Genomic DNA, 72,089 nt, shown 5'->3' with positions numbered 1-72,089 from the left:
AGCAAAAATAAACTAGTAAGACTATATCGAACTGCAAAGCTTCTTCACAGGAAGGGAAACAACAGAGTAAAATCATAGCCTATGAAATGGAAGAAAATATTTGCAAAGCATATACCTCATAAGGTTTTTATAGCTACAATCTTTAAATCATAAACTCAACAGCAATAAAATGAAAAACCCAGTTAAAAAGTGGGTAAGGATCGAAATTGACATTTTTTTCCAAAAAGACATAAAATAGCCAACAGGTATATGCAAAAGTGCTTAACATTGCTAATCATGTTAATGATGGGGAAATGAAAATCAAAGCCCCATGATATGTAACCTTACAACTACTAGGATGGCTATTTTCAAAAGTCAAAATTTATCAAGTATTGGGGAGGATGTGGAGAGAAGGGACCCTTATACATTGTTGGTGGAATGTAAATTGGTGCAAACATTATGAAAAACAGTATAAGGATTTCTTATAAAATTAAAAATAGAACTACCATATAACCTAACAATTGTATTTCTTAGTATATATACAAAGGAAATGAAATCAGTGTATCAAATACTAAATATATGTGTACACACAGAAAGTTATTTAGCTTTAGGAAAGAAGAAAATCCTGCCATTTACCACAATATAGATAATCCCGGAGAACATTATGCTAAGTGAAATAGAGACACACATAGACAAATATTCAATGATCTCATTTACAGTAAGATTTAAAAAGTCAGACTCATAGTATAGAGTAGAAGGCAGAAGGGTGGTTACCAGGGTTCAGATCATGGAGAAAATAGAGAGAAATTGGTTGAAGGCTACAAACTTTTCCTTATAAGATGAGTAAGTTCTGACAACCAAATGTAAAGTATGGTCATGATAGTTAATGATGTATTATGTATCTACTTCCAGTTTGTTAAGGGTAGATATTAAGTATTCTCACCACAAAGTAAAAGTATGTGAGGTGACACTTATATAAATTAGCTTGATTTTGATAGTATAATTATATGATATATGAAAACATCATGTTGTATACCTTAGATATAAACAATTTGTATCAGTCAATTATACCTCAGTAAAGCTGGAAAATGGCGTACCTGTCTTGCAGGATTGCAAGGATAATTAGAAACAATGTTTATATAAGGTATATAAGTAGACAAAGCAAATTACTATCTGCAAGTAGTAGTAAATTCCCATGGCCCGGCGCGGTGGCCCACGCCTGTAATCCCAGCACTTTGGGAGGCCGAGGCGGGTGGATCACGAGGTCAAGAGATCGAGACCATCCTGGTCAACACGGTGAAACCCCGTCTCTACTAAAACTACAAAAAATCAGCTGGACATGGTGGCACGTGCCTGTAATCCCAGCTACTCAGGAGGCTGGGACAGGAGAATTGCCTGAACCCAGGAGGCGGAGGTTGCGGTGAGCCGAGATTGCACCATTGCACTCCAGCCTGGGTAACAAGAGTGAAATTCTGTCTCAAAAAAAAAAAAAAAAAAAAATTCCCAAAAGGAGGCGAATCTACGATAAAGGTTGGCAAAGAAGCACCCAGAAGGAAAAAGACGAAACAGGAAAATGATAAACTGTGAGCAGTCAATGGTTTTAATTCGCTCCCTACCACTCACTCCCTAGCTATGTGACCTCAATCAAGTTCCTTCAACAACTTGAGTCTTAGTTTTATCCTAAGTTGAGGTAATAATACTTGTTCTGAATTGTCGATTGAGTAAGGGACCTGAATAAAGCATCAGTATCACAATTAAAAACATTCACAATTAAAAACATTAGATGCTATTCCAGTTCTCTTCCCCATTACATTTAGTCCAAGACATTATTACAACTTTCCACTTGTGAATACAATCTAATTTAAAGGGATGGTGGCATTGCTCATGAAGAGAGTCAAAGACCCTTTGATGCAGATGAGACAGAACCCAAGTATGTAATGCAACCCTCTGCGTTACTGGAGGAGAAATGTCGGATTTAGGTGGTGAAGAGATTTTCACAAGGATGTGAAACTAACCAGTGAAGATCACGGAATGTTTTCCCAGTGGAGGTCAGTTCTTCTTCATAGACATTCCATCTAGACAAAGTTAAAAAATACATCTGAACAGGAAAAATGCCCCTATGCCTCCTGATTAAATGCAATACAAAACCAGTAAAAGAATAACAATAGCATTAACTCATTCAATAATATTAACACTCTCTCATAGATTTTTAAAAAATTTCTAATAGTTCTTAACTCTTAAAAATGTAGCCTCAAACCTGCCTTATACATAACACAGGAGGTGAATCATTATAATTACAATTCAGATCGATGAGCTACCTTTCAATAATTAGAGATGTCCCCCAAGCTCAAATTTCTGAGTAAGTGCTGGAGCAGGAAGTTGAGCTCCTGGTCAAGATATTTTGTCCTCCACAAATTAGGTGTCAATTTCTTTACACAGAGACAGCTTAATAAAGGTTTTTTTTTTCTTTTTCTTCAAAGATGCAAAATACATTTAAATACAACTTTTCCTACTCTGTAACTTCCTTGTGCTACATCTTTGGTAGAAGCTTTTGCTATATCTTGCCTAGCATTTTAAATAATAAATGACTTAACTCTATTGAAAGTAAAGTGTATTTTTTACACATTTTCCATTTAAAAAACTTCTAAGATGATAAAAATGAATACTTGAGGAATTAAACTTAGAGAATCAGGGACTTTCAATCGCTGTAAGTATTTGGAAACAGAATAAACAGGAAAATTTGTCACATAATTTAAACTATCCTAATAGTTCTTTTGAAGAAGAAAAATAGGGATATTTGTGTCAGTATATATCTTTTATTTTACATTTTAAATGTGTACAATACCTAGTGGTAGACAAATATAGTGAAAATAGGATAAATTCCACAGAGCATGCTGTTTATACTTTATGATTTATCCTCCACAAATTGTAGCCAGGATATTCACAAAGAATGTGTTTAATAAAAGAAAATATTCCTTTTCATCTCTGTTTTATAGGGTACAGAAATATTTGGAAGGAGGTATTGATTTGGAGTAACCTAATAAAAATAAAAACATGATCAAACATTGCAGACCACAAACCAGTGATAACAATTTTAAGATTATGTTAAATTCTTTTGGAAAAGAAACTTGGCTCTATCAAGGAATAATGGGTGTGGGATATGAGAACAAGTTAGAAATACACAAAAATCCCACTGCTACCTGAAGTATTTTGTATTTCACAAGACACAAGGTTAAAGGTAACATTCCAATTCATGTTCAAGTCACAGGATGTGCGCACTGATTAACTGTCTGCTTATTACAACTTTAAAACAAATTTCTTATTGTTAGAATAAATAGTAAAATAGCCAGTGAAGGGAGGAGCTGTGAAATGAACCAATCTAGATATTTTGTAAGTTCCTGTGAAAGATTGAGTTTTTCAGTTTTTTTGTATACCCAAGTATAAATATACTATTTGTATCTAATTCTTAGAAAAATATTTTGATACAAAAACAAAATATATAGAAAACAAATCATGCAATCATACGCACACATATGTACATATGTATATACATGTGTATGTTTGCGTTTGAGTAGCCATTGCATGCTTCTCTCTTTGGTTTCTTTTGCAGCACAGGCTGTGCCTTACTATTTGCCATTTAAAGCGAAAGGACACTACAGAAAAAGCAATGATATGAAAGTTCAGTCCAGTCTTTCTACTTAAAAATCAAGTGACAGAATGGATAAAGGATTTAGGGTTAATGTTGGGAGTGAAACAAAATCTTGTTGAAATCCAGGCCATATTAGCAATGCAAATTTACCCTCCCACCTCTCAATTTCCTATCTATAAAATGATAATATATTTAAAAAGTCTAGGAATAATATAAGAATTAAATGGTACAAAATAGGAAAAAAAGTCCTTTGAATATATGCCATGCAATATACCCTCAATAAAGATAAGCTATTATTATCATTGTTATTTTAATTATCTTTGTATAGATTCTAGAATGCCTTCCCTTCTTTGAGTTTTACAGTCTTCATCTTTGTAAATGTGGTTCCCAACCTGTACTTTTCCTTGCGTAATTTATAATTTCTGATGGACATGACTTAGAAAGAAACGCAGAAAGTCGTATAAGATGAAACAATGTTATGCAGATGATATAATCACAGAATATCAGATCATATGATCTTAAGATAACACAGAATGAGAATGTCCCTCAGAGTATCATAAAACAAGTCTTCTTTTTGTTGTCTCTCTGCTTTCAATAGAGGTCATTTTACCTTGCCCCAAGATAGAAAGGTAGGTAGACACTATAAATGTTAGATAATAGATTCTTGTCATTATATTATCATAGAACCTATAGAGCGATAGTTCATATGATGGAAAATTGCTCAGTAATATAAAGGAACAGACTGGTGATATATGCAACAATACAGATGCATCTCACATTACGTGAAGAAAGCCAGACACAAAAAGACCACTTATTGAATCTGTCTGTTCCCCACAAAAGGTATACATTGTGAGACAGCATTAGAAGACAGGGCCTTTAGGAAGTAATTAGGTCCTAAAGGCACCCTGCTAATGAATGGAATTAGTGCCTTTATAAAAGAGATCCAAGGAGATAGACAGCTCCTTTCAGTATGTGAGAACAAAATCAGAAGGTGCCATCTGTGAACCAGGAAGTGGGACACTCAAGGGACTTTGAATCTGCCAGTGGCTTGATCTTGGACTTCCCAGCCTCGAAAAGTGTGAGAAATAAATTTTGATTGCTTATAAGCTACCCACTGCATTAGATTTTTTTATAGCAGCCCAAGTGGACTAAGCCGGTGAATTTATACTACCTTCTGGAAAAAGAAAATGAATAGGAAACGAATTAAGATCAGTAGTTGCCAGTGGTCAGGTAATGGGGAGAGGAGGGACTGTCATAAAGCAGAGGAGGAAACTTTCAAGGAGATGAAAATGTTCTTATTCCAATTTTGTCTGTGGTACAGAAATGTATGCATCTGACAACATTCATAGAACTATACACATAAAATAATTAATTTTCCTGTATGTAAACTACCTATCACTAAACTTTACTTACATACACACACACACACAAGCACGCGGTTGAGAAATGACAGTGACAGTCAAAGATACTCATTAATGTTCTGAACTCGATTTAAAGTAAAATATTTACCCTCTCACCCATCCTCTTATCATAGTTTGGGCTAGAAATTGAGCACAGAAAAGAGAGGCATTGTTGAATTATTCCTTTTATTCTGCCCAGGAAATTACTTCCTCCAGACGTTTTTTTTTTTCTTAAGTGAAAGAAAAATATGTTAAACATTTTAACTGAACTAGTATCTTCATAATAATTCTGAGAGATAGTTCCTATAAAAATATTTTCAAAGCTTTCAGAAATAGTTTAGGTAGGGGTTTGGGGCTTAGAAAAGTATTAATTGGACTGATATTATGATGATATTATTGATTTCTTACCATGTATTATTCACTGGAACTTTTACTACAACCATTTCTTAGAAGGAGAAACTGAAGGCATAAAGGATTATAGCTTAAATCATTTTCAAGAGTCACTCAGCTTTTCCTTGCTTTTTGAACAAAATCAAAGAGCCAGGGTTTGATCCCAGAGAATCTGACTCAGAAGTCCATGCTTTTGCATCATACACTACAGAGCTTTAGGTTTGCTAATGCTAGAAGATGTTGGAAACTGACTGTCCTGTAGGTGCTTTTCCATTATTTTGAAGTGCCCATTTGCAGATTTCCACTTATCTGTTTCCCAGAAATCTTCCACTTATCTCTTTCCCAGAAATGACTTTTCATCTCCTAGGGCATTCCCTCTCAGTTTCTGGATGACTGACTGGTACCTCTGCCTTTCTGAGACAGGATTATATTGCTCTAGTTTTATCTTCTACACAGTCCACTCATGGTGCCTGTGAAACATGCATGCATCTCTGCTTCTCATGCCCTGAACTGCTCCTAGGGCAGTCCCCATCTCCTGCTTCCACAGTCTGTTTTAGCATTCTTAGTCAAGAGTCAGTGCTAGCTTTGGTTTTTCAAAGGAAGGAGGCATATTTAAATTCTGAATGATCCCAATAAAGCCTCCTCATAAGATTTTCAGTGAGGTGAGTAGATTTCAGCCCCTCCACCTCCACCAAGCACGTGCATTTGTGCATAGCAGGCTTGATGTAAAGAAGGTAGACCTGTCCTCTCACCCCCACACTCTTCCACCCCTGAGGTCAGCTTAATGGGCCATGGCCCGTGCAGTTGTACAGGGCACCATGTTTAGGAAGGGCTTCAACCACAGGATTTAATTCTCGTTAGTCGCCATTTGAAATGCTTGATAGTTTTGTTTTTAATATGTGTTTTGCAAATGAAATCGAATGGGACAATAGAATATGTGCTAGAAGATTGGAGGCAGATGTTGGAAACTGAGTTTTTTGTAGGTGCTTTTATCCGAGGAGGTCCCACATACCCTCCCCCACTACCTTCCTGCCTCCTTGGCATGGGTTATTCAAATGCAGCAGGGGCCTGAACAGGTACAGGGAGGGTCAGGTTGACAAAGGTATCCCAAGAACAGTGATCACCTGTTCTCACTCAGGACATTCCCATGCCTGAAAGAATACAATATTAAACAGCAGATAAAATAGTCTATGATGCGTCAAAAAGAAGAAAGTAAAAAGAGCAAAAAAAAGGACTTTTTTTTTTTTGCTTTGCTTTTTCAACAAGACCCCTGCATTTTCACTTTGTATTAGGCCCTAAAAATTACATAGCTGACCCTGTACCCACCCACTCTATCCTTTTGGGCAGAGAAAGAAGCACACAATCTGGCTACAGCCTTCTCCAAAAACATTTTTGTATGACTCCAAATACTTTTTTCTTTTCACCCTTTGATTTTTTTTTAAATATCCTTAATCTGTCTTGAGGTACAAGAGTTATAAAATTGCTTCTAGAAATGTATTTTGGTTTATAAACGTCACATCTATCCTATTTAATCTCTTGTTCAAATTCCCGTTTTTACATTGTTAAAAAATGTGAAAGTATTATTTTTTTTGTCTTTGACTTGTCTCATTTTTAGCTCAGCTCTAAATCCAAAGATGCTGTTATGTTTCTACTGCTGGTGAGCTGGGGGTTGAAGCCCTGTCCTGAGGAATTTATGTTAAGAAAAATCAGTGTTTGTTATTGACTTCAAATTAAATTAAACATAGTAACAACTCATGAAATCCTAATGCTGTGCATTTTCATATTTTAAGTCATTACAAAAAATGCTTTAAAGTGGCTTAGCTAAAATTCTAATTCTATTTTTCCCTTTAATTTTTAGTTGACATTTAATAATTATACATAATTATGGAATACAGAGTGATACCTGGATACATGTATATATGCATATCCATCAGACAAAATTATAGTCAGATAGGAGGAATAAATTGTAGCATTCTATTGTCCTGGAATTGTGTCCAAAGGGAAACTGTTGTATGAAGAACAATAATAAGCACCATTTTAAGTGCATTGCATACCTTAACTCATTTGAACTTCACGATGATTTGATGAGGTGAGTATGGATTAATTCCATCTTGTAGATGAATTGATAAGTCAGATAGAGGTTAATAAATTGCCATCCTACCAGATTAGCAAGTGGTCTAAACCAAAATTTAAACCCAAACACTTTAGCTCCAGAATCCATGGCTTTGTTTACCTGGTTACACTACCAGTTGAAGGTACTGAAAATGTTTGTCTTTTTAAAAAATACTTACTTATTTGATATGAGAGACTAGCCTAAGGTTTTAGGGTTCAGGGCTTGGCCGGCATGGTAACCTCCTAAATTCCTGAGGTTACAAGAAAACATACACACACACACACACACACACACACACACACACACACTCTCTCTCTCTCTCTCTCTCTCTCTCTCTTTTTCTGAACTTCCTAACAATAGGAGCTATGGGTTTAATTTTTAACTCTAATTTACAAGCAAGACCATCAGAACAGTGTTCTATAGCACAGGAACGGTTTCTTGCAGGTTTATAAAGAGTAACAATAATACTATTTATTTATTCATGGTCATTATGCAACAAGCACTGGAAAATGCTATTCATATTTTATCTTTTAGATTTCAAAATAACTCTCGGAAGTAGTATTAGTCCCAGTTTAAAGTGAAGAAATGGAAGCTTAAAAAGGATGAAAACTTGAGCTCATTCATACAGTTACTAAATGTGGCAGCAATTTATTTGAAATCCAGTCCTGCATGAAATGCAGTGCATTTCACAGTGCTGAAAATTATCACAGCTTCACTGCTACTGTGGCTGGAACTGGCTTGCAAGCAGCTTGCATTCAACCCCTACCAGCTCTCTCCTGAGATCCCATTTAGTGCATCTATTACGTCAAGTTGATATCTTTAAAATAGCCATGGTGAGGATATTTACACTACAGCAGCCAACAAAGACTACAAATCATGGTTCCCCCACCACCTTCAGAGAGCTGGGTTACCAGCACACACACCATTGTGTACGGCGAGAGCAAATTACTTAACCATTATGCAGTCTTTCAATTTGCCACCATTTCCTGATTTACTTTTGTCATTTATACTCCCTCAGCTCTTTCCTACTTGACTACAAAATTTTTATCCATTGATTTCTTGTCTGGCTGTTGATACAACTGAAGTTAGTCTTCCTCTGTTTCTGTCCATGAACCACACTTCTGCCAGAACTATTATTTTTTCTGATTCATTTTTGTTTGAAATTAAAAATTAAAATATCATGAAATGTCAAGTAAGTTAAATGTGTCAACCCCCATGTGGTTATGGTATGCACAGGAGGCAGGAAAATACTGGGTAGAAGAGCGTGGTTTCCTGGCACAGGTCCCATTCTCAAGCCTGGAAACCATGGCCCTAAATGAGAACAGTTATCCATTTTCCCACCCAAATGTTGCCTTTTTGACCTACCCCTCCCCTGTATTCTATGCCCATATAAGCCCAGACCTCAGCTGGCAGAGAGACAAGCAGTTGAATGTCGAGAGGGGAAGGAGCAACTGAGTGTCTGAGACTACAGAAGGATGTGACTTAACTTCAGAAGGCATGACTTCAGAGTGAAGCCCAGCTGGAGATGGCCAGGCTTTTAGAGAAAGATCACCTTCTTCCTCTAGCATTCCCTTTCCAGCTCCCCTTCCACTGAGATTCATTTCCACTGCTTAACAAAATCCTCTGCATTCACCATCTTTCAAACCATTTGTGAGACCTGATTCTTCCTGGATGCTGAACAAGAACTCAGGTGTCAAAAGGGCAGGTGCTATCACACTAACTCTGCACTGAGGTGTTTAACACTTAAGCCATCATCTCTTTATACTGCCTTAGGCTGGAATCCAAAAGAGCTCACCCCACCCCTGGCACCCACTTGCCTGTGTGCTGCCTCCCATGAAGGGTTGAGCTTAGTGGGTTTGAGCAAGTGAAGTTTGTCCCTGCCAGTGCCAAAATGGCTGGCTAGGCCCAGAGCTGGTGCACTTCACTTCCTGCCTATGAAAGGGTCAAGGGGACTCTCCCATCTCTGTTATCCCCAGTACTGTGATTCTTCACTAATGCAGAATGTATCACAAAATATCCCTGCATAAACCCTTTATTGGTTCTCAATCACAAGAAAATGAAAAGAAGCTCAGTGAAATATAAAGCCTCATTATAATCTGGTCCCAAGTCTACCCTCAATCTGATTTCCTGGCCTATCTTTCCACCCTGACTTTCCGTGGCAGTGTTACTTAATGGTTGAGAGCTCAGGCTCTAAAGCCAGATAGAGTACTTGGGATTGAAGCACTAGATGTGTTGTGGTTTAAAAATATGCACCTCTGGATCCACGGTGTGAAAGTTTTAGTCTCACCAAGTAGCAAATGGGAATAGCACTGGTAGCTAGCTTACATGTTTTGCAAAGTTCAATCAACCCAGACAAATGGACTAGCAACAAAGCTTAGCACATACTAAGTTGTGTAAATGGAACTCATTGTTTTTAGTGTCATTACTATCATCATGAATAGCTTTTCTTATTTGGTTTCATCATTTAAAAAAGGAGGCAAGATATTGTTAAATATTTTCTGAAATTTAACCATAAGATTCAACTGAATTGAGTGTTCGATACCACAATATTCATTTAATTGCCAAGCTTTTGGAAGGAGAATAGACCTAACTGATGGGCATAATGAAAGAGAAGACAGCAGCACAAAATGCCGGCCTCTCTCTTCATCCCTGTTAGACTCCTGCCTATGATACATGGATAGTTGGGTCAGTGGGTGAAGGGGGAGAAATAGAACAAGACAAACCCAAACCAACTTTATATAAAACTATTTCATATGAAACTCTTTATTAGGAATTCCCTTGGTATCCCATAATGATACCATGTCTTTGGACATGGTTACCTGGTGAGAATAGCCTGTATTCCTCACCTTCTTTGGCTTCTATCTGACAAACTCATTTACCCTTCAAGCTCCAGTTCACTAGTAAACTCTTCTTGGAAATCACCTCTGATCCCCTTGGATGTAGTTTAGCACTCCCTCCAGTGTGTGCCAGAGGCGTGCCACTAACCTTAATTTATTAATTTGTATTGTGAGTTATTTGTAAGTGATCCAACAGAATGTGAGATCCCTTAGGACTGGGTTGTTTTATCATAATGATCTAGTACAGTGGGAATGGATGTACTCAACCAGCATTTATTAAATTGCACTGCAATATATCAAATGGCATTTAAGTGAGAAGCAATCATACCAGGTAGGGGTTTTGTGTACTGCCAATCCCTGGGGAACATTACATCTATGTAGGACACCAATAATGCATCTTCAGTGATGGAGTGGTAGAAATTTACAGAGTTAAATGCATACTGACTAGTTTTTTTCCCCCAGATACACTTATCTGGAGACGCTACCTCCATCAGCAAAATAGAATGTTAGAGGTAATTTATTTCTACTGACTAATTTTATAGAATAGAGACTGACTCAGGTAAATATATTGACAAGTTTTACAGAGCTAACTAGGAGAAGATCAAGGAGTTGAAACCAATTCTACCTGTCTCTAAAAAAGACTTTATATTGTAATCTGTTGCTTTCCCCAAACTTTAAGTTTCATCTCAAGTGGTTCACTTGTGTTTAATAGCCATTTTTTGTGCAATTCAATACTGAATTTTAGACATCATGTTTCATGCCTAGCTTCAATGAGCTGCTATGTAAAACTACTGTTATGTAATAAATAGTACGTAATATGCCATATGTAGGTATTAAATTTTCTTGACTCAGTGTCTAAATATAATTTAGATAAGTTTTTCTAATGTAATTTTTTCTCAGTTTGGACCTTGCCTTATCAAATTATTTTCTTTTCCTTTTTTGAAGTTTTTATGTTAAGATTATGATCCTTAATTCAATACGTAGGCAACTGAAGATACATCTTCTTACAGGGCAAGCTGTTTATATCACCTTTTTTTCTCCCATAAATGAGAATTATATTTCCTCTACGATTTTGAAATATTTGCTGAAAAATAAGAACAACAGTTAAGAGCTCAAGAAAGACTTAAAGTAGGTAACAAGATGATGCCAAGAGAATGTTAATAATGTGATTAATACCATTTCTTGTGAAACACAATTTTTTTCTGACCAATAATCTTTCATTTCCTCTAACATACACTGTGAAGAGATGAGAAAGAGATAGATATTTATCTATACCTATACACAATAGATTTATTGAGATACAATTTACATACCATAAAATACAACTATTTAAAATGTACAATTTAATGTTTTTTAGTATATATGTAGCGTAGTGCAAATCATAGCCACAATCAATTTTGGAACATTTTCATCACCCCCAAAAAAGTCTTTGTGCATTGGCAGTCACTCCCATTACCCCTCCTACCTACTGGCCCTAAGTAAGCACTAATCTACTTACTTTTTCTATAAATCTGCCTATTCTGGATATTTCATATCAAATAAATCATATAATATGTTTTCTTTTGTGAGTTATTTCTTTAATTTAGCATAATGTTTTCAAGTTTCATCCATTTTATACCATGAATCAGTACTTTGTTATTGCAGAATAAAATACTCAATTAAATGAATGTACCAAATTTTATTTTTCTGTTGATAGACGTTTGGGTAATTTTTTACTTTTTGAGTATTATGAATAATGTTATGGACATTTTTGCACAAGTTTTTGGGTAGTTTGTTGCTTTTCTTGGATATGTACCTAGAAGGTGAATTGCTGTCATATGTTAACTCTGTGTTTAAACATTTGAGGAACTGCCATACTGTTTTACAAAGCAGCTGCACCACTTTACATTCTAACTAAAAATGTATGAGGGTTTCAGTTTCTCCACATCCTTTCCAATAATTGATACTCTCTGTCCCCTTTGCTACAGGGGTTCTAGTGTGAGTGCAGTAGTATCTCATGTGAATTTGCTTTGCATTTCTTCCTTGGCTAATGATGTTGAGCATATGTTAATTTGCCTAATGGCCATTTATATACCTTTTACAGAAAAATGTTTATTCCGCTTCTTTGCCTATTTTTAAATTGGGTTATTTATCTTTTCTGTTGTTGAGTTGTAAGAGTTCTTTATATATCCTGGATCTAAGTCTCTTAACAGATATATGATTGGCAAATATTGTATCTCATTCTTTCATTGTGTTTATAATTTCTCAGTGGTATTATTTATAGCATGATGGTTTTTAATTTAGACAAAGCACAATTTATTTTTATTTTCTCAATTTCACTTTTGGTATCATATATAAGAAAGCTTTGGTTAACCTGAAGTCACAAGTATTTACTATTATGGTACATTCTTATGGGTTTTTTTTTTTTATTGTTTAAGCTCTTACATTTAAGTCTATTACGTATTTTGAATTAATTTTTGTGCATAGTACGAGAAAGTTTTTTTTAACTTTATTCTTTCACATACGAATATGCAGTTGTCTCAGCACTGTTTGTTGAAAAGATTATTTTTTCCTTGGGGAATTGTCTTTGCACGCTTATTAAGTATCCCGTAATCTTGAATAAAATAGAACTAGTTTATTTAATGAGAATATTTACAGATACATACTAAGTAAATTAAAGCTAACTGGTAAAAATATTTAAAAAGTGCCAAAATTATGTTTGTAACTTGTTAAAATGCTCAGAATTCTGAATTCTACTTTTATTAAAATATTTTAATGCATACATCATATTTAATAATTATAAATTAATGTTTATCTATATATTTAGCTGATGACATTAAATAAACAAAAAAGAAGATTACACTTCTTAGTCATAAGTTCTAAAAAAATGCTTATGTTAAGGACATGGTTATGTTAAATTTGGAGTTTTTTAGGTAGCTGGTTCAAGCACAAAACAAATTTAATGTTAGCAATCTTCATAATATATTTAGCTTTTCTGATAATATGATAGCCATGATAGTAACTGGCCACATAGTGACCAGAAATTGTATCAGACATCCTTGTTGTTTGCTGATTAGATCTGGCCAAGTCTCAAATTTGCTGAACACAGGAGCACTGGAAGAGCATTACGCATAACTGTCTTCTGCATTGAGATCACAAGGGATCAGGAAGTGGCAACTGCAAACATGGGAGGGAAAGTTAACATAGAGGGAAGCGGGAATAGGGAAAACAAAGATGAATCAAAGCGGGGGGGGGGGGGGGGGGCGGGCACTACTTAAAGCAGGCCTGTGTTCCAGAGCAGGCTACTCACCCACTTTACACCTCCTTTCTCCTTCTACAATCACAAGTTCAGAAGTTCAGCTGGGCACTTTGCCTCCCATAAAGTAAACCACATTTTTCAGGCTCTCTTCTAGAGAAGTGTGGCCATGAGACAGGGTTTTGGCAAAGATGTAAGCATACTTAATACATTTATTTAAGCAATTATATAAAGATAATGGGAGGTTTTTAAGAACCCTTTATAAAGGAAATGATACATTAAAGAAGAAAACTAATCATTAGTATTAGTGAGAAAGAGAGGGAGCAAGAAAATATAAATGTGACAAATTACAGGTGGTGAATCTGGACAAAGAATATGTGGGAGTTCTTTGTATTATTGCTGCAGTCTACTATAAGGTTGAAATGACCTCTAAATAAAATCATGTTAACAAAAGAAGTTAAAAAAGAAAAAAAGAAGTTGTAGTGGTTACCAAAATTCTTCCTTCCCAAAGACACTAGGAAAAAAGAAAAGTAGTTTTTTTTTAAGTTTCCATTTAAAATATTTTCAAATTTACAGGAAAATTGCAAAAATAATAGACTTTATGTATATGTTTTCTCTGTTTTCTGCTCACATCTTGCATAATCATATATACTTGTCACAATTAAGGTGTTCATACTAGGACAACACTACTAACACAATGGCAGATTTTATTCAGATCAGATTTTGCTGGGCTTTCAATGAATCTATTATTATTATTATTATTATTATTATTTGGGAGACAGAGTCTTGCTCTGTCTCCCCAGGCTGCAGTGCAATGAGTGGTGTCATCTTGGCTTAGTGCAGCCTCGGCCTCCCAGGTTCAGGCAATTCTCCTGCTTCAACATCCCAAGTGGCTGGGATTACAGGTGTCCGCACCACACCCAGCTATGTTTTTGTTTTAGTTTAGTTTAGTTTTTTTTCTTTTTTTTTTTTTTTTTTTCATATTTTTAGTAGAGATGGGTTTTCACCATATTGGCCAGGCTGGTCTAGACCTCCTGACCTCAGGTGATCCACCCACCTTGGCCTCCCAAAGTGCTAGGATTACAGGCATGAGCCACCACACCCAGCCCCGACTAAACTACTTTTGTATCCTACATTTGTTATGCCTTCTTACTCTCCTTTAACCTATAAACATTCATTCTTTAGTTATTCTGTGTTTCCCTTGACCTCGACACTTTTGAATAGTACTGGTCGGGTCTTTTATAAAAATATCCATCAGCTTTGATTTGTTTCTCATGACTACATCATGCAATTCTGGCAAGGAATACTCAAAGAGTGATGTGCTTTTTTCAGTGGGTCATATAAGGAGGTATGTGGTGGCAACAGAGCTTATTGCTGGTGATATTAAGCTTGATCACTTATCTAAGGTTGGGAATGTTGGTTTTCGCTGATGTAGAGTTACTATTTTTTTTCCTTTATAATAAATAAGTATCACGGGTAATTGTAGACTACAACAGGAGATACACCTCAAAATTTCACCCACTAATTATAGACTTCATTGATGGATCCATCCCGAAATGATTATCACTGTAGTGTTCTAATGATTTTTAATCCTCCTCTTTCATTTTTAAAGGATGAAGTGATTTTTCTCACCCATTTATTTATTTACCCTATTAATATTTATTAATTTATATCAACACAAATTCTTGGACATTGATTTTAATCTATTTTAAATGCTTTTTTTTGAAGTCGAGTTTAAATAACTGCAATATGTTTTAGACAACAAAAATTGAGAGTAATTTATTTAACTCATTTTATGAGCAGGGCATGACTCAAGAGAGCCTGAAGAGACTTCCAGCTTTACTAACAGTTAGCTGTGGGCTTTTCATAGGGTGCCTGTTGCCTCAGCTGCATGAAGGAGGACACTATTTATGACACAAATCTCGTTCTTACAGGTGAATGGGAGTCACCCCAGCCCTCAACGAACTCATGGTCTAGTTTGGTGTGAGTGAGACATAAAACCAAAACAAGTTACCCGACAGTTGGGAAAAATGTTAGTGTCAAACTCCTACAAAAACTATTTTGATTTTTTTCTGAGCACTTTTTTTTCCGTAATTTTGAACATAGTGAATTATTAAATTGACTTTAAAAAATCCCTCTCATTGATTGCTTGAGCATGGTTGCGATATCATGTCAGCAAACATGTTAAGTCATTACAGTAAGGTTTTTTTTTTTTTTTAATTTTTGTGACTTATTTTCTATCACTACCCCTTTCTTTTGCCACTTCAATTTTTTATAGATTTGAGATTTTTTTGTATTTAATATACTTTCATAAGCTAACAATTATTTTCTGAAGAAGATATGTGATCAATGAATAGATATTAATATTACCATAATGATTATATTGTAATATATCAACAATAAATGTTTATAAATGATAATGCATAATAAATAGATGAAAAAGATGAATGTAATAAATCTTCCGGTGATTCTAAAGAAGACTTGACAAAGGTTTAACTCTAATTTGGACCTGGAATTGTAATTAGGAATTAAATGGTCTGACTGGGCGCTGAGGATGTCTCTGATTAAGGGCAAAGCCACAGTGCAGAACAACACAGAAAAATTCCTTTAATCTGTAATGAACAGATTTTTCTTTTCCTTACCTGTCTAGTGTATTTACTCCAAGACCAAATATTAGAATGTAAACAAAGTATATTGAGCACTTTTATAAACTTTATGTAGCATTATTAGCACATCTCTTTTCTCCCCCCCAAAATATATTTGTTTACAGGCAAACAATTTGTTGTTGGAAACACAAAATGTGACCATTTATTTCTGTAAAATTCACCTAGAAGCTTTTAGGGATGCTTTTTTATTAAAAATAAGTAAGTGACAACAGTCAGTATCTAATTTACTTTGACTCTGCTTTTGAAAAATATTAATATTCAAATAAAAAAAAAGATTTGTCAGTCCCTAAAACCTAGAATACATGCAATTGTGACTTTCTTCAAGTTTTTAACATTCAGAATAACTGAGTTATCTACGTCAACAGCTGAATGGTGATTTCTCTGGTTCTGCAAATTATTTGATTACATGCCCTTAAGACAGCAAATCAATTCGTCCTCTGACACTGTTCTGACTGATACTGTCTGATTGGTCTCAACTTGTCAATGGACAGGACCTTTCTCTAAGAACAGACTTAATTTGATTTATTTGAGTTTCTTTCCAGCAGAAACACATACTCTTTCAAACTTTTATGGGGACTTAAATGTTTTTAATTTTGTTTCTTTTTAAGTTTTTTTTTCTTCCTCTGTTTGTGTTTTGGAGCATTCAAATTTTGTTCTCTTTTGAAAGAAACTGCCATACTTAAATATCAGATTATTGTTGTAAGCAGATACATAAGGCCAGTGCTGTGGTCATCTGTGTATCTAAAGTAGAGCATTTGATATAAGGAGAAACCATTTATCATGTGATAGTGAGAACAAGGGACTTTTGTTTAGAAAATTTGTATTCCGGCTTCCCTTCTTGAAAATAGGTTGGGCGTGGTAGCTCATGTCTGTAATCACAGCACTTTGAGCGGATCACCTGAGGTCAGAAGTTCAAGACCAGCCTAGCCAACATGGTGAAACCCTGTATGTACTAAAAATACAAAAAAACAAACAAACAAAAATTAGCCAGGCATGGTGGCAAGTGCCTGTAGTCCCAGCTACTCAGGATGCTGAGGCAGGGGAATCACTTGAACCTAGGAGGTGGAGTTTGCAGTGAGCTGAGATGGCACCACCACACTCCAGCCCGGTGACAAAGGGAGACCCCATGTCAAAAGAGAGAGAGAAAAAAAAAAAAGAAACCAATGCCATCTTTGGAAAATGACTTGCTCTACATTAGCATTGGTTTCCTTATTTATTTAATAAGATTCTACATGTAGGCCGCCTGGCTAACAGGCACATTATTAGCAGTTCTTTTTAAAATTACTATTAAATTGTGTTGTTGAATCTGGTGCCTTGAAAGGTCAAAGATATCAAGCTGATTTATATAAGCCAATTTGAAAACAAAACTAGCAGTTATTTTGTTGAGCTTTCCTTTTCCCCATGGAGAAAACTGAACCCCAGAAATAGCTGTAATTGGTCAAAAAGCTCTCATCAACCTGGGGCCAAAGCTAAAACTAGAAAATCAACATGCTTACCTAGGTCAAAGCAATGTTGCTTAGATTTTGCTGTATTTCAATGTATCTTTTCAGATTGTGTGATATGGAAAAAATCACCAAATGTACAAGGTAGATATATAAGTGGTATTATGTAAGTGACAGTGAAGCACTACCAGAACTCTGAGAGTTAATGTACCGATGGAATTCATCCACAACACAGTGAATGACACCCTAGAGCTACAAAAGCCCTCTTAGAGATACACATTATCGCAATCCCAAAGCAAAGGTAGGAAAACAAAACCTTATGTATATCTTAAATCAGTTTTGAGACAACCATGCAAATAATATATCTAAAGAAGAAAGATCTTTCATCAGAGAACATTAAAAAAAAGTAGTGTTAGGCATGCTGGACTGTTCTAATGGAACAGCTCTGTTGTTACTTGTTTTCTGTGGTGGTTGGTTTTGATTGTAGGCAGAGAGGCAGCAGGTTATTTTACTGGTATGTCATTAGCCATTCATCTCTTCCATTTGACTCTTCTTGATTCATTTTTGTGATCATCCAATAACCATGTGATCATCATTTGGCATCCTGTACAGCTTTTCTACATTGTGAGGCCGATTTCAAATGGCAATTGCTCTCTCAATGAGAAGTAATAATTATCACTTAAATAAATAAATTATTAACCTGTTTGAATAGGAATTGATCTCCTTAAATTTAATTACTGAGAGAAGTAGGTATACTAGAGATGTTTGAATAGCTGAGTATGTCAGAGAACAGGAGCATTAGACCAGGTCAGAGAAACACCAAGAACCTACTTAGAGGATTCTAAGATGGCCTAGGAGGGCCTGAGAATGAAGTCTAAGGCTCCTTCTCTGACCAGCAAGGACAAGAGGTGGCCTGGGTCTGGTATTCACTGAAAAATGTGCCCTTTGTCTGTTGTTTAAACTTGTGGAACAGATCAGATGTGGATTTAGGAAAACAACATTCTGGGCAAATTCAAGGTCTGAATCAGGGAAATTAGTAAAAAATTACTCTCTAAAAATAAGACTAGGTTAAGAGAAGTAACCTCTGCATAAAGATAAAATCTTCAAATGCAATTGGGCAGAGGGAATTTCTAGTTTAATATATGAAAACGAAAAGTATACACAGTGTTAAGAAAATAGGTAGAAAAATAACTATGAGTTCAAAATCCAGCTCTTCCATTTTTCTACATACTGAACACTTACCCATAGAACTCTGTTATTATAGATGTATATGTATATCTGTAATAATAGTTATTATATATATATATACATATCTCACTATTTTTAAATAGTTCTGACTCATAATAAATACTTAATAAATGCAAAATACAGAAAGATGTGTCCATGAGTTCTCTCAGCTGCTGACTTATACATGCTCAAAACTTTTAAAGAGGTCAAAGTAGAACAGATGGCAGCCTGGAAATAACTGAAAATAACAGACCACAAACAAATGAAGGTATAAAACTGGGCCAGTACATAATTAGACCAGATTGGAATGATTACAATATGACCCAAGAAGCCGGCTTCAGGCCTCAAGGCTTAGATGAAACAACCAATTATAAGTGAAGATGAAATGAATAACATATATTTCTTTATTTTCCACAGTGCATCCTTATCAGTTATATCTGTTAAGTTTCATGTATTAAAATTTTCATTTCATGGACAAGGAGTCCAACTAAGAAAAAATAGAGTAACTTGCCTAATATTCAGAAAATGGGCCGGGCGTGGTGGCTCACGCCTGTAATCCCAGCACTTTGGAAGGTTGAGGCAGGCTAATCACCTGAGGTTGGCAGCTTAAGACCAGCCTTACCAACATGGAGAAACCCAATCTCTACTAAAAATACAAAATTAGCCAGGCATGGTGGTGCATGCCTGTAATCCTAGCTACTTAGGAGACTGAGGCAGAAGAATCGTTTGAACCTGGGAGGCAGAGGTTGCAGTGAGCCGAGATTGTGCCAATGCACTCCAGCCTTAATATTTGTGAATGAATATTCATTCATTTCACAAATGTTAAGAAAAGCATCTTAGTAAACAAGACAAATTAACTCCCTTCCCTTATAGATATTTCTCTAGTGTGAATATAAAAACACAGTCATTTGAATAAGAATTGCCACTTATTTGCTAGATAACATTTATTGAGCAGAGTGAGGTTGGGACAGGGGATAGTTCTGTGATTATTCCTGCTAGTTAAGCATGAATTTAAATTCATACTTAGCTAACTATTTAAAAATTCTATTGTAGAAAAGGAATCCTTGTTTTTTCTATTATGGAACTAATCAAAAGCTTGAGAACCATTTAAGGGCCTTACATTCAGAGACAATCATTAGTTAAAAATCTTATCATGTGATTTGAAGCTGCCTAGAGTTGAATGTCTACAAAATATGATGTTTGGGGGATACCATGTAGCTTTGGCAGTAGAGATTTATGGCAGAAATGCATTGTACAGGTTTTCTGAGATGGGTAACTGCTTCCGAATGTTCTGAAGACCTTGGAGAAAAAAAATGGCAAACTTGGGTGTTTAAAGTCTCAATCCATGTCATGCATAGAAAATAGACATTTTCTATGACAGCTCTGCTATGTCAACATAGGATTTCATGAAACCAAATTCAAAGCTGTACTCAGCAAGTGTCTGAATTACAATGTTAACTGAATTTATACCTCTTCAGGTCTCTTATGTTCAGATCAGAAATAAATGGAACTCTAATAATTGGGATCGAGATCTTAAATCCCAAAATCCCAGCGGTGAAGAAAGAAATATTTTCTCCCTATAGGAGATTTGCTTCCCTGAGACCAAAGATCTTAATAATAATTCTCCCAGAGGCAGCTGCCTTGTACAGGCAAGTTGAATCTCCTTAACACTCACTGTATCCCACTCACTTTTCAAAACCTATGTTGAGACACAAATCTGAGTAGATACCAAGGAGCACAAACACAAAGTCTGAGAAGAGTTACCATGCATACAAAAATATTACAAAATTTACCAACTCACATATGTAGAAAACTGGGAAATATGTATAGAATGAACTCCAAAGACATTTGATGAAGGCAAGAAGAATGTAAGGTTGGATCAGCATCACAGTTGCCAGAGTTTTGGAATTGAAAGTTTATGGAAGCAGCGTGAATGAAATCCAGATTTAATGGCAACACTGCTTCTATTGTTTCAGTCACACCCTCCCACTCCTGCCACTGGATTGCTTTAGCCATATTCTGCTGTTTTTCCATGTTTTGTTGAGTCTTGGAAATTCTTGTTCTAGTCTCAGGATTACTGAACCAAATTTCCTGTTGGAGGCATTTTGGCTACATCCATATTCTATTGGAGGTCTGAGAATTGCAGGTTGTTTCTCAGCAGGCTTTCTCATGTAGAAATCATTACAAGAATATGCAGGTGTTACTCATGATTTGTGGAATGTCTTTAAGAAATGTTCTTTTAAATGATTCTATTTTTTCTCTAGTTCTGTTTTCTGTGTGTTTTAACTATAAAGAGTAAAAGTGGATTTATTCTGCTATCTTTAATACATAATATTTTAAATAAGACAACAGAGGCTTAGTGAGATTAAATATTTTAACCAAATGCACACAGCAGCTGAGAATTAAAAACTTGTCTGTCTGGATCCACATTTTTATTAAAAAGAAAATAACTCTGCCTTAAGCCAAGGGATGAAAGCTTATATACCACCATGTGACAAGAGTAGAGATCTTACTACACTTTTTGGCATGAGCGTTGGCAATGAGAAATGTCCTAACCTCACAAATAATGCTGTCTAGCCCAGCATCTCTAAAATTGCATTCATGCTGGGACTTAACGTTCATGCTTAATAAGATTAAGAAGAAGGTATTTGGAATTAAAGTAATGCCAGTGACACAGTGACATCAAAGTTAGAATTTCTTATTTTCAACTCTAGCTTATCTACTTATTTATTTTATAATACTCTTCTCTGCTTCCTACTATATCTTAGTAGCAGCCAAATATAAACATCATAAATTATATAGGCAAATCCACCTTTATCTGTAACTGTTATCCACCCTACAGGAAGCAGCATGGATTTGAAGAAAAATGATGCAAATGGGGAAAACACCTTACTGCTTTTTAGCTTTGCTTACCTCACGCTCAACATCTTTAAGCTCCTGTTTTAATGTCTGTAAAATGAGAATAACATTCTGCAGGGTTGTGGAAGATTAAACATGCTTGGTGTAAAGCATTCACACAACATTAACATTAACACTGAACTACATATATAATCTTGGGCACCTTGACCTTTTGCAATTTGTTTCCTCAACTTCTAAACATAAACAGTCACACTTACGCATAGAGTGTTGTTGTGAAAATTAGATGCAATACAACCAGCACTCTCATGACATAAGTGTAAAACTGATAAAAATGCCCATCACTGTCTCTATCTAACTCACAAATCTTTCAAAAGGAAGTGAAAAAGTAGAGCAAAATATTAATTTAACCCAGAGGGGATTATTTTTATTAAGTGTTGCCTCCAAATGATGAGGTTTAAATGTCATTCCTGAAACAGATGTAGTTAGAGGTCTTGTTGATGATAAAAGCAAAACATACAGTAGATGCAGTAGACAATAGAGTACTTCATAAGCAGTGCCCCTACAATGGAAAAAACTCTGCAATATACCTGTTAGGGGATACAGAAAGAGTAGGTACTTTCCTTGCCCTTTATGAAGTAGTTAGGAGGCAAAGTAAAGCGGAGATTTTTATAACATTTATGACAGGCAATATGGCAAATTGTATCAGAAGCCTTCAAGAATGTATTACCTTTAACCCAAGAAATGTTTATCAGTCACTGAAAAAAAAATCAAGGTTTTATGCACAGATGCACCTCAAGGTAACTAAATACAATTATTATAAAATTTAAAATATTATAAATGTTAGAACCTAGAGTGTAACATAAATATCCATACTTTGAACTGAAATTAATCAATAATTGACTAAACATATAAGTAGGAGACAATAAACAAATTTCCCATGTGGAATAATTCCAAATAATTTGTTACTTCAGAAACTAGCTTGAGCAATGATCAAGGTTCACATTGCTGGTGACAAGTTATAGTAATAGTATAGACTTTTCATATGAAGTGATGGGATGACATTTTACCTCTGTGGTCTTCCTCCCAAAAGCCCATTATGCTAGTCTAATCATAAGAAAATCATCAGACTCATTTCAATTCAGGGACATTTTACAAAATAACTGACTAGGCTGCTCCACATTGTCAAGTTCATCAAAAACATGCAAACTCTGAGAAACCGTAACAATTATTAGTCCTGTCTGTTTAGGCTCTGAGTAAGAGCCTAAATACTAAATACCACATACTTATAATAGTACATAAAACATTACATACTAAATGCAATGTTGCATCCTAGATGGGGGTCACAGAACAATAAAAAGATATTAGGTAAGGCTTAAGAAAGTTAGGATAAAAATGGACTTTGGTTAACAGTAATAATAATTCAATATTGGTTAACTAAATACAATAAATATACCTTAATAGTATCAGAAGTTACTAATAGGAGAAACCATGTAAGTGGAAATTCTGTACTATCTTCACAAGAATTCTGTGAATCTAAAACTGTTCTAAAAGAATAAAGGTTATAGCCAGGCGTGGTGGCTCACGCCTGTGATCCCAGCACTTTGGAAGGCTGAGGCAGGTGAATCACGAGGTCAGGAGATCAAGACCACCCTGGCTAACACAGTGAAACCCTGTCTCTACTAAAATTGCAAAAAAATTAGCTGGGCGTGGTGGCATGAGCCTGTAGTCCCAGCTACTTGGGAGGCTGAAGCGGGAGAATCGCTTGAACCCAGTAGGTGGAGGTTGCAGTGTGTGGAGATCCTGCCACTGCACTCCATCCTGAGGGACAAGAGTGAGACTCCCTCTCAAAAAAAACAAAAACAACAACAAAAAAAGATTATTAAATAAAAAGAGAAAAATTGAATTATAAAGAATAGTCTGTTCACTAGTAGAAAAAATATTTGTTTTCCAAATGTTTGAGTGATAAATCTGTACTGTAGCATTATGAATAATTTTAAATTATCACACATATATATATATAAATGCAGAAACAGAATTTTAGTTAAGAAAAATCTATACTATAGGATTATGAATAACTGTAAATTTTCATATATATAAATATATTAATAGGATTTTGTTAGTCAAGAAACTTAATAACATCACTAACTTTGACCTGTCATGTCAGTTTACAGGAATTTATTCCAAGGAAAAATAAAATATAAGTATAAAGAACATGCTCCTATACATTTTCTATAACCTTAATAATCAGAAATAATATAATGTCACAAAATTTTGACTTTCTAAGGTAATACATTGAGGAAAGACAGTCATTAAATATTTGTTTTCAAAAAAATACACAAATTATGATAGAGAAGAATGCTTTCAACAATTTTAAGATGCAAAGAGCATTCAAGTATATATACTAAATGCATACAGTGAAAAATGTGTACATATTCATATTAAGAAAAGAGCATAGAAGAAAAGATAATGTTTTGCCCACGTAGCAGCTTGTCAACCTTTCCTGGTTTGTTTATATCTCAGTGTCCTGAGGAAGGGAATCTGACATTACAGATTACTTTTAAAGGCTTCCAGAGGGTTTGGCCAATGGGATGTACTGGTGGGAAACTGGAAGGTCAGAAGGGAGGTAAGGCCAAAGTTATCTCTTCCCTTCCTTTTCTGCCTTGCACAACATCTCAAGTTGTCAGTAGATCTCCTTTAAATTCTGGTTATGCCAGGGCCCTGGGCTCCAATAAAACCTCCCCCTTCCCTATTTCCCTCTAATCTAAGGGTAATATCTTGTGCTATTTTTAATCTTATGTTAGCTTAAGATCTGCTGTTTGAAGCTCTTTAATCTTCTGTGTAATTCATTCCTTCTTTTTAAATACTCAGGGTTAATTATATTTGCTTGATTGTGCCCCTACTTATATAAAAGCAAAAACACACTTGTTAATTTAGAGTGATCTGCTGGTTGATGTAAGTTCAAAAATAGCATCATTGAAGACCCTATCATATTTAACAATCCATTGTTTCTCAATAAGATTTTGGAGTATTTCTTCTGTCAGAACTCCATGTTGTTCTCATCTGTAAGTATGCATAGTTATTGTAGATGGTTCTTTTCTCATTAGCTGTTATAACTAGATATTATATTCACACACACACATATACACACATCCATATGTATATATAAATATATGTTAAGAATTCTCAGGGTAGACCTATTTTTCTTCCTTTTGATAGACTATTGAGACAGGTGCAAATCTCCTCTGTCTGTATCTGAAGTATAGATATTTTTAAAGCTATTTTCCTTATTGTTGTATATCCTTATAGATATATAAGAAATATGTGTATATTATACAAATTTATATATAATAGAAATGGATATGTTTTGATTATTTATATCAAACAACTTATTCTTCTGCAATAAAATTTTATTTTATACTCTAGGATTCTGAAAAATGCTGTCCTGCCCCTCACCTGCCAATCAATTTTCAATATAAATTGTAGTTTAAGAATCATAGGTTTGGAGTCGAAGATATATAAATTTGAGTATAAGTTTGGGCACTTTGTTTATGAAGCACTTGGTAAACAAAAAGATACCATCTTCATGTTTGACTTCTAAGTATATAACATGATAAATTCTATTAGTAGATATCCTAATATTGATCAATTTTTATACCTCAGAAAGATTGAACTAGATAAATTAATTTCTTCTAGTCAAAATGCATATATATATTTTTATTTATAATAGCTTTTCTGTGTCAGCGTATATTCTGTAAAAGTCATTCACATGTGTTTAAAATGGTAAAAAGCCTGTAAGTTATTTGATGCCTGCAAAACTGGCTTCATAGATGTTTCCTGAGGCCTCTGTGTCCCTTGCATCAGTACCTTTTTCTGCAGGGACATCACGACATGATTTCTTTACATCAATTGTAACGACTCAATATTAAACATTCATTCTTTAAGTACTTATTGAATACTTAATCAATGTCAAATATTGTTTTAGGCATTGGGAATACATCAATTAAAAATATCTTAAAATTTTGTAGACTTCAGACATAGACAGAGGAGATGTGCACAGGTCTCTAAGTCTATCAAGAGGAAGAAAAAAAAGTCTACCCTGAGAATTCTTAAACACATACTCAAGTTTGGTTGAAGACTGAATTCACATTACCAACATGCTCTTACTCTCATATATAAAAATGGAAAATTGAGTTTAGAAAAAGTCTCAAAGTCATGTCAAAGTAATCAAGTGCATTTTTTATCTAAAGACAAATTTTGATTACTGGATCTAAAAATAAAGTTCCATTAAATATAAACTCATAGTTTCATAATTTTAAAAAATGGTAGGTAGGCTGTCAAGGTAGAAGCCCCTTACCCCCATGAATTATAGCAACAAATAAACTGCAAACCAAATCTCAAAAGACTACTTATCAGACTTCTCAGACATAAAATGTTAATATTTGAAATTATGTTCTAAATTACATAAGCAATGAAACAGAACAGAAAAGTATCATAAGAGTTCACGTACATTTTAAAATTTAAAAAGAACTTCTAGAAATTAAAAATTTAATATATGACAAAAACACTCATTGGATTAATTAAATGAGCAAATAAAAAGTAGAGCAGAAAAAGTATTTTAGAATGTAGCAAAAAAAGGCAAAAATAAAAACTTATGAAAAAAATCAAACAAATGGACAATTAAGTAAGAGTCTTTAGGGTATTATTAAGTAGAATCCAGAGGGAAAGCAAATACAGAGGCAATAAACAAATAGAAATTTACTATATTCCAGAATTGATAATAATAAGCAACCCTGAAATTCATAAAGTTTAGTCACGTTTAAGCCAGATAAATAGAAAGCAATTCATAAATAAGAAGTTTACTACAGATTATAAGAAAATAACCTTGGAGGAATAGCAACTAAAATTATATCAATATAGATATTGAATATGCATGAGTTTTAGAGCTATTTTAAAATGTGCAGTGCACATGACTATATGATAATTTAAACATGGAATGTTAGAAGGAGTGCGGTACCAAAGGCAGAAGTTAGGTTTGCAACTTGCTTTACTGACTGGATGTGGGAACTATGCTCTGATATAACAAACAATGGGAAGGAATTGAATCTGGTGTGTAAAGCAGGAAAACAAAGCAAATAAATAGGGGTCTAGGAATATTATCTTTGAGGTGCTTATATTTATTCAAATTGAGAAATCAAGCAGTCAGGTAGCTAGACAGGTAAGGGATAACAAAAGGAAGCTCTCAAGTGTGGATCTGTATTTGAGAGCAATCAGCATCAAGGTGGTGATTTAAGTGTTGGGAAAGCATAAGATTGTGTGGAAACAGATTATAGAGGAGAGTTGAAGGTCTGGGGAAAAATGTTAAGGGACTCTAAAACTGAATGGCTAAATGTAGGAGAAGCCTATAGAAATAATCATAAAAAGAGAACAAACAGAGATGGATAAAACAGTGACATTTCATTCTGGTTAAACCTGGAGTGCATGGTGTAATTGAATCCAGGTGTGTTTCGAGAACGAAGAAATAGAAAAATCAATATAAGGAATGAAAAAGATTTCCTTTGGATTTAGCCAGCTGGAGGTATTTCATGAATTTATCAACATGTGTTTCAGCTGGTGGATCAGGGAAATAGCCACATTGGGAAGAGATGAGGGGTTAGAAGGAAATGAATAGATGTGGACAATACATTGAAACATTATTTCAAAAAATTATTTGTCAAATGGAGATTTATGAAGGGTATTGGTTCACAGAAAAGTTTATTTCAAATGTCCATATATACATATGTTTATGGCGTTGGAAAAAATAACACTAATAAATATCCTGATAATCCTAATAATGGGAAGGGGTTGGAGCGCAGAGCACAGGTGGAGGGATCTTTACTACACCAATGCATAATACGTTCTCTTATCACAGTAGTTCTCAAAGTACAGTTATCAGTCCAGCAACATGAGCATCACTTTGGAATGAGGATAGGAACCAGTGATCAATAATTTAACAAACTCTCCAAGTAATTCTGATGCATGCTAAAGTTTCACACTTACCGATCTATCGCAACAAAACAGAAAAATGAAAGGAGGGGTGTGATGTAAACAACGTTTATGTGTTTGCTGAATGAAAGTAAAGAGATTTCCCATCTAATAGCTTATATGTTCTTAGTTAAGAAGGAGGTATCAGTAATATTGAAAGATGAAATGAGTTGGTCACAGTTTTGGGGAGGATAAATGTGTTTCATTCAGAGAATGAGTTGACTAAACTATTATAGTTTCCTGGGAAAAATGAGGTCCTGTTTTAGGTTTGCAATTATTAAATAATAGTGATACTCACATGCCCTGTTGTGTGAACTTTTCTAGTACTGTTAAGAAGTTCACTTGAAAATCAGAAAAAAAGATACTATTATCTGTTGATGTTAAATTTGAATGTCAGTGATGAAGGTATGTCCAAGAGTAATTAATAGTGGAATGATAGACTCTAAAATTTAAGTTGAATAAGAAAATAATTAAAAGTAAATAGTGCTTGAAATTGAGCAAATGTACATTTCTTAAAATGAGGAGTTGACAAGTAAAATTTAAGGAGAGCTGGTTGAATTTCACAGCTGATTAACTGAGTTAGTGATCTTATAGTGGGAGTTTTTTCAAGTTTTTGGAGTGTAACCTGAGGGTGGGTGGCTAAGATGAAGGGAAGAAACCACTGAAGATGGCCAGAAAATTGGAAGAATTGTTTGTGGTAGATAACCAGCCAGGACAATAGATCCTAATGATTCTTGATTTCTGGTTTTTACAGCCTTGTATACTTTCCTCCTGATATAGTTTGGCTGTGTTACCACTCAAATCTCTCTCCTCTCTCATGTTTTGTTTATTATACTTTAAGTTTTGGGGTCATGTGCAGATGCGCTGGTTTGTTACATAAGTACGCACATGCCATGTGGTTTGCTGCACCCATCAACCTCTCATCTACATTAGGTATTTCTCCTAATGCTATCTCTCACTTAGCTCCCCACAACACAACAGGCCTTGGTGTGTGATGTTCCCCTCCTTGTGTCCATGTGTTCTCATTATTCAACTCCTGTTCTCCTCCCTGTGTCCATGTGTTCTCATTGTTCAGCTCCCACTTATGAGTGAGAACATGCAGTGTTTGTTTTTCTGTTCCTGTGTTAGTTTGCTGTGAATGAGAATTTCCTGCTTCATCCATGTCCCTGCAAAGGACATGAACTCATCATTTTTTATGGCTGTATAGTATTCCATGGTGTATATGTGCCACATTTTCTTTATCCAGTCTATCACTGATGGCCATTTGGGTTGGTTCCAAGTCTTTGCTGTTGTAAATAGTGCTGCAGTAAAAATACATGTGCATGTGTCTTTATAGTAGAATGATATGTAATTCTATGGGTATATAACCAGTAATGGAATTGCTGGGTCAAATGATATTTCTGGTCCTAGATCCTTGAGAAATCACCACACTGTCTTCCAAAATGGTTGAACTCATTTACCCTCCCACCCACAGTGTAAAATCATTCCTATTTCTCCACATCTGTTGTTGTTTCCTGACTTTTAAATGACGGCCATTCTAACTGGTGGGAGATGGTATCTCATTGTGGTTTTGATTTGCAATTCTCGAATGACCCGTGATGATGAGCTTTTTTTCATGTTTGTTGGCCACATAAATGTCTTCTTTTGAGGAATGTCTGTGCATATCCTTTGCCCACTTTTTGATGGGTTTGTTTGATTTTTTTCTTGTAAATCATCAGAGTGAACAGGGAACCTACAGAATCAGAGAAAAAATCTGCAATCTATCCATCTGACAAAGGGCTGATATCCAGAATCTACAAAGAACTTAAACACATTTACATGAAATCAAATCTCATCTTGAATTCTTGTATGCTGTGGGAGAGACCTGTAGGAGGTAATTGAATCAAGGGGGCAGGTCTTTTCTGTGCTGTTCTCTTAATAGTGAATAAGTCTCACAATATCTGATGGTTATAAAAAGGGGAGTTTCCCTGCACAAGTGCTCCTCTTTTGTCCTGCCACCATCCACGTAAGATACGACTTGCTCTCTTTGCCTTCTGCCATGATTGTGAGGCATCCCCAAATATGTGGAAATGTAAGTCCAATTAAACCTCTTTCTTTTGTAAATTGTCCAGTCTCAGGTATGTCTTTATCAGCAGCATGAAAACGGGCTAATACAATAAATTGGTACCAGCATTGTGAGGTGTTGCTGAAAGGATACCCAAAAATGTGGAAGCAGCTTTGGAACTGGGTAATAGGCAGAGGTTGGAACAGTTTGGAGCCCTCAGAAGAAGACAATTGTGAAAAAGGACTAAAACACATCCCATATTGAATCATGGCCAACCTGCATACCAAGTGAATATTGAGGAAGTGACAGTGTGTGATTTTTGAGGTGTCATTTCATTTATTATTTTGCCCAACTAAAATTACTCACCATAAGGAGCTAGCCAATTGCCATGTAAACCATCCAGCAGCTTTCTGGAGAGGTCTATATGGTGAGAAACTGACATCTCCTGACAAATATAAGAAGGAACTTAGCAATAATATGACAGAGACCCTTTGGAAGTGGATCCTCCATCCCCTGTCAAGCCTTCAAATGACTGCAGCCCCAGTTGACATCTGATTGAAATTCCTGAGAGCCCCCAAGCCAGAACCATCCAAGTCACTCCCTAATTTCTGACCCACAGGGAATATAAGAGATAGTATATGTTTATTGTTATATTATGCCATAAAATTTTGGAACAATTTGTTATACAACAATAGATAACTAATGCAACATTCATGTAAATATTATGGTCATGTATTATGATTACAAGAAAAAAATGGAATAAAAGGAATTAACCAGTTTTTAAAATCCTTGAAAAATATTATATCTTGCCTAGATTATTATGAAAAACCAGAAAAGTGAAGGGGGAGGGAATGGTATTGTTCAAGAAGACAATTTTATAAAGTGGGTGATGAGAATTCTTTAGATTTCTGTTTTCTTATCCTAGGTTAAATGCAGTTGACAAAATCTACAAACTGAAGTAATCTTATAGTCAGCTTTGGATGAGCAGATCAAGACAATTATATTTACTTTTTTTTAAGAATAGTTACTGACAATAAACAAATTTGTTGTTCCCTTAATTTCCTTTCATAACCAAAGGCAAGATAATACCAAATATTGCGATATATTAAGTAATCATAGTAAGCTCTTCCAGATCATAGTAGTTTAATCTGTGCTATGAAAAGAATATATTTTTCAGGCTGGAGTCAGAAAGAATATTAGAGAAATAGCAGCATTTTTATCTGATCTGCACTTTTGCCTGTAAGACCAGCTTTCTGCAAAAGAATTTGGGAATTAGAGTGGAACATCCTGGAGAGGGAAAGAAGTAGAGTTCTAGGAGATTGTGGAATGGAAGCCACTGACCGTGCCACATCTCTTCACAGGGATGTGATTGCCAGTGAACCCATACTTTAGCTCCTGAGCTTTATTTAATTTTTTAAATGCCCCTTTTATTTTTTTAACAATGTAAGATATATTATAATTTGACTTTATTTGTAAGCCCCTTTATCTTTTCTTGCCAGTTGGGTTTAATAAAATGCCTCTTTATTCTTGCACAGTAAGTATTTTTCACAGACTTTTGAAGATAACTCTGAACATCAAAAAAGCTTGGTAAATTAATACTCCCCAAATTCTAAACTTTAATTAAAACAACTGCTATGTAAATTAAAATGGAAGTGAAGGGCAAACAAGAGTTTTATGCATACATGTTTTTGTAAATTCTAAAAAAAATTCTGATAATTCTTGCTTTCCAAAAATGAACACTTATTGAAAAGTTGAAAATCAAAGTGTTTATATGTACTAAAATTGTAGCACTGAGCAAAAGAAGGTGAGAAATTTGTTTTATAAACAATGTAATGACATTATAAGGTATGGGGTGAAAGGAATGATACTGATCCTTGTAATTAATATTTATGATGCAGTTATATTTGTTGCCAATGTGGGAATAATGAATTAATCTTGAAAATCTTAAGCATATGGATATGAGAAATGGGGAATCTCCTGGGCATTTATGAAGGAGACCTTGCTAGAATTGATAGAATATTGTTATTTCATTATTACATCAGAGAAATATTTATGAGGATATGCAAACACTGAACATGCTAATTTAACAATGGAATTTGGAAAAGAGTGTCTATCAAACAAAGTTTAAAACCAAAAAGAGAGGTAAAATTTTGTGATTGTCGCAGGAACAAAATAAATATTTTTAAAATTTGTGTTGACAAGAAAATACCCAAAAGTATTGAAGATGTGATATTTTTTCAAAGGTGCTCAATAGGAAGTTAACATGTGTTCAACAGATGCCTGTTGATAATATCCTTTATATACAATATGAGGAAACAGAGCTATAGATATGAAATTGATTATCCAGTCCCCAAGGCACCTATAATCCAGTTAGAGACAGACATGAAAAGAATTAAGGATAAGACCAAACGGAATAAGAGCTACATAAAGGAATAAGCAACAAGCTACAGAATGCAGGAATAGTGTACATCAATAGTCAAGTGAAATTGCACAGAAAAATATACATATAAACTTAAATTACAGAAAGTAGAAAATAGTTGTTTCTGTTTTGTGAATTGCTTCTTTTAGAGCCTATACTTGAAAGCAGGCTTCTCCATTCATGTCTCATGTCCAGCTCCATCTTAGCACCACCAATGTGTGAAATTATCTCAACCCTGACACTGAAATTCTCATCCTATTTAAAATCTGTGTCTATTTATGCATACATGCTTTATTATGAATGGAATTTTGTATTCACTAGAACTTCTTTTCTACTCCTTTTATTCAAGGCTGAGGTTATGCTTATTTCTATGCAGAAAATTACTCTTTAATAGTCTTTATATAGTAGCATGCCTTTCCCACTTAATCCTGATTAGAGAAACTGTAGTTTCTGTTGAGAGAGGGAATCTAGTTTTCCCAAAGGAAGATGAGTTTAGGGATTAGTGAACAGAACAGACTAATTTGAGACAGGAGTTTCAGTGCTTTAAAATGCACTGAGCTACCGAAAGTGGCCTACAGATTCAATGCAATCCCTTTCAAAGTCCCAGTGCCATTTTTTTCAGAAATTGAAGAAAACAATTCTAAAATTCATATGGAACTACAAAGGACCCTGAATAGCAACACCAATCTTATGTTCTCTGCCTCAGTTTCCATATTTATGCAGGGCATGTATACCTTACATAATTAAGGGAACGTATCAGAGCTGATTTAACATCCTTGTTTGTCAATTGTAACAGCTGGGTCATCTGGATTGGTCTCAGTTCCTTATCTTTTATTTTGAGGGGTTCATGTTTTCCTTTTACTTCACATATCAGATAATTTTGGATTGCATCCTGGAAATCAGAAATGTGGATTCTGTTGTTTTTTCTGTTGTGCTTCTTTTGTTTCATACATAGTTGGCTTGGTTGGACCCAAACTACAAACTATTTCCTGGGTGACAGTTCAATCTTTTGTCTGTAACTGAGCAGCTGCATCTGCTTTATATATACCTTATTCTGAGGTCAGTCAGGAATGTGGAAGACAGAATTTGGGGATTCCCTCTCTGGCTAATTTATTTCTGAAACCCCCTCATCTCTTTCAAAACTTCTGTAACTTCCCTGAAGAATATATTCTCCATGAGGAAACCCCATGTTTCCATGAGCTGTAACTTACTCTCTCTCCCAACCAGAAGAGACAAAAACAGACAGCTTAGTCCTGAAAATATTTCTACTCACAAGAGGACTCTGTGCCAGATTATAACTGCTTCTCTTTACGCTTCAGGTAGCTTCTTCCTTTTTGTATGTCAAGATTGTTGACTTTTCTGCAGAGGAGTCATTTTAGCAGATTCCTAGTCATTCCCTAAAGACATTTTAAAACACTTCTGAACTTAAATTTGATATATTTTTTTCTTGGTCTTGCTCTATAGGAAAAATGATGTCTGTCAAAATATATCTGTTAATATTTTGTTAGGAAAATATAGTCTTAGGGAATGACACATTTTTCTATTTTGATTGTTAGAAAAGACTTCATATGTATCTAATATTTTAGTAAATGTGAAATGAAGCCTAGTATTGATTAGATATTTTTCTAAGTCCATGTAGATATGATTGGAATAGTTGAGAGTGAAAAAAACAAATTATACATACATTTTGTTTTCAAATAATTTTCAGTTTAATACACAGAAAAGATATATGCTTTGATATAGACAGATGATAGGCAGGTAGGTAAGTATGTAGGTAGGTAGGTAGATAGACAGATAGATTTAAGTGAATAAAGAATGGTTCAGATGAGTGGAGCTCAATGGCACATGCCTGTGGTCCCAGCTACTCAGGAGGCTACGGCAGAAGAATCGTTTGAGGCTAGCCTGAGCAACGTAGCAAGACTCTGTCTCACACAAACAGAATAGTTCAGATTAAGTGTTGTAGGAAAGCAGAGAAAAATGTGATAAGCAGAATAGAATCATCTCTTCCTGTGCCAAGATGTCTAGGCTCTAATCGCTGGAATCTGTGGCATTACCTTAAATGACATAAGGAAACTTTCAGATATAAGTATGATATATAGCTCTCAAAATGGGAAGATTTCACTGGATTTTACATGATCCCAATGCCCACTGTAATTACAAAAGTCCTAAAATGCACAGAGCTTTTCTTGGTTGCAATCGGAGAGACATTTAAAGGCAGAGACAGGGTCAAAGAGATGCAACATTGCTGGCTCTGAATATCACTCTGAGATCTTAACAGTTGAGCTGAGGTTTGCAGTAGGCAAATTGAGAAGGAATAGCATTGCAGGCGGAAAGAGGATGTAGAAACATTCTGATGCAGAAGAGTACACTGAATTTTCCAATAAATTAAATTCCAGAAAAACTAGAGATCTGAAACAAAATAGTAAGAATTACTATGGAAGGAGGCAAGGGTCTACCACACAAATCCTTTTGTTTACATTAAAAATTATGTCCCTTACTCTTAGAATAATGAGTTTTGTTTGTTTGTTTGTTTTCTTAAATCGAGATATAGGTAGTCAAAACTGGAGAATAGGGTCAGTGCAAGAATGATCCTCATATTCAGACTAAAAACACTGGGTCCAAAGGAAAACACTGGCTTCTTATGGGTCACCATAATGTTCCTTTTATTAAATCTATTCCTCTAATTATTTTTATTGAGAGATAAAGGCAGGCTGTAGTAGTCAAAACTGTATTTTTGTTATGGATGGATTTCTTTACCTACAGTGAAAGAAACAGACTGGAAGAAAGAAACCCTAGAATCTGGGAGAACAATCAGAATGAGGTTGCACTAATAGAAAAGAAAAACAGAAATAATGAAAGTGAACATGGAGAAAAGTGGATACGTTTTAGATTGATTTAGCAGACAAAGCTATAGGACAGTTCATTTGATTGGATATGGTACACAAGAAAAACATGAAAGGGTTATTTGTAGGTAAAAATACAGTTCAGAGGCTGGGCACAGTGGCTCACACTTGTAATTCCAGCACTTCAGAAGGCCAAGGCAGGTGGATCACTTGAGGTTAGGAGTTCGAGACCAGCCTGGCCAATATAGTGGAACCCCATCTCTACTAAATATACAAAAATTAGCCAGTTGTGGTGGCAGGTACCTGTAATCCCAGCTACTCGGCAGCAAGGGAATCTCTTGAACCCTGAAGGCAGAGGTTGTGGCCAGCAACCTTAACAAGAATAATGGGAGGAATCACAATTATTAGGTGTTGGATGTTCACATCCACAGAGCCGTTGAAAGATTTAAAAGAAGTAGATAAGGTTTACAAATCTAGAAACAATCCAGGAATGTGCTCAGTATCTCACTTGATTATAGATTATCCTTGTATAATGTGATACTCTTAAAACAGAAATGCTTGAAGTATACCAATAGAAGCAGTGTTTCTCAGAGTAATAGCAAAAACCAAAGGGTAGGGTGGAAGTTCCACAGCTATCTGAAACCCAAGCCTAGCCTTCTACACTCCGCAGGAAATTTTTAACTCTATTACTACTTGCCGATTAGTGAGTGATTTGGCAAAAGCAAAGTGCAAAGAGCTCAGAAATGTAACTTCTTTAATTATAAAGGTGCCCTTTTGCCTAGAGTCAGGAGTAAATTGCCACAGGAAGATGCCTGGCTAACAACCTCAAGACAGTTGTTTTCTAACCTGAACTGGCCCAGCTTCACCAGAGTCAGGCCCAGTCTGAAATCAGTTACAGATACTGTTATGAGAGAGGCACTCAGAGAGTTTCAAGGCCTGAAGAAAAGAAGGTTAAAGATGAGCTGGCACTTAGTGCAAGTGACAGGGCTGAGATCTTTCTTCAAAGGGGGAAAGTGGCAGATATTAAGAAGCCAGAGAGCTTCAAGCATCAAAGGAAAAGAGTGGTTAATAAGGGAGCAGAGGTCTTGAGACCAGGAGCAAATGGCATCTGAGAAAATTGACAGTATACATTTTAAGAGACAGAAAGATTTCTCAATTGCTAGTGGAGAGGTAGGGATGGGACCAAACAGGCAGAAATGGCACAGCTCAGAGGAGGCGTTGCAGGTGGAAAACACTAGAAGGAAAATTCCAGTCACTCCCGATTGACAGGCACAGTGTAATGTAAAAATAATCCCAGGTTAGAGGACAGCTGCTACCTCTGGTTCAGGGTTAGAGAGAAATACCTGTATTAAGGATCTTTAGCAGGGTATGCCTTTGCCTAGATGTGTGCAGGCTCCAAAATTGATATGCATGAATTATGCTGAGATTTTTAAAGACAGATTCACTTATGTATTCATTTATTTATATATTCATCCATTCATTCATAAACATATGCTGTTATATTGTTATGGAAGACAGACAAATACTGTACATCTCAGTAAGAATAGATAAGCTGTTGTGGGAAAGCATATGAGTTGTAGCCTAGGGGTGGGTGTCAGAAAAAGTTTTGAGGAGGAAATTTGCCTGAACTGGGTGTTGAGAAATGTGCAGAAGTGAGAGAAACAACAACAAATGCCAAGACCCAGACAGGTAAAAAGAAAGATTGACTAAGACATCTACATAAAGTAACATTCTGGTGACATATTTCTGAAAAGCAGTATTTCAGTAGTGGAAAGTCCACGGTGTATGTAGTCAGATAAACATGAATTTCAATTCTTGCCCTATCACTTACTAGCTTGTGAACTTTGGTCTTATTAGATAAAACAATTGAGTCAATTATCTTATCTATAAATAAGAATGTTACCATTTTCCTCACTAGATTGTATGAGGAAAAATGAGATTCTGTATATATAAACTCTTGGACACTACTTGCAGATAACCACTGTGACCCTAGGATGCATAGTTTTGATGATGGTAGAAGATGCTTAGGGAGTATTTCCCGTAAGACCACTCTTTGCTTCCAAATGACAAAGGTGGAAATTGATGGTTGCAGCTTTCAGTGCTGCCCTCCGTCCAAGGACATGAGTTGCATGGATTGAAAACAGGAAAACTTAGCTAGGTAAAATGCAGATCACCATTCCAGCGGCTGTCAGAAAGGAGCAAAAAGTGTCCAGAGGAATAGTAGGATTAAGATATTGGGCTGAAGGGCTAAAAGAACAAAGGGGACTGTGTTGGCAATGTGTTTTTGACAACCACACATTGGAGTAGTTGTCAGATTAAGCAACTTTCTGGTATTTAGAAAAAAAAATGGGGAGATATTTAACACAGACAGAAATGAGGACTCAATATTTTGACTTTTGAAATTTGTTTTTGTTTCCATTGAAACTACCTGGCCCCCAAAAATTCTAGCAGTGAGTTGATGGAAGACATAAAAGTTCCCTCTATTTTATATCATTACAACTTGGAAATATTTCCAAATTACAAGAGTAGATTGGAGCCACAATTCCACAGAAAGCTTTTACTAAAGAAAATGCGAGACTCAATACTTGTGGAGGTAGCTCCTGAGCAACTGAGCTCTGTACAAGATCTTACTTAGGTCCTCACAAAGAATTTATGGCAGTGGCCTCTGAGGACCACCAAGCTAAACTTGTGAGGGCTCCAGAGCCCACTTAGTGTCTGGAGTAGGAGGACAAGCTCTTCAGAGCTGGAACAGGTCAGTGGCAGGCTGAGTGGGATACAACCTGTGCACTCTAAACTGGAGAGCTTTGAGTGAGAGGAAATCTACTATTGCACAGATACCCCTACCATCAGTAAGGAAAATAGAAATCCTCCTGAAGCATAAGTCTTTTCACATTTTACGGGAGGCATTGTCTCCAGGTATTGGTTCCACTTCCTTACTCCCATTCTTTTTCAATATCCTGTAATTGGGCTTCTATTCTATCACTGTAATGTTTGCTGGCAAGATCACTCATCATGCCAGCTTTCCAAATTTAATAATAACTTCTCTGTCCTCATAAAGCTCTTGCAGCATTCACAATGAAGACCAATTTCTTCTGAATTTTATTTTCCCAGCTTGTATGATGCTACCCTCTTTTAATTGTATTACAATCTCTTTAAGCTGCTCCATCCATCTTCAAAAATTCTGCAAAGGAATAATCCCTTCCCCCTTCCCCATCTCTTACTATATATACTCTCACTAGGTCAGCTAATTAAGACCTGTGACTTTAAAACTCCCATCTCTATGCTTATGACACACAAATTATATCTCAAGCTTTAAATTTTCCCTTTTCTCCTGTTGACCTGTCACACTGCATACTTAGATATTTCAGAAACCTCTCAGTTAACATGTCTAAACCAGAGCTCTCCATTCCCTCCACCTAAGCTGTGTTCATTTTCCAACCTTTTCAATGTCACCAGCATCTTTCCCTTTGCTCAAGCCCCAGGCTTAAGACTCTCCATTGATTGTTCTTTTCCTAATATTCCATAGCCATTCTATTTTAAAATATTATTTTTCCATCTCTAAAATACGTCACAAACACCATGGTCACACTCTATCTTCATTGATATAATAAAGTAATTTTCCCTCATTCCAATGACTTCTTAATATCACTTAAAGTAGAATTCCTATTCTTTGTCATGCTTCCAAAGCCACTCTAACCCATACCATTTTCTTTCTTAGTCACTCTAAAATAAAGCATTTTCATATATTTAGCAACCTAACCTCTAGTGATTTTTTTTATTAAAATGTCCCTAACCGAGACACATTTCTTGGACACATAGGTTCTGTTAATTTTTATTGCTGAGTAGTATGATAGAGATAGAGTATACCACAGTTTGTTTTCCATCCATTACATAATAGAAGTTTGGGTTGACTCAAGTTTTTCAGTTTTATTAAAAATAATTTCTATGCAAATTCAAATACACATCTTTACGAATATATGTATCTTTAGTTCTTTTGGCAGAAACCTAGAAGTAATATTTCTGGGAACAGTGATGATATGCTTAATTTCTCAAAATGGCCCAACTGTTTTTCAAAGGGATGGTACAATTTTTGCATGACAGTTTCAGTTGCTACTTATTCTTGTCAGTAGTTGATATTGGCAGTCTTTAATTTTCGAATTCCTGTGGATGTGTATTTGTATGTCATTTTGGTGTTAATTTGTGTCTAATGATGAATAATATTAAGCACATATTTTATGTGAATATTTTCATTTATATATTTTCTTTGGTGAAATAAATGTTCAGATATTTTGCTCCTCCTATTATGTATTCATTTATTTAGTTTTTACTTCTTGATTTTGAAATTACTAAAGTCTTTTAAGTAATCTGGATATGCCTTTTGTCAGAAAAATATTTTGAAAATATTTTCTCACTGTTGTTTGCCTTTTAATTTTTTTAATATTAATTTTGATGGTCTTTTAAAAAATTTGGTGAAGTTCAATGTGCCTAATTTTTTTTTATATTTTATGATATTTGTGTATTTTAGCAAATTATTGCTGAACACAGTGTCACAAAGCTTTATTCCTAGATTTTCTTCTAGAAATGCTTTGGTCTTAGCTCTTAGATTTAAACCTTTGAATTAGTATTAGAACATATCTTAAAATCAAATAATATAAGTCCTCACGGTTCTTCTTTTTTAAAGATTGTTTTGGCTATTTTAGATATGTTTCCATTCTATTTAAGTTTGAAACCAGCTTGCTATTTTTTTTATTTTTTAGATAGAATCTCCCTCTGTCGCCCAGGCTGGAGTGCACTGGCACCATCTTGGCTCACTGCAACCTCTGCCTCCCAGGTTCAAGTGATTCTCATGTATACAAAACACACAATTAAAAGAGATGGCATCCAATAAATGATCAGATATCCAAAGTAACAGAAGAATGTGCCCCATATCCAGAACAAAAAAAACAACCAACAGAAAAGACACTGCAATAACAGAGATGGTAGAACTAGTAGATAGGAACTTTAAAAGCAGTCATTATGAAGACACTTCATGTGTTTAAGACCATAGGAAGAATTAAGTACATTGAAGAAAGAAAGTAGAGACATTAACAATAAAACAGAACTTTGAGAGATAAAAATACAGTATCCAAGATGAAAAATACACTGGATGAAATTAGTAGCTAGTTGCACATTGCAGAAGAAAATATTCAGCACACATGAAGACAAAAATAGTAACTATTAAAAAATGAAACTTAGAGAGACAAATGACTTGAAATAAATGAACATAACATCAGTGAGCTTTGAGACAGTAGCTAACAATATAAGCTGTGAAATTGTAGTCTGAGAATGAATGAAGAGATGAAGATAAGGTAAGACAATAAAAACAATTAAAGAAATAATAGTTGAGACTTTTCCAAATTTGATAGAAAACATAAACCAACATATCCAAGAAGTTCCATAAAATATGAGTACAAAATTAAATTAAAGAAAATCATACTGAGGCACATTAAAATCAAATTGCTAAAACCAGTGATTTAAAAAAAGGGTAAAAGCAGCTAGCGATGGAAGGAATCATTACACAGAATGGAACAAGATGCGAGTTACAGCAGTATTTAAGTTGGAAATGATGAAAGCCAGAAGAAAATGGAGTATTAAAAAGCGTTGGACTGGGGAGCGAGGTAGAAACTATCAACCTAAACACAAATAGGTTAAAAGTAAAGAAGGATGGAGAAAGCTCTGCTCTGCAAACACTACTGAAATAAGCAGTAGACTGGCTATATTGACATAAGAGAAAGTGCATTTTAGAACCAGAGATAAAATTTCATAATAAAAAGACATGAGTTCATCGAGAGAACATAGCAACATTAGATGTGAAAGAATAAATGTTTTTTCTAAGATATAAAACAGGACAAAAATGTTCACACTAACAAGTTTTGTGCAATATTTTTCTGGAGGTTCAACTCAATAAGGTAATTTTAAAAAACATACACTTGTGAAAACAAGGCATAAAAGTTAATTTATTTGCAGATGACATGGGTATGTTTCCAGAAAATCTGAAAGTATCATCTAATAAATGATGTAGTACTATTGCATAATACAAGGTTAATACACAAAAATCTGTTATGCTACTACATATAACAACAAACAGTTGGAAATTGAAATTAAAATAAAATAATGCCATTTTCAATAGTATCCAAATATTTGGAGTAAAACTTATGGCATGCTAACTAAAGAGTAATTCCTAACTAGATATCAATCCTATAAAATTCAAACATTCTACAAAAGGTAACTAAGTCACTTGGAGTAAACAAATGGTGTCAGATTCCAGTGGGATGAGGGATGTGGGGGTGGCATAAAATAGTCCCCCTGCTGCACAGATTTAGGCCTGAGGATAAGTGCTAGCCACATGCCCTGCCCAAAAATGAGGAGGTATCAGTGTAAAAAGGCACAATCTTTTGGATGAGAAGATTTAGAAACCTAAAGCCAGGAGGAACCATCAATAAATTAACAGAGGAATCTTAAAAAGGAAAGAGCCAATGAAAATTCTTCGATTCTCTCTACTGATATTTCTGACTAATCTCTGAAACGTGTTTGCAGAATACACTTAAGAAAATTCTGCTAAAGAACACATATCAAAAATGAGAGTTGCTGCCTATGCTATAAGGTTTGCATTTTAAATACAGCAAGAAAATTACCTGCTTAAAAATACTCATCAGAGAAAAAAAAGTAACAACATTCAAAATATTTACAATATAACCTATATACTGTCAAGCATAAAAACAAAGTTAATCAACACACAAAGCATTAAAAAAATTTCAAGGTGAAATAAAATCGAGTGACATGGTCCTGAGATGGACCAAACATGAAAACTACCAGTCAAGAATTTTTAAATGGTTGTCAAAATTACCTTTAAAAAAGAACAGCAAAATAAGTTTTTAATGTAATAAAAGTTAAAAAAAATATCAGCATATAAATAGAAAATGAGACAAAATAGAAATTCTAGAATTGGAAAAGACTATGGCTAAAATTCAAACAATAATAATTAATGGATTTTTCATTTTACTGGGGATGCTGAAAAAAAGCAGGTAATTTTCTTGCGTGTATTATATTGTTTTCACTGATGGCTGATAAGTTTTGTTGTGTTTTTTAAAAAAAAAAAGTTTTTATTTTGTTTGGATTGAACAAATAAGCTACTTTTAGCCAATTGGCTCCTTTTGAAGTCTACTTTTAAGCTTTCTTTTGGTGGGTCCAGAACAACATTTAGTGTTGATATAACCTTACTAACGTAGGCAGTCTCTGAGGATTCCACTCAATGTTTTCAGGATTTCAATATCTTTCTACCCTGGCTGATAGTGAACATTTTCTTCCCTCTGTAAAATATTCCATCCTAGCTTAAGTTCCAGGAATTTTAATTTTTTTTACCTATTCCTCTGCCATGGTTCATCTTCTGGCCCTGGATAGTTTCTTCTCACATATGTACATATACATAAACACAAAATAGGAATCTTTAAAATGAGAAACACATATTATCACAAAATCTATGCATGTATTTTACTATGTTTGCACCATTATAAACTTATACTGACTTGTTAAAACATATATGGAGAATCTAGTTTGAGGCATTAAGAAGGATAAGAGATAAGTTTGAAAAGAGCCCCTATCAAAGCAACATGAATTCTGCTAACATTGACACAAGCACAAATATCAAATTCATGGGCAGGCATGGATGGAAGAGTATTAAAATTATTGATGCTTTATGAAAAGTTTAGAAGCTGATGCCCCAAATAAACCAGTATTTTGTTACATGATAACTTACTATAATAAGGAACAAGACAGTTTTAAAGATAAAGCCTGAAATGACAGACGATTCACATCAATTTGCAAAGAAAAAATTAACATCATTTGTGCCTCAGTTGAAGAGGATTGACAATATCAGAAACAATGGCAAACACTATAGACATCTAAATTGGTTCAGCTTACACAAATCTTAACTAAAAAATTGAAGTGACCCACATTGCTCACTCAATGGGTTCCAAAACCATTGCGTCCAGATCAGCTTCAGATGAGAGCAGAGCTTTCAGTGAAAATTTTAGATAAGTGAAATCAAGATCCTGAAGCATTTTTTTTTTTTAATTTTCAACTTAATTTTAGGTTGAAGGGATACATGTGCAGGTTTGTTACGTGGGTAAATTTCATGTTGTGGGGTTTGGTGTACAGATTATTTTGTCAGCCAGGTAATAAGCTTGGTACCAGAGAGGTAGCTCTTCATCTTCACCCTCCTCCCACCTTCTGTTCTCAAGGCCCCTGTGCCTATTCTTCCCTTCCTTGTGTCCTGAAGCATGTCTTCAAAGAATTGTAACGGGGGTGAAACCTTGTCTCTACTAAAAAGGCAAAAATTAGCCAGGCATGGTGGTACATGCTTGTCCCCAGCAACTTGGGAAGCTGAAGCAGGAGAATCACTTGAACCCGGGAGGCAGAGGTTGCAGTCAGCCGAAATTGCACCACTGCACTCCCGCCTGAGCGACAGGGCAAGACTATCTCAAAATTAATTCATTAATTAAAAATAAAAAGACAAAACATGATGTATTTTAGAATTTTTCACATGAAGTTTTACTGTTTCATGTAATTCAGGTGAGTTAATACTTCGTGATACTATCACTTACGCTTATTTGTGGTATATTTCAGTTGTTTATTAAAAAATAGCGCTATTCAGATGATAGATTTCAGAGTTATTACAGTTTCAGAGGTTACTGTTTTACATCATTTTGCATACAATATTCTCCCGTCTTCTAGGCCATTATGTCTCAATCATGGCTGTGAAGTGCAGTCACCTGGAGAAGCAACAAGTTCTCCAACCTATACCAATCTTTGAGCACCTCCATTCAATACATGCAAAAGCATCTAGCGTGTTAAAATGAGTCAGAAAAGAAATACAGAAGGTAAAAACATATACATTAATGAAGGTGACATGACAGCAGGTGGGAGTTTCCAATCATTCTTAAGAGAATGTAAAAAGCTTATATCTGGACAAGCCCCAAGAAAGGCAGTACAAATGAAATTAACAGAACGCTCTGTCCTTATTCTATGAGAAATATGCAAGATAGCACAGGGATAGAAAGTGAAAGTTCTGAAGCTCTGCCTCCTGGGATTGAATTTAGTTTCTAATAGTTAATAACAATATGTTGAACAAATTACTTAATCTCATGTTTTTATGTTTTTTATCTGTAAAATGGTTGGAGTAATAATAGCACAGATATCATATTGTTGCTGTAAGATGGGTATTGAAATGACCAGTAAACAAAAACCTTCGATACACATCAGTCATGTTTGAAATGCAGAGAGTAATATTAACATATTTTATCTTTTTGTTGAAAAGATACCATTGTATTATTTGTTGCCATTACATTCAATAATATTGGTGCTCCAGAGCAGCTTTTTATGTTAAAAAAAAATGCCTTATTTACCATATGAGTCAATCCCTCCTCACTATGATATCTGTCATGTATCTGTCAAATATAATATGCCTTAAGATGTGTTTTTGTTTAAATAAAAATATTGCAAAATGTTTTTAATATCTCACATAATTAGAATATTAATATAGTTACTTTGCAGAAATAGATTACAATATACATGATAAAATGATGTAAAATTGCCATGAAAAAATTGATGTTTTTCTTTTGATTTTTTGTATGCAGTAGTTGCATCAAGTGTTTGGATTCAGTGTTTACATATCTAGCATGTAAATTAAAAGTTTAATTGACTTTATCTGAATTTATTTGTAGCATTTTAAGATTGGTACATGTTATTCCATTCAAATGTTCTATTTAAATAGTGATAACAGTAAAACTTTATGCTATATCTAAGATAGAGGAAAAAATGGGTATCTATTACAAGATGGAAATAAACCAAAAGCAAAAGAATTTTCATTGCGCAATTAAGCATTAATAATCCACTTATTAATTATTTAGAATTATGCCAGATTCTTTCATGAAAGTATGCACATGCACATACTAACAGGAAGATAGCCTAATTTCAAAATGGGTAAAGAATTTGTATTGACATTTTTCAAAGAAATAAAAAAAGTCCAATAGATACTTGGTAGGGTTGTCAACATCATTAGTCATTAGGGGTCTGCAAATAAAACCACAATTAGATAACCATTCACATCACTAGCATGGCTATAATAAAAAAGAGACATAAAAATTAAGGGTTATTGATAATGTTAAAAACTAGAAGTTTCACTTATGTATATTTTTGGTTGCAATGTAAAACAGCATATCAATTATTCAAAGATTTACACACGGAATTAACATATAACCCAGCAGGTATATAACCAAGAGAAACCTATGTACCCATGAAGACATACACAATAATGTTCCTAGCAGCATTACTTATAACAGCCAAAAACACAACAATGATTCATCACCTGATAGGTGGACAAATAAAATCTGGTACATCCAAATGATCATATATTATTCATCAATGAAAATGAATGAAGTACTAATACATGCTACAACATGAATAAGCCTCATAAACATTAGGCTAATGAAAGGGACGACTTGCAGAAAAGTACATATTGTATAATTTCACTTATGTAAAATGCTCAGAATGGGAAAACTGACAGAAACAGATTATTGGCTGCATAAGATTGATGTGTGTAATTAGGAAGTGATTACAAATGGTACAGGGTTCCTTCTGGGGGTGATGAAAATGTTATTAACTTTGATTATGGTGATAGTTGCAAAACTGTGAATATAGTAGAAAAACAGTATGGTACAATTTAAATGAATGAAATTCATGTGAAATGAAGTGCATTTCAACAAAGCTCTTTGGAAAGTATAGTTTTGATAATTAAATGCTTTTAAACAATTATTTTACATCTCAGTTAATACAATTACCATTCATTTAATCATGTGAAATCAGTGAGTTATTGCATTTTCCCATTTTTGTCACCTTATTGTTGATTTTATTTTCTACACTTCTCTTAATCCTGCCTTTTTTTTCTCTACATTTACACCTCTCCAGGGAACTAATCCCTTTGTCTCTGAGTTTCTGGTTCAGAAACCTATGCTGTGTAATAAACCCCTACAAAGCTTAGAGATATAAAATAATAACCACTTATTTACTCATCGTAGCATATTGGGCCAGGCTTAAAGGGGAAAAATGGTCTCTGGAATATGTTGTGTTGCTTGGGGAGGTTTGGCTATAACCAAAGGATGCAACATGTCTTTACTCCCTTCATTGGTACTTCAGCTTGGGTGAGGTAAATGACTCAGAGTGGCCAGACCTGTCTCTCCATGTAGTTGGGGGGTTCTTTGGTGATTCAGGTAGGAAAAAAACATGGAAGCCTCCAGGATTCTGCCAGGTTAGGCCTAAAACTTGCATTATGTCAAGTCTTCCTTATTCTATTGGTCACATATTATAAGACAAGATCAAAGTAGTGGAGGAATAGATTCAACTTTTTAGGAGAAGAGTTAAAGGGATGAGTGGAACTGTTAGCATTCATCTTTGCAAACAATAAACCATAGCTCACATCACAACTCTACTCAGTTTAACTGAATTTTCCAAGAATTATTATGATAATACGCTCAAGAGTCTATTTTTAAAAACATCAAATACTCACACACACCTTTCTGTCACATCCTTAGGAGGATGTTTTATTGGATTTTGTTTCCACAATGACTAAGAAAATGACTAATGTAGAGCAAGCATTCAATAACGCTTCAATAAAAATCTGTTGACTACAATGCATTAAAATCTGTTGACTACAATGCATTAAGAAATGCTCTCTAGGTGGCAAACACTAATCTATCTTTGGAAAATGCATTGGCCACACCTCACAGATATAACATTCAAAAGAAAATATTTAAAAATATCAAAAAATATAATATGATAAATGTTGTGAATAAATGCAGAAAGCCAGCATAGTATCTTACTTTCTGGAGTGTTGCTATAACAGAATACCTGAGATTGGGTAGTTTATAAAGAAAAGAGGTCTACAAAGTTCACAATTTCGGTGCTGAAAAATTAAAAACTGTGCATCTCCATCTGATAAGGACCTCAGGGTGCTTCACCTGATGGTGGAAAGTAGAAAAAGAGGCAGCAGCGTGTGCAGAGATTACACTTGAGGGTGTGGGGTATCAAACAAATAGAGTGAGAACTCTTCCCTGAGAAAAGGCATTCATCTATTTATGAGGGATCTGCTCCCAGGACCGAAATACCTCCCACCAGGCTCCACTTTCCACTGCTACGCTAGAGAGTGAATTTCGACCTAAGGTTTGGAGAGGACAATCAACCAAACCACAGCACATAGTAAGAGTGTAAATCAAGCTAGTCTAGAAGTGTTCAGTAAGATTTCTCAGAGGAATTGATGATAAAGCAGAAATTAAAAAGATGAGTAGAAAAAGCATTATATTGTATGCTTGTTCGCACTGGCTGAACGTATGACCGCTAATTTACATTTTATAATCTGCCTGAATTCCACAAATCTGTATCAAACTTAGTTTATTGTCTTCTGTATGGTCTAGCCTGACATAATTTTATCTTCAACTTCAGAATTTATTTCCAGCTACTCTGGAGAAATTCTCTGACAGGAAATCTAGCTTATGGCAACTGTTACCCAGCTTGACTTGAGTGATAAGAATTTTGGTCACTAGAAATGCAGAAAATATTAGAGCCTAGAAAAAAGAAAGTTGATAAAAAGAGATTTATAAATCATACTTAAATTATATATCTGAAAAAATGCATATTTTTATATTCAACTAGTATATGTATGAAACAAAAGAGATAATTATTTCACTTGTGCAAAAAAAAAAAAAAACCCAGTAATTATTTTTGATAAATTTCCTAGAGACAAGGTGAATAAAATTCACTTTTTCTGTCCTACAAAGTTGTTATTTTAATGCATAGTCTAAAATGTCAGGCCTAATTCATATTTCATTTGTTTCAGAAGTGTCTAGCAGTCTCATTAAAATGTAATAGGAGTATCAGTTATTTAATCATGTTTTCAAAGGGCTATGTGTGTTTGTGTGTGTATATACATGTCTGTACACATACTCATTTGTATATCTTATGTGGGACACTGAAAAAAATGGAAACAAGCGATAATCTTTTGAGTCCTTCGGAAAATATGAAGTTGAGCAGCTTATAGTTTATCATTATTAGGAAGTTAAGTATTTACAACTTTAAATAACAGTATATTATTTATATTTAGAATATTTTTATGATTGTTTTAATTATGTAAATAATTGTAAAAGTTTTAAATTTAAAACATGTTTAAAAACTAATAAAATACCATGTACTACCACCAAACTTTAACAACTGATAACATTTTGCTGACTTGCCTAATATTATTTTTAACTAAATGGTTGCAGATAAAGTTGAAATAACACTCTACATTTTCTCCTTAATTTACCAAGATTAACTGCTATTATATACATGGTAATTCTGAAGACTGTGCTATTTTAGATGATACCATACAAGGTAATTATCAAAAACTGATATTGAAATATTATCAGATTATGTAAAATTTTCACAAATTTTATGTAGAACAAAACTATAGCCGCATATTAAAAATGCACATGAAATATTTCAACATAATGTTGACCAAAGAAAACAAGATATATAATGACCATATACTGAATTGTGATTAAAGAGTATTGTCTAAAAAATGTCTCTTTGGGGCTGGAGTTTATGGAATGGTGTGATAAAGAGCACAGCAAGTTTCCTATGTAACAATATTAAAACTTCAGATTATTTAAAACAATCATGTATCAATTTGATAACTGAACAAAAGGATAGACAAATGGAGAAGCATTTATGCAAGCAAAACTCTTACAACCTGGATAAAAATGTCACTAGAAAATAAAAGGAAATGGAGTGAAGCAAGGAAGTGATGGTAACTCAAACTAACAGATGAATGAAGATAACCAGAAATATAAGTGTAATTAACATAACAAACTTTATAAATAGGAAATATATAAATGATTTTCTCTCAGCTTCTTTGAAAGATATAAAACTATATAAATTATTTATTATAAAGTATTATATTTAATATATATAAAGTATATTTTTAAATTACAGCAAAAAGGAGGAAGAGATCATAACTATATAGAAATAGGTGTTTATATCTCACTGGAAATAAATCTGTACATTTAAATCACATTATGGATAAGTGAATATGTACATGGTAAGCCCTAGAACAACTGTTAAAAAACAAACTCAGCAATTCTGTGAAAAAATAAAAAAATTGTGTTACCTTAGAAAATAATTACTTATTGTACAAGAAATCAGTGAAAGAAGAATAGAGGAGCAAAAAGACATGAGACATATAGAAAACAAATATTAAATATATATATATATATACACACACACACACATCCAACAATATGGACAAAAGCATGAAATGTGACTTGATTTAACAATAAAAAAAATAGATTCTCACACTGAAGTAATAAACAAAAGCCAACTACAATGCAGTTCACAGTAGAAAAACCATAAATTTAAAGATACAAAAAAGATTGATAGCAAAAGGGTTCACAGAGCTGAAGTGACTCTACTAATATAAGACAAAAGGAGAAGAAAACAAAAATATATTAGTGTTAAAGAGGGAAATTTCATTATGATAAAAAGTCAGTTCTTCAGCAAAAATAAACAATTATAAACATGTATGTATCTAACGAAAAAGCTACAAATACATAAAGCATAAAATGACAAAGTCGAAGGGAGAAATAGGCAATTTAACAATAAATGGAACGTAAATATTTCACTTTCAAAATGCATGAAACAATTAGACAAATGATCATAAAATAAAGATGTAAAATAATAGACATGAACAACTCTATAAAAAAACCCTAATAAACATCTAGAGAACACTGTACCATAAAACAGCGGAATAAATATTCTTCTCAAGTGCATGTGAAATAAACATCCTACAAGGTAGATAATGTCTTAGGGCAATAAACAAACCTTGAAAACTTTAAAAGGATTGAAATTACATAAAGAAAGTTCTTGGACCACAATGGAATAAAATTCCAAATTAATAACTAGTAGAAATTTGGGATGGTCTCAACACACACTTAAATAACTAATATGTAAAAGGAGAAATTATAAGATAAATCTGAAGATATTTGACATGAATGAAAAGAAAAACACAATATACTAAAACTCACGGAATGAAGCACAACTTAGAAGGAACTTTATAGCTATAAATGTCTATATTTAAAAGTTTGATAAATCTCAAATAACTAGAGTACTCCTTCTTCTTATGAGACTAACTGAAAAAAGAAAACTAAAACTAAGAAAATAGAAAAATAAATAACATTTAAAATGGATATTAATGAAATAGAGAATAGAAAAAATTGAGAATATCCAAGAAACCAAAGAATGGTTCTTTGAAAAGATCAATGAAATTGACAAAGTTTTAGCTCAGTTGATGGAGGAAAAACCAAAGAAAATTCAAATTAATTAAATCAAAATTAAAGAAGGAATATTAATATTGATAATAGCAAACAAAAACAAAAATTCTTTGAAAATATTATCCTATAAAAAAATCATGGCCGGGCACAGTGGCTTATGGCTGTAATTCCAGCACTTTGGGAGGCCGAGGGGTGTGGATCATGAGGTCAGGAGTTCAAGACCAGCTTGGCCAACAAGGTAAAACCCCATCTCTACTAAAAATACAAAAATTAGCCAGGTGTGGTGGTAGGAGCCTGTTGACCCAGCTACTCAGGAGGCTGAGGCAGGAGAATCGCTTGAACCTGGGAGGCAGAGGTTGCAGTGAGTTGAGATCATGCCACTACAATCTACACTGGGTGACAGAGCAAGACTACTATAATAACCAAGCAAGTTAGAAGGAAACATGCCATGCTCTGAGTTCCAAATTAAGAGTCTTTTATTAATTAGCCAGCAAACGAGAGTCAGCTCCCGCTCAAAATCTCTGGGCCCCAAGGAAGGCGCTTGATTTCCCTTTATACCTTGATTTAGGTAGAGGAGGGGGACCTAGCTGAAGTGGAATTTTACAGAAGCAGAACAAGCAAGTTAGTAGGAGGAGGCTGGTAACCAGGATGCAGGAGGTTTCCATAGTTGCTGGTTACTAAGAGTATTTTCATACAGTCATCAAGGTGAGTAGCCAGGGGATCTTTCCATACAATCAATCACCAAGGAAGGTATTCACAATAGCAGATAGACTTGCCAAACAGGATGCGGTTACAATGGTTACAGGTGCTGTGAACAATGTGAACCACTCTTAAGGGTTCAAAGCTTTGAGTGCAGCATGACCCAGTAATGTACCAGAGGGGCGGCAGCAGGGAGGAGAGGCTAGAGAGCGCTCATCAGGTTTTGCAGCTAAGATGGAGTTAGTTAGGCTAACCCAAGTTATTACACTACGTCTCCAAAAAAAAAAAAAATCATAAGTAAATAAATTCATTAACTTAAATGAAATGATTAAGTTCCTGGTAATATACAAACTACTGAGAATAACTCAAGACACAAAAGAAAAGAATCAACACATTTAAAACAAGCAAAACAACTGAATTTGTAATCTTAAAACTTCCAGCAAAGCAAAGCTTAGGATGACTTGGCTTCATTCATGAGTTCTACCGAGTATTTAAGGAAGAAATAACACTAATCTTTCACAAAATCTTCATAGAAATAGAGAAGGAAGGTACACTTCAAAGAATCCCTACAAAGCTATTATTATCCTGATAACAAAAACAGACAACAATATCACAAAAAAAGAAAACTACAGACCAATGTCTTGTGAAGATATTTTAGGCCCTCCAAATCCACAGGTAGTATTTGCAAACTGAATACAGCAACATATAAAAAGTATTGTACAATAAGACTAAATGATATTAATCTCTGGAATTCAAGGTTCATTAAACATCTGAAAATGAATAAATATAATACCAAAAAAAAAGAAAGAATGAATAAGACCTACAATTTGATGGCACAACAGGGTGACTATAGTTAATAATAACATAATTGTCATTTAAAAATAATTTAAAGAGTGTAATTACATTGTTTTTAACTCAAAGAATAAATACTTAAGGGAATGTACATCTCATTCTCCATGATATGCTTATTTCACATTGCATACCTGTATCAAAACATCTCATGCACCTAATAAATATATATACCTACTATATATTCACAGAAATTAAAAATAAATGAAAAATTAAATTTATAATATATAATATCAATATAGTAAATAAAAAGATTATCTCAATACATCCATAAAAAGCATTTGACAAAATCCAACACTGCCTCATAATAACATTAAATAATGTAGGTATGAAAAGGAAAAGGAACTTTTTTTTAACCTAATGAAACCATCTTTGAAAGACTCCGAGCTAAAATTATAATTAATTTTGAAAGCCAGGACCTTTTTTTAAGCATCAGAAACAAGACGAGAATCTTTTTTTCTTTAATTGTTTTAAACATTTTAGCAAAGAAAAATAAACCAGGGGAAAAAAAGCTCTTCCTGGGGGAAAAAAAAAAAAGTTAAAACACCTCTATTTGCAGAGGGCATGATATTATATATACAAAATTATTATGATTCCACAAAAAACTATTAGTACTAATAAACATGAGTGAAGTTGCAGGATACAAGATCAATACCCAAAAATTGAGTGTATTTTTATACAGTTGCAAAAAACAATTCAAAATAAAATGAAGAAAATATTTGCATTTTTAATAACGAAAATAAAATATTTAGAAATAAAACTGTAATAAAAAAGAATTACAACACTTATATATGCTAAAATCTCAAAAAGAATTTAAGAAAACATAGGTTGAAAGACATCCATGATCATCAGTTGGAAGACTTAATTTGTTAAAATGGCAATACTCCTAAAATGGATCTATGGGTTTGATAAAATCTCTATCAAAATCCTAAATCAATTACTGCAGAAATTAACATACTCATCTTATAATTCATATGGAAACTCAGGGACTCAGGGTAGACAAAACTATCTTTAAAGAGAACAGTTGGAGGACCCATATTGCCCCATTCTAAAAACTTGCTACAAATATACAGTAATAAAGACAAAGCGGTAGTTACATAATGATAATATAGATCAATGGGATAAAGTTGATAGTACAGAAATAGTTCCATACATTGGTAGCCAACTCACTCAACAAATGTGCCAAGAAAATTCAGCAGGGAAACAAAACTCTCCTCAAAAAATTGTTCTCTGGCAGTTTGATATCTACATGCAAAGAGTAAAGTGGAATGCCTACCTTACACCATGTTCAAAAATTAGCTCAAATGGATCGAATACCTCATTGGAGCTAAAACTACATGATTCTTAGTAATAAATATGTATGATCTTGGAATTGGCTGATATATATATAAATATATATTTATTACTATATTTTTATACTGTATACTATGCTATATATACACTATATATATGTATATACTATATATATTTTTATATAGGTTTATATATAAAAACAAGCAATATATATATATATGGTTTATATAAGTCCAATTAATCTTTACATATATATTTGTATAAAGCTATATATATGGCTTATATTTTTGATCATATACACACATATATACAAAAAAGATTAATTGGACTTTATCAACATTAAAAGATTTTCTGCTTCAAAGAACACAATCAAGACAGCGAAGATGGGTCATTGAAAGGAAGCAACTGTTTTCAAATCATATGTTTCATAAAAGACTTGTCCAGGACATTAAAAACATCTCTTATGACTCAATAATAGCAGTCAGATAACACAATTAAAAATTGGGCAAAAGATCTGAATAGAAAACTATCCCAACAAGATATGCAAATAACCAATAAGCAAATGAAAAGATAATCATTATCCATTAGGGAATGTAAGTCAAAACCACACTGAGATTCTATTTTACGCCTATAGGATGACTATGATAAAAATGACAGATAATAACATGTATTTGCAATGATTCAGAGAAATTAGAACGCTCATACATTGCCGGCGTAAAGGTAAAATGGTGCAGCTACATTGAGAAAATGTCTGAAAATCCCTCAATAGGTTAAGCTAACGGTTACCATATGATCCAGCAATTTCACTCCTAAACTTATATTCAAGATAAATGAAAACATTTGCACACACAAAAACTTGTACATGAATATTCAGAGTAGCATTATTTATCACATTACAACATTTAAAACAGAGCCAGATGTGGTGGCTCACACCTGTAATCCCAGCACTTAGGGTGGCAAAGACTGGTAGATCACTTGAGCTCAAGAATTCAAAACCAGCCTGGGGAACATGGCAAAACCCCATCTCTACTAAAGACAGAAAAATTACCAGGGCATGATGGCTCAAGCCTGTGGTCCCAGCTACTTGGTGGGGGTGAGACAGGAAGATCACTTGTACCTGGAGGTGGAGGCTGCAGTGAGCTGTGATCCAGCCACTGCATTTCAGCCTGGGTGACAAAGCAAGATCCTGTCTCAAAGAAAAAAAAAAGTGAAATGACCCAAATATTCATCAACTGAAGAACAGAAGTGAAGTGTGGAATATCAGCATAATGCAATATGATTCTGAAATAAAAAGAATAAGATACTGATACATGTGACAGTATGGATGAACGTTGAAAACATGCTATGTGCAAATTAACTGTCACAAAGGATCACATATAATATTAGTCTACTCACATGAAATGTCCAAAGTTGCCACATCTATTGACACAGAAAATATATTAATTGTTATCCAGAGCTTGGTTGGCAGGGAGGGAGGTATTGAGAGGTAGAGTGTGACCTCTAAAGTGTACAGAGTTCCTTTTGGGGGTAGTAAAAATGTTCTAAAATTTATTGTGGTGGTGGTTGCATAACTCTGTGAATATAGTATCATTGAATGGTGTACTTCAAATAGGGGAGTTGTGTTGTTTTATATGAATATTTTTATAATAGTTATATTGAAATAGATATAGATATCTATTATAAAATATATTCCATGAACACTCATGTAAAGGTTGTTGTGCAGGTATTTGTTTTCGTTTCTCCTATATAAATATCTGAGTTAGATATCTGGGTTGTATAGACAGTGTTGGTTAACTTTATAAGAACCTAGGCTGTTTATTCACGAAACTTTACCATTTGTGTTTCACACAGCAATGTATACGGTTTTCATTTGCAAACTTAACTTCACCTTAATTTATTTTAGTTTTCTTTTCTTTTTTTTTTTTTGCATTTGTTTTCCTTTTTTGAATGATAGAAATCAGCTCCAAAAATGAGTAATATGTCAATCAAGTTCTCATGTATTTATTTGAGTTAGCAGTTATATTGATTCAGCAAGTATTTTTAAAGCATCTGTTGTATCCTGGGAACTTTGCTAGCCTTTTGATACATAAAAATAAATAACAGGTAGTTCCTGTTTCCAAAGAACATATCGTTTTCTAAAACAACAGACAACAAAGCAAAAGGAACAAAATAAACTGTGTTCAACAATTGATGTGAAAAGAATAAACAAATAGCTCAGAAGAAAGAACAATAATTTCTAATAGCATTGAATGGGAAAATTTTATGAGACTGTTGTGTTGGAAAATAACTAGAGAGAAATAAGTATACAAAAGGCAAAAAGTATGAAGAAAGTAACACAGACAAATAATAATGTTTAAAAATCAGTGTGGCCAGCATATACACAGGAAAAGATAAATTATTACCTAATGGAAGCATGTTTATGCAGAGGAGCTTCATTAAATTCATTGTATATCACGATTCCAGACTATTCAATCTATTTTCTTGAGATAAAGGACCACTTATTTCTCTGCTCTAGTTTGCTAGGTTTCCTATATGGGGGAAGGAAACTTAATGGTAGAAGAAACATCATTAGGTTAGCTTTTAGTCATGGGTCCAAGTGGATAGAGCATTAACATGTCCTTTTCTTAGCAGCGAAATAGGTTGGCAGAGGCTCACTGAAACCTCAGTCTTTCATAGGAAGATAGAACTATATAGAAGACACCATAACCTAAAGTAGCGCATTCTGAAACATCTTCCATTTGCAAATGCTAAAAATGTACATTTGTTTTCTAGTTTATTCCATTCCCTACGGAATTTATTAATACATACAATAAATCCCCTTATATGCAAAGAATTTTTGAAATAGTTGGTTACACTAATTGCCAATTAATGGTGAAACTGGGTCATGGAGAAACCCCAAAAGTTACAGTAGTGTGTATAAAGATAAAAGTATTATAAATTCTGGGGAGTATAGGGTTCAAATGAAAAGAAAATTTTTAAAAAAAGAGGAAAGAGTTTAGTAATAAAATTTAATCTCAAGGCATAAGAATTCAAATGTTTATGTTTCTGGTAGCTTAAAGAAAAAGAACTCTAATCCAGTTAAAGAATTCAAGAAGTGTTTTACACACTGTTGCTGTAGAAGTCTAGATGAAGAAGCAGACTTTATCTCTTCCTGAAAGTAGACAGTGAACCTTATTCTGATGCCACATCATTTTCAGTGTCCTTTTGGTGGGATTTATGCTACATGCTACCATAATGTTTTTCTAAAAATATCAATGTGTTCAAACATGCATTAGAGACAAAGAAACCTAATATATATCCAAGTAGGAAAAATAGATATTTTAATTATAATCTATCCTTGGAGTCTGCCTGTTTACCTGAAACTTTGTTGAAATGCTGAAGGGAATATTTATTCAGCTAGCTCTAATTTATACATTGGTGAACTTTATCATTTTAATTGGATCTGTTAATAACACTCATCTTAAACTTGGAGAAAATCAGAGCTGAATACATAAGTCTTATACACATGGAATCTTAAGTTTTCTGGATGTGAAGTGAATACTATTAATAGGAAGAAGTGGTTTAAAATACAAGAAAATCTATACCTTTTCCCTTAAATGTTTGGAAGTGAATGAAACATTTCCCTTAAGTGTTTGAATGTGCTGGTTGTTCATGTGAAAATGAGCAGAATATTTAAAATTGGCTTTCCAAATTAAGATGGAGGTAAAATAATACTGACATATATGAGAAAACATGATCTATGCCTAACTGAAGAATATAATCAAAAATTTTCTTCCATGCACCTTTTCAGTCTTCATAGTCTTATTCTGAAAGATATTAAGTGACATTATTCCCTCATGACCCAATCATTATTGCCTTATAGTCAACTTTCCCCTAAATTTTATTGGTTTTACCTTATTCCAAGATCCATATTACTTATGGCTTTTGATAGTTAACGTTGATTTCCAATCTTGCAAAACCAAAACAACATTAAAACCTGAAAGTTAGAGTAATTAATATTAACCATCTTCTGTTCACAGATTTTGAAATGTCCTCAAGACTTGGCTGGTACTTGCTGAGTATTTGTCATTAAGCAAGGCACTTAATGCTTTACATTCATGTTTCATTCGATTTTAAAGATACACTTAAGTTTGACGCTGTTATCATGTACACTTTTAGAAGAGTAAAGTAAGGACCATTACAGTTATATACAATGTTTTCTTTTTTTATTAACAATAATTTATATTAAAATAACACAATCTTTGTTTTTTTTTTTTTTTCAAAGAAAGAAAGAGAAAGAGAAATGGGGAGAGAGAACAGGATTCTTGCTCTATTGCCCAGGCTGGAATGCAATCTAAAAATAGGTATTAAAAACCTCTTTTTTGCCGATAATTGTGCTTAACAGCAGAGACAGGAAGGAATAAGGGAAGAAAATAACAAGACAGCCAACCAATATTTCATTTAAGTCTGTGAAATGCTATGCAAATGCTGAAGAGTGATTTACTTCCAATTATGTGGTCACTTTCAAAATAGGTGTAATATGATACTGAGAAAAATGTATGTTCTGGGGACCTGGGGTGAAGAATTCTATAAATATTCACTGAGTTTGCTCGTTCCAGGTCTGAGTTCAAATCATAGATGTCCCTGTTAATTTTCAATCTCATTGATCATCCATCAAATATTAACAATGTGGTGTCAAAGTCTCCCACTATTATTGTGCAGGAGTCTAAGTCTTGTTATAAGTCATTAAGAACTTGTCTTATGTATCTGCGTGTTCCTATATTGGGTGCATGTATATTTATGATCATTGATTCCTGTTGTTGCTTTGATCCTTTTACCATTATGTAATGTTCTTCTTTGTTTCTCTTAGTCTTTGTTACTATTAAAGTCTACTTCGTCAGAGACGAAAGTTACAATTCCTGTTTTCTTTCTTTCTTTTTTTTTTTTTTTTTTGCTCTCCATTTGATTGGTAAGTCTTCCACCAACCTTTTATTTTGAGTCTTTGTGTTTCCTTGCTTATGAGATGGATCTGGATACAGCGAACCGATGGGTTTTGATTTTTTATTCAATTTTCCTGTCTGTGTCTTTGATTGGGGCATTTAATCCATTTAAATTTAGGATTAATATTGATATTTGTGAGTTTAATATCATTGTTTAATGCTAGCTGGCTATTTTGTCCATTAGTTGATATAGATTCTTCATTATGGAGATACTCTTTACCTTTTGGTAAGTTTTTGGGATGACTGATACCGGTTGTTCCTTTCTGCGTATAGTGCTTCTTTCAGAAGCTCTTGTAAAGCAGGCCTGGTGGTGATGAAATCTCTGAGTGCTTGCTTGTTTGTGAAAAGTTTTATTTTTCCTTCATTTATGAAGTTTAATTTGGCTGGATATGAGGTTCTGGGTTGAAAATTCTTTTCTTTGAGGATATTGAATATTGACCCCCACTCTCTTCTAGTTTGTAGGGTTTCAGCTGAGAGATCTGCTGTGAGTCTGATAGGCTTCCCTTTATGGGTAACCTGACCTTTCTCTCTACCTGCCCTTAGAATTTTCTCCTTTATTTCAACCCTGGTGAATCTAACGATTGTGTGTCTTGGGGTTGCTCTACTTGAGGAATAACTTTGTGATGTTCTCTGTATTACCTGAAGTTGAGTATTTTCCTGCCTTACTAGGTTAGGAAAGTTTTCCTGAATAATATCCTGAAGAATATTTTCCAGCTTGGATTCATTCTCTTCCTGATATTCAGGTACACCTATCAAACGTAAATTAGGTCTTTTCACATAGTCCCATATTTCTTGGAGACTTTCCTCATTCCTTTTTACTCTTTCTCTAATCTTGCCTTCTTGTTTCATTTCATTAAGCTGGTCTTTGGCCTCTGATATCCTTTCTTCTGCTTGATTAATTCGACTGTTAAAACCTGTGCATACATCGCGGAGTTCTCATATTGCATTCTTCAGTTCCATTAATTCACATATTCCTCTCTAGATTGTCTATTCTTGTTAGGATTTCATCAAACCTTTTCTCAAGGTTCTTAGTTTCTTTACATTGAGCTAGAACATGTTCTTTTAACTCACAGAAGTTTCTTATTATCCACCTTCTGAAGCCTAAATCTGTTAATGGAATGCACTCGTTCTAGACATCAGGCCTTGTTCCCTTGTGGATGAGGAACTGTAATCCCCTGTAGAGGGAGAGACATTCTGATTTTGGGTATTCTCAGTCTTTTTATGCTGGTTTCTTCCAATCATTGTAAATTTATCCACCTGTTGTCTTTGTAATTACCAACTTTCAAATTAGGTCTCTGAGTGGACATCCAACTTGTTGATTCCCAGAGCCGGAATCTGAGCAACCCACTGCACTGGCCAAAACAGCAGCGTTAAGATTTGTGGTGCTTTTCTGCCCAGGAATCTCTGGTCTGGCTTCCTTCTAGAGTCCCTTTTTCAATCAGCTGAATAGGCGACTCTGCCTTCCTGGAGCTCCAAAGGTCGACTAAAAGGGGACTCAGTCCTGTTTACTCTGCACCAAGAATCACCGCACCGGGGCGCTGGCAAAACCACCACAGGCCACAAGAGTCGTGCTGGTGACCCGTGGGGCTCCTCTGCTGGGAATCTCCTGGTCCGTGAGCAACAAAATTTCATCTGAAAGTATGGTGTCCTCTCATTCTCTGCACCTTCACTGGGAGCTACAATCCTGAGCTGCTAGTAGTCAGCCATCTTGGATCTCTCTCCTATACAATGTTTTCAACAGCTATGTGGCAAATGACAGAATCTGACCCAAGTCTCCAAAATCCAGAGGTCAAACACTTAAGTTTGATGCTGCTATCATGTATACTTTCAGAAGAGTAAAGTAAGGATCATCACAGTTATATACAATGTTTTCAACAGCTATGTGGCAAATGACAGAATCTGACCCAAGTCTCCAAAATCCAGAGGTCAAGCTGTTATAACCCCAAAGTTCCAGCACTTTTAGCTGGAAATTGAGCACAGCTTCCTAACTTGTATTCCATAGAAATCCTTATGATTGTACATGCATAATTTAATGAACCAGACAAGTAAGACACTGCATGTAAATATGACAGTTAAACAACATGTAACATGGATTTTTTGTTTTGTTTTTCTTTATTTCAACGGGATACATGTGCAGAATGTGCAGGTTTGTTGCATAGGTATACATGGTCCATGGTGGTTTGCTGCACCTATTGACCCGTCCTCTAAGTTCCTTCCCCTCGCCCCCCACAACCCGTAACATGGATTTTTATAGCTTTATTGAGACTTAATTTGCATACCATTGATTTTACCTATGTAAATTAAACAACTCAACGTCTTTTAGTATATTCACAAGGTTGTGTAACCACTTCTAGATTATGTTGTAATCTACTTTTACAACAAAAATCATACCCATACCATCAGCTGTCACTCCCCATCACCATATCACTAGGTCACCATTAATCTAATTTTGGCTCTATAGATCTGCCTATTCTGGATATTTCATATAAATAGAATCATACAATACATAGTCTTTTGTCTCTGAATTATTATTATTATTATTATTATTATTATTATTTTGAGACGGAGTTTTGCTCGTTGCCCAGGCTGGAGTGCAACGGCGCCATCTCGGCTCACCGCAACCTCCGCCTCCTGGGTTCAAGCAATTCTCCTGCCTCAGACTCCCGAGTAGCTGGGACTATAGGCGCGCGCCATCATGCCCAGCTAATTTTTGTATTTTTAATAGAGACGGGGTTTCACCTTGTTGACCAGTATGGTCTCGATCTCTTGACCTCGTGATCCACCTGCCTCGGCCTCCCAAAGTGCTGGGATTATAGGCGTGAGCCACTGCACCCAGCCTTGAATTTTTTCATCTAGTGTAACATGTTTAAGGTTCTGCATATCACTTTATTCCTTTTCTCTGGCAAATTATGTTCTATCAGGTAGACATAACATGCATTATTTATCCATCATCTGATGAACATTTGAGTTGGTCATATTTTTTGGATATAAAATAAAAAACAAAGTAAACTACAAATATAATACTTAAGCAATGTGGAACATTGCCATTAACCTCTTCAGAATGTGGACAGCATAATTTCAGCGCTTTTGTCAACTCTAGTGTGCTACAGTTCTACATTTTTTCTAAATAAAAAAATCTTAAAGTAATGAAATTATTTATTTAAATATTGTACTTAAGACAGATGGTATGTGTGTTGCAAGGTCCAATAAGAATAGCAAATGGACCTTCCAGAAGCCCCATCAAAACGCTACGCAAGTAATCAAATAAGTATTCAGGATATTAGTGATAGTTTTTGCCTAAAATAGGTCAGACTGAGCATGCATATTATAGAATGTATCACAAAGACATTGAGAGCTAAAATACTGTGCTAATAATGTCTAAATAATTTTACTAATTTGGAATACAAATTTTAGATCTTTAACTTTCTTTAGAAAAGATACACTCTTACTCTAAATAGTAGAAGGTGTATAACCTAAATTTACACAACTAGTTGGCATCTACAAAGGGCTGTAGTTTTTTCTTGCCCATCATTTATTAATGCATCTTTTAATCAAAGCACTCTGATTTTTCTTTGAGGAACCACGAATTTCTCTTGATGTATTTCTGCTGCAGCTGATGTCAGCTGCTGAATCCAGGTATGGCTAATTGGATTCATAGTGAACAGATCAAAAAAAGTTCAAATGGCCAAATTATTACACCAATGCCATGCTCGGAAATTTGTTGCACATCTTAAGGAAATGGATATTAGGTTGGTGCAAAAGTAATTGTGGTTTTGCCATTACTTTTGAACAACCTATACATGTTTACATAATGTTTTCTGAGCTGATAAGACTGTATAAACCTAACAATGTTAGGGGTCATTTCTGTCACAACATAGGCAGAGCCTGCCTGAGAATGAAGCCAAACCAGAAAAAGTTAGTCCAACTAAATTCCTGTGGCATTATTTGAGCACCTCAACAAATTTTGCAGGGAGCCAATCTATCATTAGACTGTAAATATCTAATATGGAAATTATTAATTCCTTCCATGTTATCTAAGGAATTTTTTTTTGTTTTCTTTCATTTACAATAAGAAGAGTCCCTACTTCCTGATAATGTCAAATCTAGAGTAAAATTCTGATGTTTCGATTCTCAGACTAAGCTCCATGGTTTTCTTCTACATCCTAATACTTAGGCTACTTGACTTGCCTTTATGATCGCCAGAATGAGACAAAATTCACCCAGCACTTAATAAACCATATTTATTTAAATAATATAGTTCATCAACAAAAAATCCCTGAGTTCTTACTCTCAGCAGCTCATATTCTAGGGAACAAGAGCCATACAAAATATATGGACAAATGTACCTGATAAATAATCTAGTGAGAGAAGCAATTGATAAATGCCATGGAAGAAATTATTTTGTCTAAAGGATTCCCCAAACAAAACTCTGTTATGACTGTGAATAATCTAAATGAAATATGTTTTTCTTGAGACTTGGAAGAAAGAACTCAGTGCCCATAAATACAAATTTATTGTCCAATTTCAACATAGTATAAAAACTAGCATATATTTTAATCATCAGTTGCAATGTCATGTCCAAGCTCAATGCCTCACTGAATATGAATGTGATCCTGTTTTTCCAAATTCCAAGCCTGATCTCTGTTCATTTTAGAATGTACTAAATTATAAGAAAAGTGAGTAAGAACTAGTGAAATTAAAGTTAAATATTAGCAATTACTAGGTGCCATCAAAAATTCTGTGGTTTTCCTTCAGAAAGGAAGAGGACAACCTGACTTACAATCAGAATGTAAAGTAAACTTTGGGTATATTGTTCTATTCTTAGAACTGCAAAATTTTAGAATAGAAGGGACTTTAGAAATTTATAGTGCAGATATCGTGAAGGAAAAAGTGCAAATTATTTTCAGAAATGTATAAGATGTGCTTGTCTTGCAGAAAATTATTTCAGTTTTAATTATATTTATCTCAGAATGCATAAAAAGTTGCCAATTCATAGCAGTTTTGTTCTGCCTAAGACCCCAAACATACATATTATTTCTTTTAACTTTTTAAGCTTTGTTATTTAAAACGTGTATTTTTAAGGAAAATCTGTATTTTTCTTGTATAGACCTTGTCCTCAGTAGATGATGACGCTTATGATCCAAAAGTAGAGAAGACAAATACAAGTCTCATCTGTGGGAACATTTTACAAAGCTTTTATAAGTTCTGCATACTACAGATATATATGGACCTTCTTTCAGTGTGTTTCCAGTTTCCTTAGAAACTGAGGGAGGAGACTTCCTAATGCTTAATTTAAGAAGCCTTCGATGTATTGTGATATCAAACATGATATGATTCACAATAGCCAACGTTTTCTGTTACCAGCTTTAGAAAAATATTCCAGTATTTGATTTTACATCTGGTGAGAGGGTCTCTTAAATTTCCTGTCAGAGTATATATGAAATATCAGAAAACTTCCAAAACAGTATTATTAATTGTTAGACTTTGATCCATTAGTGGATAACAAATTCAATTTAGAAGGTCGTGACAACTGATTGTTTTTTAAAGAAAAATTTCCCAGTGACGTAGAAGCAATTAGAAGGAAAGATGAAATATTCTATTATTTTAGTTACATATGTGTATGAATACTGAATCATGAGCTATTTCTTAAGGCATGACACATTTTCAAAAATTGTAAACATACTCTTCTAAAAGATTTATTGGATTATATACAATTCCATTTTGTTCATATGATATTTTCAAAATGCTGTATCTATAGGAATAAGAAAGCTATAGGGATATTTTATGTATGCATATATGAATAGGTATAAGCATATATGCTTGTTATAAATATGTGCATTTGTGTGTTTGTGTATGTGCAAAAGAGAAAAAGTCTACAAGAAGATAACAGCGCAGGAGAGTTTTTGGTGTGATGGAATTTTTCTGGCTCCTGATGATGGTGGTGGTTTTATAAATCTATACATGTGTTAGAATTCATAGAACTGTACACTGAAAGTCCATTTTACTGTATGATAATTTGAAAAATAAAAATATGAAAAATCAGTAGAAAAGACTTGACTTATTTTGACAATAATTCAGACTTGTTCCTTCCTTGGGAAAAATGTCAAATGTCTACAAAAATGACAGAAAGAGATAGAAAATGTTTTCATGTGAGTTCCATTTATTTAGAATACTTAAGCCTAAATACTTTTTTCAGCTCAGTTCTCACATATTCTGTAGTTATAATAATAAATTTAAACGTTCTTGATTTATCAGAAAAAAAGACTTCCATGTTAAGGAGAAGTTAGATATTTAGAGAAAACATATTTCATGTGTTTTATTTTTGATAAAAGAACTTGAAAATGGGATTTTATACTTAAATGGTCATGGTTATCTTTTCCCTCCCCCAAAATCCTACTCTAAGTAACGAGTATGATATACCAGGACATTTGCGTAAGTCACAGTTTAAAATGTAATGTAACATAAAATTTAAGTATAGAAGTTCTGAAACATTTATTTGGGTCCAAATTATACTCTGACATATTCTGACTATAAAATTGGGCAAGGCTATTTATCTCATTAGGTTGATTAAATGTGATAATATATAAAGTGGTTTGAAACAACATCTAATATGAAGGATTCAATCTGCATTTTCCAGATGAAGAAAATTAAACTCAATTATAAGTACAAAGCAGATGGCCTAAATTCACCCAACTATTAAGTGACACAGTTGGAGTGAAAAATAGCACTGGGTGACTTTGAAGTCAGTGGCCAGACAATTGTAACTTCAACTTTATTCCCGACTTCTCAGATCTATCCTGAAACCATATAAAAGAAACTACAAATTATTCCTTTATGTTCCTGAGCTAGTTTCTAAAGAATAAGACACAACCAGCACCCCCACCACAGAATGTCCTGCCTGTATCTTCTGGAAAACAACCAGCAGTAGATATCTCATTATGTTTCAGGGCTCTTGTATTTTAATCAATCTATATCTTAGTTACTTCAACTTTTGATTATTGTTCATACTAGCAAGATTTCCACCCTTTGACTGCAGTCAAAGAGCTCTGGTGAAGAACACATGTCAACAAGGAAACACAACCTGAAAAAAATATACCAAGACATTTGCACTAGAGGTGGACCTCTCACCCTCTTCACCTTCATTTCACAAGTGGGATTAAGCAAAAAGACTGACTTCTCCTCCTCTTTTCCTTGTTCTCTTCTTCCTCCTCCTTTTCCTTCTTCACGATTCAATTATATAAGTGATTATGCAGACAATCCTAGACAATTCTTGATTTTACAATTTGTTTTATTTGAAGTACTTATCTAAAGTAAGAAATTTTTATTAAAAAGCCAAATAAGAAATTGTATAGGCCTCTTCCTCAAGCAAGGATCCCAGGAATCAATATGCAATCTGCTTTAAGTAAACTTCAGAATGAAATAAATACCAATGTGTTTCATTTCAAAATATAATAAGTAAGTAGATGCATACTCATCACTATAAAATGCATCACAACAGCATCTGTGCTTTGTATAGAACCTGTCTTCTGTACCTGATGACTCTTATGATCACAAAGTAAGGAAAAACAAATACGACAAGTTTAATCTGTAAAGATTATGCATACTTTGTCTTAGCTAAGTACTATGTATAACAAGTCATGAAAATAATTTTGGCACTATGTTAATCAATACCAATGCAACCAATCTTATCAAACAAAAAAATAAAGAATACCTCACAGAACATAAAAAAGCATTCATAAGTAAATGCTAAATAAAAATAGACATAAAATAAATGAAGACATAAAAAAAACACATAGAAGAAATTCAAAATAAATCTATAAAGCCTCTCCAACTTTTATATTAGATTTTAGTCCCACATGGGCAATTTTTAGTTTCTTTATTATAATTCTATCTATTTTATAATTAAAAACAATCATTCTATATTAATGGTTTTTTTCAGTTATTTTGAAAAATATGCTTTAAAATATACAAGAGATTTGGAAATTAATATATATTATAATAATAAATTTAGTATTTTCTTTATTAAAAGTTCTGTTTATCAGTCAACAAAAATAAGAATTCTATAGATTAAAGTAGTATAAAGCTCCTGTATTTTGAGTCTTAAAATAAACAAATTAGATATTTGTAATGGATTCTAAAATATTTTTTCTATTTGATTAATCAGCATAAGCAAAAACTGAGATGTTATTACTCAACTTATAAAGACTTATAAATGTCAAGGAAGACTATCTCACTTGAACATAATTTCTCAAAAGAACAAAGTTTGTATATTTTTATTCTGTCTCAAATAGGAACATTCAAATAGTCCATTACACATTCAGCAGTATTTTAATGAACTTTAATGAGTCACTGATGCAGTCCAACAGTGCACAATAAATGCCAAAAATATTTGTGCCTGCTAAATTCACATATCTATTTTTTTAGTTTCTGAAATGATCCTTCTATTTTTAATATGCACAGTTCCACATTTAAATGGGATACAAAGAACTAAAATATGAAGCTTTTAAAATGAAATTTAAGGATATGTAAAAATCAGACGTGCTAAATTTAAATGGAAATATTATTTTCATCCTAACATTCTCATTTAATCAGGTTTAATTTGCTACAAAGTACATAGTCATTAAACTATATTAAGATGAGTCATAAGACTCTCAAGACTAATGGAAATTTTAGAGATAATGTTGCAGAAACGAAAAAAGCAACCTGGAAAATAGAAGAAAGAGAGAGCAGTATTATTATATTAAAATGATTCCTTAAATTTATTTATCACACCCTTCATAAAAAATAATATTCTTATGTAAACTTCAGAAGATGTTTAATGTTATTTTTTAATTGAAATGTTTTAAACATTAATTTTGGAGAAAATAATCTTTCCTCATATAGCTAAAAAAAAATTATACTCAATACAAAACTATTTCCTAAAATTTTTCCTATTAATTTATTTTGAGTAGGCCCAGATGGTGGATTAACCAGAGCAACCACCAAATAAGCTGTACCTTGGTATGCAGAAATGTTGATGTATGAATACTTCAAGGTTTTTCAGAGAAACAAAACCAGTAACATATATATATATATGTAAAATGTAGATATAAACTATGTATATAAATATTTTCTATTTCTTTCACACAGTTATGGACTCTGACAAATCAATTATCTGCAGTCTATTTACCAGTTTGAATTCAAAGTCTGTCAGGCAGTTATAGGACCAAGAGGAGCTGGTGTCCGAGTTTTAGTCTGAAGGCTACATAACCAAGGAGAGTCAAAGGTCAAGTTCAAAAGCCATCAGCCAGGAGAATGCTATTTTATTCTGGGGAGGGTTCACCTTTTGTTTTATTCAGGCCTTCGAATGATGATATGAGGCCCACTCATATAATGGAGGTTCATTATCTCTCTTGTTCACTATACTCTAGCTCTCCTGAACTCCTTTAGGACACATACACCACAGAGACTTTTCCATGTGTATTCAAATGCAATGGTAGCTTCATTTCCAGTCTGAATACACACACACATACATGCACACACACACATACACGTGTGTGTTTACTATTTATATATATTTCTATATATACATATTTGGCCGTAGATCAAACCACCTATTTTATGACTTCACTTGTTTATCTGTAGCACAGTCCTATCTATTTTCTTGAAAATATATAATTCAGTTGTTAATTTGTTTTACTTCCTCCTGGTCTGTCACTGCACTTTAAAGAAGGCTCATGAAGGCAGAAAACACACACTGATTCACATATATATATATATATATATATATTTTTTTTTTTTCTTGAGACAGTGTCTGTTTGTGTTACCCAGGCTAGCATACACTAGCATGACCACAGGTCACTGCAGCCTCAACTTCCCAAACTCAAGTCAATCTTCCCACCACAGCCTTCCAAGTAGCTGGGACTAGAGGCATGTGCCACTGCACCTGGCTACTTTTTAATTTTTTTGTATGGATGGGATCTCACTATGTTGCCTAGGCTGGCATGCTTGCTCATCTTTGTATATTAAAGATTTAGCACAGACTGAGGCACATAATATTTGCACAACAAATACTTGTTAAACAGATGAATACGAAAAATTCTGGTTGGTAAATAATTTTACAGTAGACGGACACCTTTCATCAAAGTCTAATCAATTACTGATTAATAATTCTATGCCTAATAATCACTGCAGAGATATGAAATACTTAGGCTGATTAATAACTTTCCCAGGGACATTTTTAGTTCTGTGCTTTAGTTAACTATACCTAACTATATATATTTTTGGAGAGGAATGTGTTCATATATCTGATGAAAAAGAGTGACTAGTGAGCAGGATAACCCTGAAGTTAATTGAGACAAACTAGTTTAATTGCTACAAATCCAAAAAAGCAAGATGGTCCTTCCAGTTCAAATATTTAAATCAGTAAATAATCATTGAGCATCTTCCAGCTGCAAAGTCCTAGAAAACAATTCAGTGAATAAAAAACAAAAAAACAACAAAAAACTAGTACTACTTTTCTTCAAGAATGATTCAATCTATATAAAATTGAGGATAATAAAATAAGGGTGAAAACATGATTGACATATTCATATAAACATGAAACTACATATGTATGTATATGTATGTTATGGGGGGAGCTTTAAAGCTTAAAGGAAGGAATTATTTTAATTTGCTTAGGTAAATTTTTTAGGTCAATGACATATGTGACTTTTGCACTGGGTCTTAAAAATTTGAATTTAGAGCTGCTGAGAGGATTAAAAGAGGAAATTTCTAGACTGAAGCTACAATGTAAAGAAATATTGCAGTAAATCACTGGTTTGACTGATGAATTATGGTTCTAGATTCTGAATTAACTTTACAAATCAATGAAAAACAAGCAAAAACGGTGGGGAAGCACCTCTAAAAACAGATCCAAGAAGTGAAAATGAAAATAATAATAATTGATATTTCCTTCACTGTGTTTAGAGTAAATTTTGCTCTGAGATAACCCTGAGACAATAAAGAACCTCATGATTAATAACAGTTTTACAATTACTGTAAAAGGTAAATTAATTAATTTTCCAATAAAATTTATGATACATGCCTATTTCTTCTTAACTTGCAGCCAAAATCTTTCCAAAAGCAACTGCACCCTTCAGGGTTATTCCAGGTCTGTAGTTCTTGATCTATGAAGCCAGAAATAGAAGCCCTCTCTGTGTCTTTTTATAATTTTTGTCTACCAGTAACTTTGGAATATATATGAGTTTATTCCAGAAAGAAAGTGAATGCATATCATTAAGATTTCACATTGCAGTACATTATGTACAGTCTTTGTGATATGCATCAAATATGTCACAAATTCTTATAACAACCTATGTGAAGATTACTGGTTTATCATCATTTTAACTCTAATTGACAAGGGCAAAACTGATCTATAAGATTCCTTTTAGCATTGTTTCCTTCCTATTATCATATATTTTATGTTTTTAGAAGCCAAGTCATTCATGCTTTAAATTTCAACTAGTAGCATAATATATTTTCTTTTAAAAAGAATACATTTAATACAGAATGTATCAAAATCCTTGTGTCTGGTTTAAAGATGTGGAGGAAGAAATGAAACAGTAACACTGCCAGTGTCAACAAGGAGGACAGGAAATGAAGTGCACATTGTCAATTAATGAATGAATGGATGGATGGATAAAAATAGAATTAGATATGCGTGAATGAATCAATTCAGTATTCCAGCATATTAGGAAATCTTCATGTGGTTTAGAGATGGTTGATAAATTCAGATAAACTTTAAAAAGAAGTAAACATAATATCACTCATCTTTCTGTAGCTCTCTGACTACCCAGGTCCTAATTTTGTGTAAATAGGAAGCATGTTATCAAATATACTTAAATATGTATCAGAATTTAGATAAGAATTCCAGAAGATGCAAGTGTCCATAATTTAAATAATTCTCTAGAAAAAAGAATTTCCTAAGAATAATATGTCCTTTGCATATACTTTTGAAAATTCTAACACTAAAACTTGTTCTGATAAACTTTATATGCCTTATCTCATTTAATCCAAGGAGAACGTAAATAGCTTGTTCTAGGTTAGACTGACTATAAAAGGTAAAGCAAGATTTAAGCTAGTATCTGATTCTAAAGGCTATCCTTTGTTATACAAATTAACAAGCTTCCACATTGTGGGAAAATATTTCCCTTCCTAATCATTTATAGGAAGGAGGCAAATCTGCTACCAACCTCTGATGGGTATTGCTTTATCTCTTCAATTCAATTACATTTATAGCTTTATCTGAATAGGCAAATGTAGAAGTCCCCACAGGCACCATAGTTAAACATATTATTGTTATTTGTTGTTTCTGTATAGCATTAAATGATCGTATCTTGATAAATTAAAGCCTGCTCCTGGGAGTTGTAAAATAATGTTTGAAACATCAGTGTTCATGTTGTCAGTAAGAATTTTTGAATTCCTAGAGGATAACTAATCGTAACATAATAAATAACTGATTTAGAGATCTCAAAACTTTCATCAATCAAAAGAGCTGCTCAAGCTACTGTGACTCTTCACCAAAGGGCAGTCCTTCATGAGGCAGGAAACATACCACTCCCACTAATTTATCAGGATGTGACTATGATATTCATTGAGCAGTCTATTCATTTCGTTATATCCTAAATCACAGAAAAAGCTAACTGGCAACGCATAAATAAGGCATTAAGCAAAATACTATTACGTTTTTGCAAAGAAACAATACGATTGTTTATGCAGCTAAAGAATCTTCAGATATTGATATGCAATATATCCTTGCTGAAGAAATAAATTCTATCCAGTCCTCTAGCACTGAAATGCCATGTGGCAGGAGGAAGTCATTATATTCACTCAGGTTTTGCTTTTTTAAAATGAAAGAATTGACCTCTAGGTGTTTTTCTTACTTTATATTTCTGAACCCGTGAAGCATAACAATGATTTACAAATAAATATTCTAGATTAGTGCTCTCCAATATAAATTTTTGTAATAAAGGAAATGTTCAATATCTGTGCCGTTCAATATTATATTCACTATCCTAGATAGCTCTTGAGCATTTGTAAGATGGTTATTATGAGTGAAGGCATGTATTTTTAATTTCTTTTAAATTAAACTAATATAAATTTACATATCCACATGCGGTTAGTTGCAACTCTATTAACCAGTAAACTTTTAGATGGGAGTGATTCTATGGATTGTTGAAGTTCCATAGAGTGTAACTATGATGATTATTAAGCTCATTTATTTAGGGATCATTCTTTGGGAGGCAGCTGACTGTGACTGAAGGGCAAAAGACTAAGAAGCTGAGTTTTAGTTTTAGCTTTGACTTTAACTTACCATTTGACATTAGCAAACAATTTTATCCCAGTGGTCTATGATTTGCTTACGACTTTTTTTTGAGAGACCATGCCCAGTGACTTGGCAGTATAGGAAGCATTGAACATATGTTTTGCCTAAGAAAACAGTAAATAAAGTGGTAAAAACTGTAAGAATCAACTTTTTCAGAACTGAAAACTAATAAAAAGCTTCAACAAACCAGGGGAATACTTAATATAGAAAACAATTGGTAAAATAGCTGTGTAGCATTTTTGAATCCCTTTGAAGGAATTCAAAATCCATATAGTTGGATTATTATTTTTAAATTCATTCTGCAAATCTGCCATTTAATTGAAGAGTTCAACTCGCATTTAATGTAATTACCTATAAAAATAATCTAACTATTCAGTCTTTCCTCCCAATGTAGGAATCCTTTTC

This window comes from Sapajus apella, unplaced genomic scaffold (assembly GCF_009761245.1).
Source record: "Sapajus apella isolate SASKATOON/1434 unplaced genomic scaffold, GSC_monkey_1.0 scaffold31, whole genome shotgun sequence".
NCBI classification, from domain to species: Eukaryota; Metazoa; Chordata; class Mammalia; order Primates; family Cebidae; genus Sapajus; species Sapajus apella.
Note: the sequence above shows the minus strand (reverse complement) of the source record.